We start from the raw sequence: 72089 nt of genomic DNA, 5'->3' as shown, positions 1-72089 counted from the left end.
ACTATTCAAGACCTTTCAGAACTCTTTTTCTTTTTTCCTTCTATGGGAGGAAACTTTGCTATCATTAACAGGGCATCATCTTTGCTGTCATCTAGGTTACTTCCAAAAAATGGGCACAAGAAACTGTTTCCTCATGGATACTGAGAACTGTCAGTAGTTCCTTGCTCTGAAATCCCCCAAACAGCATTTCTGAGAAAGCAGAAGTAAAGCTCTATCTTTTTGTTGTGGGTATCCCCTGAGGCTGTTTCTCATGGCTCTATGATCCCTACAAAACCATACTTACACTCTACTGCTTTCCTCTAGAGAATTACACTGTGCACACCTTGCTCCAGCTTTGGTACATTGACCCAGGTGCTTTTGCAGTGGCTTTACTTGTTTCTGAATTTTCTCTCCACAGAAGTTGATTTAATTGACCATTCCATGAATACAAAAAGAGTGCTCAGCCCAACCCAAATCTGAACAGTGCAGCTGTTCTGGAAGAGTCACTTTCTGGCAGCAGTTAACCCTTTCCCATACAGGAATTGTTCATATTTATATTGCTATTGTTTAATGTGGCAGAAAGGTATAGGAAGAAGGCAGTAGTAGAGAGTCCAAGGAGGCTCCTGCTTGTGTGCCACTATCAAGTCCCATGGTTGTGACCTCCTGACCAGGAATATGACCAAAGGATGAGGAACTGTAGGATTTCCTATCCAGGGAGATGTCTTTGGAGATGCTGACCAAATCCAGTACTCTCAGGCTGAGATGGCAAAATTCAGTTTGCCTACAGCACTCCATAGACCGGTGGTGGTTTTGTGGAGCTTCCACCTTGCCATCTTCCCAGAGATGCTGTGTATTTTTGTAGTCCTTCCTTTCCCTCTCCATTTCTTCTCCTCTTCTTTGTCCTTTCATACAATGAATCCAAGCTCTCAAAGTGTCAATATGTTACATGTAAAAAAGTATACCTTGAAATGACCAGTGGGGCTTGGATCAATGTGGTAACGGATATCACACCCACATGTGCAGGCACGCACACATGGGTACTACCTCTATGTGAAGCTTCCTGAAATTGACCCAAAAGAGGCTGGATCTCTTGTGAAAGTTGTTTCAATGCATATCTTATTCCCTGGAAATTCTTTAAGCAGGCCATTTGATTAAGTGTAAACATATTCTTGGCCAACTGATGGGGTAAAATGTTCCATAAAAACCATTATTTGGCTAATTTTTGTCACTGGCAATTAACGAACTAGCTTCTGCCAGGATCTCAACAGAAAAGGAGCTCTGTAAAACAGAATGAGGCAGGACAGAGACTTCTGCAATGCTGTTTTTTTCCCCCAAATTACTTACTAAAAAATGGCTCTTTTTTCCTCTTTTGTTCCAAACCAGCACTAACTATATTTTTCTCTCTATCTGTGTGTCATACTGGAAAAAAAATCACTTAGCACAAATGATTTGTATTTCATGCCAAATGCTCAATATTTCTTATGGGAGGTGATAAACACTTCCCTTTTCTTGTAGACTTGTGAATTAAATGAAGAAAAATCCACATTGTTGCCAGTGTGATCTGGCTTTTTACTTGTAAGTAACAAAAAAATTAGCAGTTCCATTTAAAGCCATATGTATTCTATTTTTCAATGCAGTTTCTCTTGTGGGAAAGATAGGTAATGAGCTCCATGACATTTTTCTGAAGCAATTCTGAAACTATGCATATATTCACTAGCATCTGTGCAGTTTGGCATGCTGTCACTTCAGTGTGGATTTCAGGCCTTGACTAGTGGAGCCACCCCCTTTTTAATCTGCAAAAGTAAACTGACTGCTGATGTGGATTGGGTGCCTCAGGGGACAGCTGAAACCAAGAGGGTGGCCCAGTGGTTATGCTACAGACATGAGAAACATTGACTTTCTTGCACAAGGGTGCAGCAACTTCATAAGAGGGCAAGAATATCAGGCAGTTAGTTGTTTCCCATATGATTTTATCCTCCAGGGCCATAGGGCATCATTTACAAAAGCAAACCCAAATGGCTTAACTTTAAAAGTATAAGCAGAAAAACTCTTTAGCTTTGGATACAGCGCAGCCTTTTGATCATAGCACTCCGTTCCTTCAAAGCCTGTTGTTCCTTTTAATTATCTAATATTTTGCCTTCTAATTCCTTGTGATCTGACAGAGAGCAGGAGAAAGTCTTTTGTCCCCAGCTCATTTCTGTTCTACTTCCTGGGAGAGAAGCTTGATACAAAATGTTGTTTACTATAAGGAAACTACAGAACCGAGGTATCACAGCTCATGCAAGTTGCATGTCTCCACTGTGGCTTTGACTGATCTTTCTGTAGCTAACTTTGACCATGCAATTCCAGAGACCAAGATCATTTCAGGATAGCTTAGCTCTTCAGATCAGTACAATTGAAAGCAAACTCACACTAATGGTTCCATTCAGATTTAAGAAAAGAAGATCAGATAGCTTAGATTCTCTGTCACAAATGCCCTAAAGCATGGTAAACTTGATTTACTGCCTAAACTTTGAAAGGGTAAACTAAGAATTAGTTGGACATGGAGACTATCAAGAGAAAAAAAGGAGAATGAAATAAGAGGGCTTCCACCACTTTCCTGGAAATGAACTAAGCGTTTGGAGCACCTCTGCTAGCTTAGCTGAGGTAACCTGGGCTTCTCTCATGTAGCTAAGGACAGAGTATGACTATTCTTTTTTGATGAAAAATGCTTCATGCAGCTGGCATTCATAGAATCACAGAATGGTTTGGGTTGGAAGGGACCTTAAAGACCATCTAGTTCCAAACCATCTGCCATGGGAGGGAACACCTGCCGCTATAACAGACTGCTCAAAGCTGCATCCAGCTTGGCCTTGAACATTTCTAGGGAGGTAGGGTCCACAACTTCTCTGGGAAACCTGTCCACTGTCTCAACTCCCTCATAGTAAAGAATTTCTCACTAATACCTAATTTAACCTGTCCATAAGAAAGGTGCTCCAGCATCCTGATCATCTTTGTGGCCCTCCTCTGGACCCATTTGAGAAGGTCCATGTATTTCTTACTCTAGGGACCCCAGATCTGGATTCAGTACTCCAGGTGGGGTTTCATGAGAGGGGAGTAGAAGCATTCAGCTTGATCTTTCTAGGAAATGACAATCTTAACTTTAGCTTACTTGGAAGTTTCTTCCAGAAAACTTCATCTGTGTCAGATATGAACAGGTAATGCACCTTAAGAACATCATAATATTATCAGTTCCCTTACATCACCAACATCATGGGCACAAGCCCTTAGAAGACTGATTTGACACTTCATTTAGTGCCATCCTCATTCATGATATGGCTTTTTGAGTTTCATTTCTAGAGTCTGCTCAAAGATTGAGATTTTCACATTTTCATATCCATGGCCATTCTCAGTATCTTGGAGATGAAGGCAAAAGGAATTGCTACAGAGAGAATATTTTATAGTAGACTATTGTATGTGGGAGCAGAGCAAGGAAAATACAAATTTACTGTATCATCTTGGAAAATTGTTTATGGAGTTTTAAAGTCACATTACATGTGACTGACCCATGTCTTTAACTCTGTATTGGCCTAAGAGTGCTGCTGCTGAACCCATCCTATCTCTGCAAATCTTTGATGTATGCTCCCGCAGAAAAGGACATGTTCTTTATCTCTGACCATATGTTAAACTTTCCTCTTCTCTCTTTACTTTATTTATATTGACAGAGGAAAGGAAGGAGGTTTTGGAATAATCCCAGCAATGTGTAGAGACAAATGATTAATGCTTCCTATCCTGAATGTTTGATTAATTAATGTAATCTCAGACATCTTGAGGGAAAATGTTGCATGTGTTGACCATATTTCTAATAACCCCCAAATATAAAACCTTGAAAATGAAATACAGTCATCTCTATAATTAGAAGTTCTGTAAGGTAGTGTTTTCATGGCAGGAATCTCAAGCACTTGAATTAACTGGAGTGTCAACTGCATGTGGCTGTGGAGATTTCCAGTTTTTAAGACACTGGTTCCTTCAGGAGTAAAATAAGAGCAATAGGTGATTCAATGCCAGCTGGCTGCTGTAAGGTGGTCTGGATGTGTATGTTGGAGCACAGATTGGGCTAATCCTGTCTAAGGGGACAGGAATTAATCTTCACTTCCAAGTCTGCCATTGTCATAAAGTCCTGGCTAGAAGAAGATGACCAAAAGGGTCACCTTCCTACCACATCTTCTGGGAATTGATGGTGCATAAATGTCAAACAGGCAGGGATAAAGCAGAGTTTCTCCTGACTGCAAAACAGGTATGTTCTTAAAGTTCACTCTGATGGAAACAAGACATAGATCTTTACTGGGAAATTGAACCAAAGACTCAGAAATATGCCTTAGATGAGAAACCCTCTACATTCACCTTTAAGAAGATGAATAGATACATTTTCCAGAATATATTTTCCATATGTGGAAAAATTGCAAAGCAATTTCTCATCACTTATTAGCCTGATCCATCTGGAAGGTTTGTGGTACTAAAGGAAGTGGGGTGACTTTGCAAACTCCAAAGGAAACTGAAACAATACCAGGAACAGTTTTTGACACCCTGTCACAAAACCCCAACCCTGCTGCAGTACTGAAGACTATCATGTTCTGTCTTACTGGTACACAAATATCATTGTCTAAGAAAGAGACGGCCCCTTAGTTCTGCAAGTTGAGAGGCATCCCTGCCCATTGCAGAGGGGTTGGTTTAGATATCTCTGAGGTCCCTTCCAACCTATGCCATTCTGTGATTCTATGATGAGGTTATTTAAGCACACACTAGCTAGGAGACACACCTAGGTAAATGGTTTCCACAGGATGGACTGTATTGCACAAACTGCTGGGGACTGAAGGAGAATTAATTTAAGTTAAAGGCTTTAGCACTACTTAAAGAGCAGCTGATAGACCCAGTTCCCAGTTATTTTAGCTCGGCTGCTCCCTCCCTTGTCTCAGCTTCCTCCATGACCTGCAGTGCTTGTGCATTGGTTCTCACTCAGGAACTTTCCCAACATGAAGTGTCTGGTTTCCATTAAGACATAACCCAGCTACAGTTTTAGGAGGGTTTGTTCCAGGGGCAACTTCCCACTGACATTATGAGACAGCACCATCCTCCCTCCTATATGTCTCCTAGACCCGTATCAGAGAGCTTTGCACCCTGAAATCCCTTCCCACCACCTAAAACCAAATGACACCTGTCCCAGTGCTGTGGCCAAACCCCTGCGGGTTGTGTGATGAAGACACTTATCTGGAAACTGTGATGCAAATGACTTAGTGCACTTTGTGCTGAAAAAATGCAGATATGTGCAAATGTGTTTTATGACCTATAATGAAAAACACTCACTCACATGATTAGGTCCCACCCTGGGGCACTCCAGGATCCTGCTGGAAAGGAGTCTGCCTGTGCCTCAGTGTCGGTGCAAAAAGCTCCCTGAAGGTACATAACTCTGTCCTCTGACTACAGATGGAATCTAAAGTGAGACCTACTGTTAAACAGTTATGCTAAGGTGAATGAACTCCTACACCAAGCATTTGTGCTCTGGATTACTTGTCAAGCCAAGAAGGAATTGAAAGGAACTGAGATTTTTCTACATGAAAAGTAGTATTACAATAACCTTAATTAATCAACCATGTAGTGCCTATCATTTTATGTCTATGAACAAAGCTTGGAATATCTGTAACTGGCAGATGTAGTGGCCTTAGTACTCAAACATCTGACCTGAGGGGTTGCTTACTTTTCCTTCTCTCTCAAAGAGGGTTTTTATGCAAGAAATGTAGATTTTTACCAGTAGCACAAGAGAAAATACCAGCTAGTGCTAGAGTTTTATGCCTAGCCTAGAATGGCAGCACTGACAGGGAAGGAATTAAAATGGTCTCTGTGGTGTTTGTTTTATGGGTCACTCCAGGATGTGTTTGTAATTAACATGGCAAGCTTGAACACTGACTGGTCAGATACAGCACATTCACCTTCATCTCAGAAGGGGTAGTTTGCTGTCCACAATTTCAACCTTCCTCTTTCAGAGGTGTTAAAGAGTTCAAAAAACCCTCAGGAGGCAAGGGGGCTGCAGGAAGAAGTCCAATTCTCACTCATTTTCTCAGCACAGCACTATAAACAGTCTCATGACATCATAAAAACCGTGACAAAATCCATTTACAGTGGTGTGCCCACAAATTTTCATTCAGCCTTCCTGTAAGTTCAGATAGGCAAACAGTGACATGTTATTTTAGGAGAGAAGGTTTAAAAATACTGATGGGTGGCTCTTAGAAAGGGCTCTTGCTTTCCTGGGCCAGGAGACACGCTTGTCAGACCTGAGGGCTTGTGCAGCACAAGAGCTTTATTGTACCGGTGCATCACACCACAGTGCACATTTATAGTTGTATTATTAATGAGTAAAAACCTCCACTTCCAAGAGTGAGGACTTAAATATCTTTAGCTTGAAATGCAGTTGATGGGAGTTTAAATGCTCTTTCTTTCTTTCTTTCTTTCTTTTTTTTCCTTTCTTTTCCCCCCCCCTTAACTAAGTGGTAAAACTTTTGGAACTCTGAAAAGGAGCAGACTGACAGAACAGCCTGTTTGTCTCTGATGTTTATGCACTCAGGACAGGGAAGAGTCTAAAGAAACATCTGGTGTCAACTCTTTTCCACTGAGGGAAAAAAAAGAAATTAATGCCAGAAAAGTAAGTTCATGATTCATGAAAATTCAGCTAGAAATCACAGAAGTTAGAGCGAGTGAAAACCAACAACATCAGTTCCTACGCGATGTGTAAAGGAGAATGGGACATGCTTGCTCAGTTGTTTTGGTTGGGTGCTTTTTTCTGTTAATCCTGAGTGTGTATTGATTTACATTTCCATCTGGGAAGAAGGTTGTGAAAAATTTAGGTGCAGAAGCCAGAGGGGAGAGAAGGATGAGAGCCAGGTTGGCCGCAACTGGGAATTTACAGTAAGCAGAGAGTAATGAGGTGGCAAGGAAATCGCTTCCCCTCTGACCTCTCTCCACCTTCTCTTTCTCTTTTTTTTTTTTCCTTCCCCCTGCCACCTTTGAAAGAAGATGAGTTTCAGAGAGGCAAACCCATGCTTTCTTTCCCTTTTCTTCCCCCTTCCTCTCTGCTCTTCCTTAGTCTTCCTGAGGGTCACCCCAGATTTCCTGCATCCTGACAGGAGCTGCAGGAGAGCAATGTTGAAACCTGCTGGAAGAGCCCTCGTGTACCTTGCATACAGGCACAATAAGCAGAGGACTAGCCCAAAACCTAACCACTGTATCTTGTGGTTGGGATACCCACGGCCTTGCATGGTTTTGCAGGGAAAATTGAGTGGTTGCTGTGAAAACCCATTTTGTGTTAAAATGGTCTCCCCCTCAGTAACAACACAGACTTGGTGGGAAATCCTGTAATCTAAATACAAACTTAGCACCATCCATCAAAGGGAGGATGTGAGCAGCACTTGTAAAAGTTAATAACCTCCGTGGTGGGACAGCACAGGACTAAGGGAAAGTGCTGAGTAGTGACCAAGAAAAGCCTTTCATCTCCAAGTGAGTTCAATGACTCGAAGTGGGAAGTTCATTTAATGTTGGGGTTTTAAAAGATATATTTTTAAATACTATGTACAAACAAACAGTGTCAAATCCCATTTTTCTGACTTGAAGGTTTTGCTGTTGTTTTGGGCAGCTCAATAGTCTCAAATCATCTGAGCAATAAAAATGCTTAATTTTCAAGCTAAGTGTAACTAACATGTCTGTTTCTCCTTGACACAATCAAAAGCCTGAACGTGCAGTGTTAGTGCATGTCTTAAAAATTCGAGAGGTTTTCTGAATTCTTGGAAACTACATCCCAGAAAACACCAAAACAACAAAAAACAACTGAGCACAAATGCCTACGTGCATGCTCGCACCTAAACTGTACACAAAGGGACCTCATTTATTCGATGCTAAACAAGGCTGTGAAATACTTCGACTTCATTTTAAAGAAAGGCAAACAATGACCAGTGCTTGTGAAAGCACAAACTGTGTCATAAAGTGCACCTAACAAACCATTTGCATTGAAAAAAGTTGCTCAAACTGCTGTTTATATTGGAAGATTAGCACATTCTTATCCTGTGGCTATCAGATACCATCAGCTGCAATTACTTGTTGCCCATCAGTGATAATGAAGAAGGAGGCACCTGCAGAAAAACATTTTTTGTTGTTTTCTTTTTAAAAGCAGAGCTCAACCTCGTTTTGTTTTGCTGGAAAGGAAATATTGCTAAGATTATAGTACATTTCCCATATTTATGTGAGCATCATGGAGAAATCAATCCAAAGCTCAGTGTGTATTTGGTTGGTGTAAATCAGCATAAATTTGACGACCAAGGTTGATTTATACAAACTGAAGGACTAGCTCCTAACGAGTTCTTCCTGCATTCATTGATGGGAAAAAAATGTCTAAAGATGTAGAATTAATCCCAGTACACCTGACAGAGGCCGTTCCTAATGCTTGCAAAGATTCAATAATATTTCTGCTCTCAGGGGTTTCAGTCTACTTTGCATGTTCAAGGATAAACTCACCACTAAATGTGAGCCTGCACAGAGGCTGTCCTGAGCCACAATGACAGATAGGGAGGCATTTTGGTTTTATATATTGGTGCTCACCTTTGCACTTTTATTCAAACTAATCAAGGACACTAGTGGTGTCTTTTAATTCTTCTTTTCTTTCCAGGGAAAGTATTTTGTGGTCGTGGTGGACTGACTGATCTGTCAAGTCACCTTCACTGTACAGGCTTGCTTATGATTATGAACTAAACTTAATAACCCAGGTGGGTTTCTTCAGTTGCATGCTTCCTAGTAAAATATCCCAGAAAAAAAATACACCACCAAAACCACAAAACCAACCAACCAACTCTTAACCTAAAACTCCAGTGCACAGAACGGACCAGCCCTTAGTCACACATTTTGAATGGCTTTCTGAACATTACTGTGTTGCATGTGTGCAGTTTTGCAGCTGGGACACAATGGGAGTAGATTTAGCATGTAAAACCTGTGTACCCTTGTTAACAAGAGGCTTGAACTAGACCCATCTCCAGAGGTCCTTTCCAACCCCTACCACTCTGTGATTCTGTGAAAACTTCAAGAATAACTTCGTATTTTCTTTATGCAGTTCGATGTCTTTTTTAATTCCTCCAGACAAAAATATTATATACAGTTAATTTAAAATAACTAAGACAACTGCTGTTGTTGTTGTCTGTTTTCAACACTCTTGATTTTTGTGAAATTTTTGCTGACTGAGCCTGGTAGGGTAGCATAATCATTTCACAAACTTTTATTTGCTCCAAGTGGAAAGCTGAGATGTGCATGAGAAGGATGGCACACAAGAGAAAGTAAAGGGAGGCATAAAGCAATGATCCATGGAAACTCGATGTGGAAGTTACATCTTAAATTAATCTCAATGTTCATTTAGAAATTGGGGGGATTTGGAAATAGTCCCATACTTCACACTGAAATACTTTCAGATTCCAGCTCAAACCCTCCGGCTTGTGGCTGCCTCTCGGCCAAACAGAAACATTCATTAAGCACCAAGTGCCCCACTTCCAGCCTGGCATACACGTTGCAGCTTCCCATTGAAGTGTCGGTTCCCACAGTAGGACGGAGCCCTTTGGGGAGGTGTCGGTTGTCAGTAGCCAGTTGTCAGGATAATTCATTGCCTCGGGGGGAAATCTGAGTTGAGAAGCAACAGTCTTCTCCAGTTCAGAGGAGGTCAGCCACATCAAAGCAGAGATGTGCAGCGGCCTCTGAACAAGGAGGAGTGGCCGGTGCTCTTGAAGTTGCCTGCTTTCTTTTTTCTGTGCAGGCTAGGGAGTGGCAGGGGATGTGTTTGAAGATCTGGGGAAAATCTGGGATCATTCAAGCTAGAGTTAAGGAACAAAAGAGAAGGGCTCAGTGAGACTTGATGGTTAGATTTTGCTCAAATGGGTTGGAAATCAGAGGGAAAGAATACAGCAGGGTATTGCTGTCTCACATAGCTTTTGCACCGATGCAGGGCAATTCATTTCAGCCCCTTTTATAGTGAATTAGATAAGAAAGAGCAGATCCATCTTGCTGAGAGCTAAAGGCTATTCCAAGGTCCAGGCCTTGTCCCGCGGGGCTGTGTGGTTTTACTAAAAACATGTGTCATTCCCACTCCTCACATTTAGGGAATTTGGGAGTGAAAACAGCTTACTGAACTTTCCTTCTTTTTCTCTTTTTTTTTAGACCCTATGCAAAAGTTTGCCAGTTGTTTGGAAACAAATGAGCTTCACTGAAGCATCTGTGTAGTGAGAGGGAGTGGACAGGTCTGGAGCTGTTTGAGGAGAGAACACAGTGATGGGAAAGAGCGGAAACCACTGGGATGGGTGAGACAGGGCATGACTAGAAAAAATGAAAGTTGCAGAGTTAAGTTAATTTCAAGTTTTACAAGCTGTTGACATTCAGATCATTATTGATTTACAACTGGAAAAGTGATGCCTATTCCTCCTCTTACCTTAAAACAGATATACACATTCCATACAAGAATATATATTTCTGTATCTATGTACTTCTGTATTTTCAAACTAACCAACAATTTCTGCCTCCAAGTTCCCTCATTTTAAACTGTCACCAAGGAAAGAGTTATCTGAAAATGTTTCACTGCTGCTGAGTGAGTAAGCATAGAAGATGGCCCTGTGTCTGGAAGACTGCTCTGGCAAGGCAGGAATATAGTTCGAAGTACAGTGGTACATGGTAAAGGATTAAGAACAAAGGGAAAATACAGTTCAGAGCATTAAAATGGATATTGCATGTGATTTACATGGCTATCATCATTCTATGATTCTATGTTGTTGTACAGTCTTCAGAATATGTTTGTCAACCTGTAAGGTCTGCAGCCAGGCTTACAAGATGAGTTGTAGCACTGAATGGGCTGTAAACAGAACTTGCTTTACACTGATTCTGCTGCACATCTGAGCGAAACCCATGAAGATGTGAACATTCTGCCTGTGTTATGTCACTGGAACAGATGGCTGGACACTCCTGCTTGTATTCTTCTTTGCTAGAGTTTCCTAGGACTCTGCATCTCTTCCTTTCCTAGCACTTGTCATGCTCTTTGAGTGCTCCCAAGTCAAGCTGAAGCAAGTTCACTTTGGACAGGCAGCTTAAGATGAGTTTGCCTGGCTCTGTCATGGCTCAAATGTGTCCAGGATGTAATTGCTCTGTAAGCAGGAAACACAAGAAGGGTACATGTGCAGCAGTCCAGGGTTTTGATCTGGAACATACTGTAAAAAGGACACAGCGTGATGACATTTATCAGCACTGGGCATCTAGTTAACAACTCTTTGAAATGAACAGGGCAAATAACACCTCAAGCCTATTGTTTTAAGTGAAGTTGAAACAAATATCCATACCTGCCCCGCTCGCTCTGTGTCTTTGCTTCAAAATATCCATAGCTGGGAGTCTGCAGTATGTCTTATTATCAAACTGGTAAGTTAACCCACTCCAAAATAATTACTGTTGGCTAGCATAGCTGTGAAATGGTCTTGCCCATCTTTCCAGCTGTAAAAGCACAGGCAGACTATCAGAGTGAATTAAATTGCATAAGGAAACCAGGTGGCATGTTCCACTTTCTCCCTAAGTTTCTAAGTCAAAAAGCCACCTGTGGATATCCTTGCTGAAACACAGCAGGGAGAACTCCAACTGAATGGCCGTGACAGCAAAAGTGACCAACAAGATCTTCTGAGGAGGTCAAAAGCAAAGAAAACTCATGGCATGTTATAAATATGTTAGGCAAGTCAGGCTTTCTGGCTGTACCTGGTTTTGCTGTTAGTCTGTGGGACTGTAGTTCCCACAAATTTCACACATATTAAGCTTGATTAAAAACAACTAAAGGAATATTTGACTCTCAAAGAATCCTTTCATTATGGAGAACACTGAGATGCTTGTTACATTTACGCTTAATGAAGTGCATGAAAGACAGTTGCTGAAATATGTTGCACTCTTGATGTGTAGCTCAGCTAACAGAATTTGTGGGGTTTTGTGAAATCTGGTCTTGACACTAAATCTAAAAAAGCTCACCTTTTCTGCAAGTACCAATCATATCTTGACTGGAAATATAAAAGGACCAATAAGTAGCCTCTTACAGTCAACTAGGCGGAAAAAGCCCCTGCAAAAATCCTGTGTACCTTGGCAAAAATTCTGTCAACTGTCTGATCTCTTCCAGCAGAGAAGTGGAAGTTTCCACCCTGAGCTCAAATGTTGGTACAGGAAAGTAGAAGAGCAAACAAAGGAATGAATTGCTCATAGTAAAACATTCACTAGAAAATAGTAAATGTAGAAATATCACAAAGCAGTACATTCTGCATACACCACCAAAAAAACCTGCAGCAAATTAGCACTTCAAGGAGTTTTTATTAAAACAAGTAATTAAATCATCATAATAATTAGTCATTCCTCAAGCAAAATACACATTGAATTTAGGCCTATAGATGAGTTCAGTGCTTCCACTGCTGCTAGGTGTACGAGCTTAGTACCTCGTAAGACTGGACCACTATTTATGTAACACTGAGACAGACACTTGCAGCAGTTTTATACATATTTACATTGAGAAAAGCTTACTTCTGAATGTAATACTAGTCAATATGAGTATGGATTTTATGAAGTGTGGGGGTGGTGGTATGTGACACTCAGGTAATTCTCATTATCCCAGTGTCTCTTTTGATTAGAATATACACATCTTGAATTCGCTGAGTCCCATGTTGGACTAGGGAACAAATTGGAGGGAATCATCTTCGGTGGTAGCTTACAGGAAGAGCAGATTCAATGCTTAACAACACAGACTCAGTTTCTCATTGCTGCACAGTACATTCAGGCAGAGGATGTGAAGTACTCTGACTCACCCAAACCATGCTGTAGCAACTACCTCCTTTCAGATGTGACAGCTCCAAGAGCTGAAATAAAATCATAGAATTATTTCAGTTGTTATTGTTGTTGTTGTAAATGACCTTTAAGATCATTGTGTCCAACCGTTATCTAACTCTGCCAAGTCTGGTCCTAAACTATGACCCTTGGTACCAACCACATCTATGCATCTTTTAAACACATCCAGGGATGGTGATTCAATCGTCTCCCTGGGGAGCCTATCCTAGTGTTTGGTAACCCTTCCAGTGAAAAAGTTTCTTCTAATAAAGAATATAAACTTCCCCTGGTGCAATTTGAGGCCATTTCCTCTCATCCTATCACTTCTGATAAGTGAGAATGTTTCCTCTGATCCTCCTGCTCTCAGGACTAAACAACCCCATTTCCCTCTGCTATTTCTCTGAAGACCTGCTCTCCCGACCATTCACCAGCTTTGTTGTCCTTCTCTGGACCTGCTCCAGCACCTCAATGTCTCTCTTGTAGTGAGGGTCCCAAAACTGAGCACAGTATTTGAGGTGTGACCTCACCAGTGCTGACTACAGGGGCCAAACACTTCCCTACTTCTGTTTACAACATTTCTGATACAGGCCAGGGTGCAGGTGTCCTTCTTTGACATCTGAGCACGCTGCTGGCTCATATATCAACACTCCTAGGTCTTTCTACTGAGCAGCTTTCTGGCCATTCTGCCCCAAGCCTGTAACACAACATGGAACTGTTGTGATCCAAGTGCAGGACCTGGCATGTGGCCTTGTTAAGCCTTATACAATTGCCTTGGCCCATTGATTCATGCTGTCCATCTCTCTCTGCAGAGCCTTCATACCCTCAAGCAGATCAACACTCCCTCATATCTTAGTGTCATCTACAAACTTACTGAGGGTGCACTCAATCCTCTCATCCAGATCATTGATAAAAATATTAAAGAGAGTAGGACCCTTTAACAAACCCTGGGGAACAACACTAATGACTGGCCACCAACAAGATTTAACTCCATTCCCACCAATTTTTGGGCTTGGCCATCCAGACAGTTTTGAATCCAGCAAATAGCCTGTTGAGGGACAAAAGGTGAAATTAAAGATTCTATTGCCACAGTAAATGCAGAGGGAAAGGGTAAGATTGGTTGGGGTGTGTGAGAACAGATGGAGAAAGCCTCAAAATCATTATTCACATCCATCTTTCAGGATATAGTCATGATCCTTACATTCACCTAAATTTGGAGAGCAACTCTGGGCTATTGGTTGGGAACTAGTTAAAGCTCAGGTAAGAAGCACAGGGCATGGTTGATAGGAATGAAAGAACCTCATCTCATGTGCCTTCTGTTGCCTCCTATTCAATATCTGCAATCTGGCCCCAAAGGAAAGATTGTGCTGAAAAAGCTATGCATGGAAGTTAGTATGGCCTTGAGTGTTCATTGAGCTAACCCAAAACTTTCTGTCCCAGGGAACTCCTGGGACATCAGAGGCTCCAGTGGGTTGGAGACTGGCAAAGAAATAATATCATGAAAAGGGAAGGAGAAGAAAAGCAAGGAAGATAGAAAACAGTGAATAATAAAATTAGTTAATGTGTTTCTACTAAGAACAAATTATGTCAAACTGTTTAACATCCTTTTATGTGAGAGCATAAGAGGAGGAAGCTGCAGATATGCTGTTTTCAATTTTCATGAGTCTTTCAAGACATTTCATAGGACAATGTCACGATCAAACTAAGGGCTTGCAATCTGATGGAAGGGGTCAAGTGAACCATTATAAGGTATATGGTTGTTGAAAGCACGCAGGCAGCAGTTATATGACAGCTGGTTGAAAACAGAGGCTGCATTTCAAAGTGGATGTCTAAGTGGGGACAGAGTCAAAGTCTGTCTGAAATTCATTTTATATTTGTGGAACTTGGGAGTCATTCAAATAGTGGTTGAAATTCTATTCAAACTCTGGAATGTGGTAATGGCTCCATAGAACCTGAATCTGAACTAGCCATCATTAAGCATGGGCAATGCTTGTGGATTTGTCTTTGAAACATTTCACCCAGTTTTATAAAATGTTCCTAAAATGTTAGAATTCTTTTTGGAGGGAATCTGATTTAACGGAACATAAAAATACTGTTTCTGGAGTTGCCAGACATCTTCAGATCTTTAAGTTGAAAACAACTTCTGAGGAGTATTATTCTCACCAGAAGTCTGTTAAATAGCAACCCATTTCACAGGGTTTCGGAGTTAAATGGGGTAAATTTAAGAAGAAATTCAGCAGTGAAACTATAGCCATTAGAGATGGGAAAAAGAATTTCAGGGTTCTTCAAACTGTAGTTAGCTCTTGGGTGGAAGTTACAAGCAAAACAGCAGAAGTTACAAGGTTGGCTCTGCCTGCCAGTCTGGTCTTCAGCTTATTTTCTCTGATCACAACTGGTGTTTGAGGGCTCTCAGAGTTGTGGGCTGCAAACTATTTTTCTAGAGTAGTCTGATCCTACATGAGTAATGTAAGACTGCTCCTTCTAGCATTTTAGTCTTTGTCTATCCCTGTTCATAATGAGTTGTGGCTTGTATGAATTTTACTGTTTGTATGAACATAATGTAGGGCAATTCATAGGGGAGGCCTCTTCTACTTGTGGATATACTTACTGTGGCACAAGAATGGCTTTTTTGGCTTGGATTCCAAATAACATAGAAGAAAAAGAAAAATAGAACAGGTGTGCCTGAGTAAAGTCCTAGCAGATTCATTTATCTAATTGATTAAAATAAATGACTTAGCATATACTAAATAAACTGACATGCACAGACAAGGCTTTAAATTATGCAGCCACTCCCTTTCAGAGGTTTGGCAGCAGCAGTAAAGGATGATGCCAGCTGGATTACAATCTACATGTATCAGGGCAAAGACAGACAGTGTTTTCCTGATGCAGCTGTAACTCTCGAAGAAGTAAATATCCCTGGTTGTTGGCTGCTGTTGTTGCCTCCACAACTAGGGTCATACAAGGGACTGAGACTGCTATTTGCCTGAATATTGCTATTCAGACATTTTATCTGAACTTAGCATTGATGAACACGGTTTTCACTAACCCGGCTGATCTGGTGAGTGAGGATGCAAAGCATAAAAATCTCCTGTGGCTGCAGGTGTAACAGTGGGAGCAACTTGCATGCCTCAGGTATTTCTAAATTGACCTGAAGTATCTGGCACACAGAGAGTCTTGATGCTAAGTCTTCTAGAACACAGTGTTGTGCTAGGCACGTTAATTTAGCAGTTTGCCTCACATGAATAAGTAAAGGTAGCTCTGCTATGGTACAGTCCTACAGCACAGTAAATTTTGCTGCCAATGTATTCAGTGTAGCTGAGCCAAAATTTTTTTTTTTCCTCTAATTATTTTAAATTTGACTTCACAAATGTAACAAAATAGAGACATCACTTTACCATCACTAAAAACGTGGCCTTGTCTGCTTTGGAAAACATCTGTTTGTTGTTATGCAGCCGGGTTTCGGGAAGCGCAACCAGTTGAGAGCAGAGGAATACCAGCTCCATTCAAACGTGGGGGCAATTCAATTAACATAAGTGTTAACTACTGGAATTTATGGAGTGCTTCCTGCCTAATCTTATGAAACATAACATGTAATTGCTAGGGGTGGTTAAGACTTTCATTTTATACCTGCCTGGCTGCGCTGATTTAAACAGAGAAGTAACAAATTGGATTTGAGGAAGTGGCTGGAAAACAAAAGTATGCAGGTGCTACGTGCAGGGACGCTGAGTTTCCCGGGGTTTTGCTTATTAGCACACAGTGTATCATACAAAAGACATAAGCAGAAAATCATGAAGGCAATAAGATTTGGGGGCTTTTCCAACACCAGGTTGACCAGAAAACTGCATACAGTGCTCGGGAAGCTGAAGTCAATGACAAATATATTTCCAAACAAGCCTGTCATTGGTGAGGTGTTTAAACAAAAACACAAGGAAAAGGTATGAAGTGATTGATTGTGTGTGGAGAACATGCACTCACAGACCAGCACTCTCCCCAGCATTTACCAACATGCTGCAGCCATGTATTACTGAAGAGTGCATTTCTGCTGACAGATTCTTTCCAACACAATTACAGAAAGAATAATGGCTGAGAAACAACACCCATATGTCCCCATTAACTTTGCAATCTGTCTAATCTGTGTACTTACAAAGCCCTCATCACATCTCAGACATTATGGTGATAACAGGATAGATTAGACAGACTTCAAAGCTGTGAGAGAAATATGAACATTGATTCTTAGCCATGATTAACTTGGCCAGAACCTCACACTCATTTTATTTAATTAAGAACATAAGAAGCAATCAGATCAGTGACAGAGGGGCCAAACTGGCAACTGTGGACAACATGTGCTATCCAACAGGTATACAGAGATGTGTGAGATCTTTCATGACGCCTGGGAAGCACACTCTGCCTGGGCCATGAATGTCATTCATTCTTCATGGAAGTATTTTAATCATGCTTGCAAGAAACATTGCAATCCAGGTGATTACATTGTGTGTTTCAGTCCTGGAATGGAGTGAAGCCAAATAACCATCAATTAATGAATTACTAGAATTGTACTGTGGCAGTAGTACCCAGGATAATGCACTGTAGGTTCATACTCTTTTTCCCTTGTGCTCACAGGCTGATGTGCCAATGCCTCCAGGCAAAACACCCAGAGCAATGTTCATCTGACCACAAAGTGATGTGCCATGCAGTGAGATAGCATATGTATGGCTTGCTTATGTTCCTTTTAGTGATGGAGTCTCTTCTCCTTCAGCTTTGCCAGGACCAGATGTCTTGCTTACACATTGGACTTCTGTGCTTCCTGGTAAATATGGGTTTGCTGCACATACAATACAGCATGCTCTGTTTTACCACTTGAGTACAGCATATATGCAATCCATGCATCTGGCAGGCATTGTTGTTTCACAGGGGCATTTGCAGTCGTTCAAGACAGCAGCCTGCTCTTTGTTTAGCTGAGAACAGCCCAAGGACAATGGGTGCTGGCTATGATCTGTGCAGAGTTCTGCATGAGGCGGAGCGAGTGCATGTCCAGAGGAGTGCCTAAAACTATCCCAGTTAAATGTGCTTTGCAGTATGTGCTCAGCATCTTCCTCCAGTGCCTGCGGGAAGGCAACTTTCAGTACACTTGGGATCATGTGGGCACATCTTCATCAATTTTTTTAGTGTGCAAGAGATAAACCATATTAAAGTCCTACTTAAAACAAAAACAACACCACCAACAAAACCAAAACATAAAAAAAGGGGGATGGGGGGAGAAGTTACTAAATCAGAGCAGAGCTGCTTACATCCTGCAAACACATTCTTAATGGAGGCTTCCCACAGTTTAAATAACCAGCTTGAATTCTTGATAATTCACCTCAACTCTCCTGGGTGTCTTTGTCTGCACATGACCCTGATTTACCCAGAAGGCAGTCCAGATCAGTTTAAGGTACAGACACATTTGAAAGCATCTCTGAGCAGCCTAGGGCATGAGTTTACATTGTTGTAGTCATCATACATTACTTGTTCATTCTTTCTCTTACCCTATGGCAAATGCAAAGTAACTAACGACTCTGATGCCGCAGGCTAAACTACTTCACAATGACTGCATAGCAAAGATTTGCCCAGGGCAGTCCTTATGGACTGTCTGGAGTGTTGCAGATTCACATTGCAGCTTATTTTGAGGTAAATGATGCAAGAGTGAACTAAAATGCATCTGGCATAGATTGACATAAAAATGTTCCCCTGCCAGTTTGATTAAACCAATTTATTATCACAATTTAAGTGCAGCTTTCTTCTTTGTTCAAGCTAGTAAATGGGGATTCTAATTTTACAATTATGGGCATAATTTCCTAAGAAATATAAATCACCACCCCCAAATAAAATGACACTGACACTACCCTAAGTCAAATCACAAAGTCTTTGGCTACATCAGGTAAACTTTCTTGTGTAGACAGAGTTTTCACAGTGCATATGTTTTTACGTTAATGTAAACTTGGTTTCTATCTGTTTAGCTTTTATGTTTGAGAGAGATTTTGATAGATAAAAGTGTCCAAAGAGAGCTCCACAATAAATCAAATGGATAAATTAAAAAAAAAAAAAAAGGAAAAAAAAGGGGGAAAAAGGAAAAAAAAGGGAAAAAAAGAAAAGAAAGAAGAAAGAAAGAAAGAAAAAGAAAGAAAGAAAGCGAAAGAAAGAGAGAAAGAAAGAGAGAAAGAAAGAGAGAAAGAAAGAAAGAAAGAAAGAGAGAAAGAAAGAAAGAAAAAGAAAGAAAGAAAGAAAGAAAGAAAGAAAGAAAGAAAGAAAGAAAGAAAGAAAGAAAGAAAGAAAGAAAGAAAGAAAGAAAGAAAGAAAGAAAGAAAGAAAGAAAGAAAGAAAGAAAGAAAGAAAGAAAGAAAGAAAGAAAGAAAGAAAGAAAGAAAGAAAGAAAGAAAGAAAGAAAGAAAGAAAGAAAGAAAGAAAGAAAGAAAGAAAGAAAGAAAGAAAGAAAGAAAGAAAGAAAGAAAGAAAGAAGGAAGGAAGGAAGGAAGGAAGGAAAGAAACCAGCTGTGATTTGGTTCCAAACTCATACTGCTTTACATTAAACTTCTGGGGCACATGCACAGCAAGAGCTACATGGATACCCCTGTTAGGTGGTTTTATTTGAATTTGCTCTTGGCTGGAATCAAGGATTACAAATTTTGTACCTGAATAATTAATCTTACATGAATTACTCAGCCAGATGGCAGGTCAGATCATTAACCATTCACTTCCCCTCCTCCCCCTGTCTCCAGGAAAAGTTGCCAGCAAGTCACCTTGGTGGTCATTTTAAGAAAGATCAAGTATACATAGAGTTGTTTATAAATATAACAAAGTGCAGCATGCAGGTTCACCATGTACAGTTGTGCTACCTGCCAGGATTTTGTCTTGCTAGGTTCTCATACATGAAGACTATTACAGATAGCTATAGATATGTATCTGAACCCATGTATGGTGGGGAACTGAGAAAAGTGCTATGTGAAAGATTTTGAATGGATGTCTAGGAGAAATGGCACAGCAGGAGCTAGGACTCTTGCAAGGACTCTTGCTTCAAGACCGGGGCAACTAAGTGTGAACATCTGCAGAAGTCAGCATTTAGGAAAGACCATGTTTGTGATGGATAGATTATTTTTACTTACTTAATAGCCATCCCTGCTTTGAGCAGGTGGTTGGACTAGATGATCTCCTGATGTCCCTCCAATTTGAATTACACTATGAACTGATGATCTGAGCTGATCCCTGAGTCTCCCCCCATAGTCAGCAAAAAGAAACATACACTTGTAAGCAGGGAATTCTATTGCTTTACACTGAATACATGAAATAGCTGTTTTGTGTATTGTGAAATGTTGTTTTTTTTTTCTCTGTCCTTAAATGATTCATTTTTCTTGGAGGAGCCTTCTCCTATCACCTTCACAGACTTTCTCTTTTTATACTGAGATATCTTCCAATACATCTCACAGTGCTGCCATGGTTGTCCAGGTATCAGAGATGCTGGCAGAAACAAGGGCAGAACCAACTCCTGCTGGCAAGATCCTGCACATTTTTTTGTGGAATGCAATGAAGAATGAGGGCAGAAGAAATCAATGTTGATCAGTAATTATCACCTCACTGGATGAGTTCAGCCTATAAGGTATATTCATTAAAAAAAATTAAGAGTGCTTTTGAGAAGCAGATGCAGGCCACAATCTTGTAGTTAATTTAGAACAAGTTGCTCATTCATCTCAGTCCTTTGTGGCTACAGTGTTTTACGTGCACCCAAAGTACTGTAGGGTCAAGACACAGTTGAAAGTGATGATTTCCCTCCTAAAAACTAAAATAAATAATTCTATTGGCAGAAGAACTTGCAAAATCTAATGTCCTTTGGTTGAGTTGCTAGCTGTTACTTTTGCGTGACATTCCTCGTGCGAATTGTGTGATCTGGAATAACATGACTGACACTGCGAAATTCCAGACATCGCTCTCTTGGGTAGTGTAAAGCAGCACTGATCATGGACAAGCCCTTTATGCTCTCTGTTCTCACTGAACTTTGTGGGAAGCAGCCCCTCCCCCCCAAAAAAAAGAAAAGGTTCTGTCATAATCATTTAATTGCTACAGAGTGCATGAAAACCTGGAGCAGGTCAAAGTAGGTTACTACTGGGAGAAAGGCAACCCAGCAGGGATGCTGTAAAAGAAACAATGGAAATATTAATGCAATGGGTTCTAGACTCTGAGAATTGTGATTACAGTAGGTTTTGATTTGTGGTGATAAGTAGGTTACTACCAGGAGAAAGGCAACCCAGCAGGGATGCTGTAAAAGAAACAATGGGAATATTACTGCAATGGGTCCTAGACTCTGAGCAGTGTGGCTACAATAGTTTTTGGTTCCTGGGTGATGTTGGTTCTTGCTTCCTGGACATGACCAAAGGAATTAGAAAACATGTGCTTTCTTAAAGAGAAAGAAAGAAAACAACAAACAAACAAACAAAAAAGAAAGAAAGAAGGTGTTTTCAAGCGCTGCAGAACTAATGACAGACATCTGTTGATCTCTTAAGAGCAAAATCCCACATGTATGTTGTCCAGTAAGGGGCAAGATGACCTGTGTTGTTGTCCTCAGAGGGATACTGATAGTTTATATTGAATCTAGGAAAAAAACCCACACCAAACAACAAAAGCCACAGACTGTTTTCCGATTTTGAGACTAGCTGATGACTGAGATCACAACTAAGCTCTATGATCTTCCACAGCAGGCTGCTTTCTGCTTCATGCATCTCTTCTACTTGTGTCCAGGATTATCTGGGGCTACACGATCTGGCCTGTGGTAAAAAAAATAAAATGCCACAGACCAGAGTAATTCATAGAAATGTTAGGGTTATTCTAGGAGAAAAATCGAGCTGAATTTCTTTGGGAGAAGCAGAATACTTTATTATACAAAATATCATAGCAGAAAGAAGCAGCAACAATTTGGGGCACTCATCCATAAACCAGATATGAAACTGAAGCGGCAAACTCAGGCCAAGTAAAAGCTGGGGAAAAAAAAATTGCACTATATTTAAGTTAATTGTGTTAACTCCAGAAAAAGATAATAATAAAATAGTGGCATCTCTAACAAAGCCTCAGTAATACCAAACCTCATCAACAGCTCTCAGTATATCTCATCTCCTGTTCACTATCCTATCTCTTGCTAAGAATAAAATTCAGACCTAATTTTTTAACAGACAGATTCACAACAGCTTGTGCACCAGGACATGCTTGGCAGCATGTTCTGCTAAATATTAATGTGCTTCCCATTGAAAGAAACCTGGTTCTTGGCCAAACTGAAGCTTGTTAGCCGAGAGAGCGGGAGGGCTCCTTCCTCCCTGCTGCACCTCTGATTCCCTCAGGTTTTTGCTTTCCACCTGGTCTCTGCAAGCAGATGCTCTGGAACCCAAATTGCTTTACTCTGGAAATGGGTGCTAGCCTCAGATATTGCCAATTTATAGCATCTTTAAAAAGATTGGGTTTCAACTTTTCTGTAGAATTTGTAGTTTGTGGAAGTCTCACATAGTGTTCAGCAACATTTGTCTAGCAGAAGTGGCTGAAAAATGTCTGTGTTTTTTGAAAAGTTCCAATCAAAGCATGATTTTTTATTTTTTTTTAAACTTGTTCTATTTGCTACTAATGAAAACAAGGACAAGTTACTGAATAATTTAATTTGTCTAAGCATACTTTCATCAAGAATGGTTTTGCAGTCTTGGCTTTTGCTGAAACCTTTGGGTTTCTTTTTTTTTTTATATATATATACACAGTTGTGAATGTGGTGAGGAGAGTAACTCCTCAGAATCATACAAAGGGCTCTGACTTTTTGGGTACTCAGCTGCTGCTGAGCTATTTGTGCTGAGGGTCAGGGTGGATGTGTGGGGAAAGAGATGGGAACAAGCTTCTGTGTGGGTGGGAAATGTCATTAGGAAGCAGACTGTCAGCACCTGCCTCAGAAAGGATGAGAGAATAGGTGTTGGAAGTGACCTTGGAAGTCTCTAGTCCAACCTCCTGCTTAAAACAGGGACATCTGTGAGGGAAGACCAGGCATCCCAAGACTTTATCTAGTCTGCTCTAGAAGCCTTCTCAGGATGGAGGCTGCACTGTCTCTCTTGTCAACCTGTTTCAATTCCTGATTGTCCTCGTGACAGTCCCATTTTATACCCAGGTTGAATCTCACCCCTTTCAACTAAAACTTGTGGGATTCATCCACCCACCAAGATCTTGGCTCCATTTTCTTGATGACCTCCCTACAGCTATTGTAGGACACCTTATGCATCCTCCTGCCAAAGCCCAGCTGTTCTCCATCCTAGCCAGCCCTGCTATCTCAGCCCCTATGCTCCAGCCCAGTCATCACACTGGCCCTGTACTGAACTTGCTCCAGTTTATCAGTGACTTCTGTGCACTGGGGAACTCAAAACTAGGCAGAGCATTCAGACACGGGGTAAAAACAGAGTGCTAAGAAAGCTAGCTCCTAAGTAATTGACCTCTGAAGAGCCTATTATGATCTGGGATGTGACTAAGATGTTACTTTGCACCCTGCTCACTCTGTCCCTCTGCCAGTGGCTGCTACCCATAACCCTCATGAAAAACACATACACAAATTTCAACTGTGTCAGGGTGAAGTGGGCTTGAAAATATTAGTATTGAGGAGCATTGGAAGGCCATGTATGAGTTCTCCTTTGCTGACCTAGCTATGAAGGGTAGTAACTTCCAGTGGGCAGGAGGGCTGGAAAACACTAGCTTTCATGTAAAGCACTTTCACCATAAACTTCATAGAATCAATCAGGTCAGAAAAGACCTCAAAGATCATCAAGTCCAACCTGTCACCCAGCACCTCATGACTACTAAAGCACGGCTTCAAGTGCCACATCCAATCCCTTTTTAAACACCTCCAGGGATGGGGACTCCACCACCTCCCTGGGCAGCCCATTCCAATGGCTAATAACTCTCTGAAGAACTTTCTCCTCACATCGAGCCTAAACTTCCCCTGGCACAGTTTGAGACTGTGTCCTCTTGTTCTGATGCTGGTTGCCTGGGAGAAGAGACCAACCCCCACCTGGCTACAACCTCCCTTCAGGTAGTTGTAGATGGCAATAAGGTCTCCCCTGAGCCTCCTCTTCTTCAGGCTCCCAAAAGGAAGCTGGATTTCTATTCCTGTTTTACAAAGCAGGAAGCTGAGGAAAAAGGGAAAGTAATGTTCTAAGTGAATTCATCTAGTAGCTGCTGGCAGAGGCAGGCAAAGACTCTGAGAGCTGTCCATACACTGTGCTGTCCCTCAGAACAGGGCTAGTCCCTGTCTTCTCCAGGCACACACTGCTCTGCTACGTGATGGCAAATTCCTGCTGGTGACAAGATAACAGCCTTCAAACCATGCAGATTGATGGCTTCAGAAATACCATGAATTAGTCATAATATTATCAAAAATATTTTATTTATGAAAGCAACATTTATACTATACAACCTATATTGGAAGTACATTGAATAATGGCTAGAATAAATACAGGCAATTAATTCAACCTTTTTATAGAATGAGAGGATTTATTTGACATTTGAATGTTAACCAAGCTTTAACTTACATCATAAATAGTTAAAAGGCATAGTCAAGTTTTTTATTTTTACTGTGTCTTTTGCATTTTTTAATACTGTTCTATTTTGTAATCAACGTGAATCAACTCCCCGATCATTAACATAGTATCAGTACAACCTTCAAGCAATCATGTACCTCAAGATAACCAGACAAGTAAGGTAGTGTGTGTGCAGTTCATTCTACAGCAGAATCTGTTCATGTCTGCATAAAAAAAGAGAAGCTGAAAATGCTTCTAAGTTCTTTAAGCATCATATGCTGATTTCTGCTTTACCACAGTGCTTTTAATACCAGAATCTACAAAGGGCATATGTCTGTATGCAACTGGCTTTCTGTTGCTCTGATAAAGTATGCTAGGGCTCAATGCCACATTCCTTTGGCTGGTGAAAGACTACGTAATTTAGTCCTGAATGTTATTTCTCAAACCCAGGATCCAAAATAAATGCCCAAGACTGATTATTAGGCACCAAGGCAGTGATGGATTTGCTAAGGCTTGATGTTTTCTCATAAAAAAATTGGCTTCTTTTCCAGTAGATACGTTTCAGTCAAAAACAAATTTCTGAGCTGAGTATTGGGGTCTGTATTACACTGGATGTCAGAGAAGCTGTTGGTTTGGGGTTTGGTAAACTGCATGAAGGATGCTTCAGAAATTCAATTCTAAAACACATTTTGAAAGTGTTGATCAGTTTTCCTTATATATATATATATAAACTCAAAAATATGAACTGTCTGCTTGGTACTAGCAGATTATGAACAATTATGACCCACCAGAGCAGTCAGTAGTAGTTTTGGGTGTCTAGTATTTCTTTGGATCAGAAGTTTCTGACTCCTCATGTCCCATATAAAATCAGTGGGAGCTTTCCTATAGCAACGTCTTTTGTAGTGGCATGGAGGCCTGCCTCGCCTTATGGCTATTGTGCATGCCAGGGATATTATGCCCTCAGCAGAGAAGCAAATTTCCCTTTTACAATGTCATCCAAAACAAAACCCCAAATTGCACATAGCTACCTCTTTGGCCTTGTTTGTTTGTTGTTTTTTTTTTATACACAAATATGCTTATGTTCAAAACCAGACAACGTTGGGCCTTTCCTTACAAGTGTTTTCAGAGAGCACATTTAAATGCTTTTTTCACAGAAATAACCATTCATCAGTTGCAAAAACTCAAGCGATTCTTTCTGTTGTGAAAGAGAGAAATGCAGAACAAATCTGAAGGGAGAAAGTAGGATCTTATTTTATTATCCCAGCTGTATTTCAAAAGACTAAAAGAAAAACAAAAACCAAAACGTTGGGGAGGCAGCTTTTTTTTTTTTTTCCTTTCTTTTTTTTTTTTTTTTTTGGTGGCAGATAGTAAAATATAAAATATGTGATTTAATTAAAAAAAAAATAATCAAAAACTTGGCTTAAAAATACACACACACAAACCAAACAAAAAAAATAATTAATACAATAATATAAAAATACAGCTCAGCCAATGGCGTTTTAAAATTTAACTTTGGCATTACACTTGCCAGCCTAACACAAAAGACCCTTCCTATAAACAGAACTATATAAAAAAAAACAAACCAAAACAAAACCAAACAAAACAAGAGAAGTTCATAAATTAGGTTGCAAGGGGTTATAAGATCCTTTTCTCGCTCCTCCAAACTCCTTTCCTTCCTGTCGACACACATAAGCATGACCAGTGAGGTATATAGGACGTAACACTGTCAGGCATATGCACAGTTAAAAAGTGCATAAACGTAGAAGCTCTCCCATTTGCTTGTGAACAGGTTGAAAGTGGATGGTTTGCATCTTTCCCCCTTGGAAAAACAAAACAGAAGAAACACCCTCCCCGCCCCCACCACCCCAAAAAAAAATATCCTTTTTAAAATGGTTTTGTTCTTCTTACTTTGGCAGGATGAAAATGAACCCAGAGGAATATAAATGTCCTATTCCCAGCAGCAGTGATCCATTTCCCTTGGCAACATTCATCTGACGACACAGATACTACGGGGTCGTTGGGGTTGCTTTACAGCTCTCTGGGTAACTTCCCATGGAAACATCATACGTCTAGCACCATGTCATAGTGTTGCTCTTTCTTCCGCCTGCCACATTTGGTGATAAGAACCAAGTACAAAGTCAAAAGCATAACCCAGTAACATGCATAGAGTATTGTGCCAATGATGAGAACTGTCTGTTTCGACTCAGAAAATGGCTTTTTTGATTCCTTGTAGATAGTGAAAATCACGCCACCTAGGAGGATTGTAAACCAAATGGAGACTGGAATGAGTCCTATGAAATTAACTACAATGGTTTTTCTTCCTGACGTGCCCCACCCTGCTTTGTTTATCGTGGCAATGGCAAACATCTTTGCTGGCAGTAAACTTGACATGTACAACACTGAGTAGAGTGACATGAAAACCATGACAATGTTGCCCCTAAGGAAGCTGGCAAAGGAAGACTTTATCAGGCCCACTAACTGAACTGTCAACAAGAAGAGGAGGATGTTCCAGATTTTTCCCCTGTAGAAGAGCTGAATGACCGTGGCGATAAGGAAGAAAGGAAAGAATCCAGTGATTACAGCTTCATAGGTCATCCACAAATGGTGCTTGTGGAACCACATTGCATTATAAAGCCACTCTCTAAAGTAGGATTTACTCCAGCGAGTCTGCTGATTCAGCCATCTGAGATACTCTATCGGTGTTTCGGTAAGGCACTTGGATCTAGCTGTGTATTTTGTTGCATAGCCCAAACTTAGCACTCTGTTAGTTAGATGCCTGTCATCTCCAAAGCTGCACTGGGAGCCCATAAATTCTTGATTGTACCAGTCTTCCACGAATTCATGGAGTAAAGAGTTTCTGTACATCCCCAGAGGTCCACTGATGCACTGCACACAGCCAAAATAGGACTGGCAGGCTCTTTCTATGTTAAATGCCATCCAGTATCTCACACTGCTCAGAAAGGAGATCCAAGAATCATATTTGTTCAAAATCTGCAAAATAAATAAAAAAAGGTTTCATTTAGATGAGCTCACAAGACAGAAAATGTACACTTTGAGTCAATAAAGACTAGAGCACCGTTGGCCTGGAGTACAAGAGGAACGTCACTCCTGTGTCACTCGTGGCAAATCTAGAAGCTACCTGTACAGCCCAGGACATTGAAAGAAAGGACAAGATGAACCCTTCAAAAGTCTGTTACACGAAAATGTTCTCTTCTTCCTTGCAAATTTCACTATTCTCTACCCAGAAAGTTATTTTCTGGCTCATTCTTCCTTTCTCTAAGGACCTGCTGGACTCAGTTTCTTCCAAGAAATGGTGGTGGTGTCCAAGCCTGGCGTCCTGCTTCTTGGCACCCCATAGACTACTTTTGGACTCATGGAACTTTTTCCAGCTCTCCAAAAGTTATGCCAGAACATGTGAAAGTCTGAGCACATGGTCTTTGGACAACATTATGGGTATCACAACTCCGGCCCTAAAGTTTTGACCCTGGGACTAGGACTCAACATTTGACATTAGGCCTCTTGAGGAACAGTCTGTTCTGATTTGTGTCTGCAGTACCAGCCCTGTTATGTTACCCCAAGACATACTGTGATTTTCTAATAGTCTTGCTTTGACCAGCATAAAGGACTCATTATTTCTGTTCTATATGCCAAAAGACCACCTGAAGCTCAAAACCACATTTAAAATACAATACAGACATATACTAGGAGTCTGAACACTTGATGAAGTTACAGGTGTGTGCAGATGCCCAAGTCTGTCTCTTCACATCTGGGTTCTCAGTACACAGCTTGTGTGGAAAAATGTGGAAAGGAAATTTGTAGCAGGGTGGCTGTGCCAGCTCTCAACTGACACCTTTTTAGCATGGGGATTTTCTGGGCAATTTGCAGCTTTCTACATCTAGAAAGCATTTCCCTGCAACTAGATAAGAATTAGTCCTTTGCTCTGACGGTCCCTTGTCTGAAGGCCAAAGGCCAATCTTGTGTCTGTTTCAATTTAATTCAAAAACGGTTTTGAGGCAGCAGGGCTGAGGCATAGGCTCAAGCCTGGCTCCAATGTATTTGGTGTATATTGGAAAGTGAACTGGGATGCTTATGAAGCTCCATTGTCATAACTGAAGCCAAACTGCCTTCCTCCAGTTTTTCTTACACATCCGTGGCATTTCATAGGTGTAGAGTGAGTCTGACACCTGCTTCATAGTCAGTCCAGAGCCACAAGGCTATTCAGGCTTCTGTGAGAATCTTAATTTCTGGTGTTAATAGTCACATGCCTGAAATAATTCTTACTACTGGGGCATTCATTAACAAGGGGTTGCTCATACAGATGACACTTTCTCCTTCACCTCACATAAAAGCCCAGCTGAGTATGGGAGACTGATCCTAAAGCCAACTGCAACATTCATATGCATTTTTCTTTCTAAACTACAACAGAAGCAATTTTGTCAAAAGAAATGGACAGCCTTTTGCTGTAGTTGTCAGCCAAGCTTAGCAATGCTGGAAATCCAAACAGAAGTGGAGTTAGCTGACTTGGGCTTCTTGGCCTCTCTGCAGAGATGCAGATTCCATAGCACAATGCATTTCTAAAAGGCTTTTATGCCTAGCAATCTTGGCTGCCACTAGTAACATAATTACAATGCTTGGGTGCTGGACTTGGCTTTGGAACACCTCTCCTCAATTCTCTGCTCACCTATAGCTTTACTTTGGTGCCCTGAGCAAGCAGAAACTTAAAGATGCTGCAACAGTCCTGCCAGTTTCAGTGTTCCACTTTTCACTTATATTGGAGAGAAAAATATTTATTGGCTTTCTATGGGTGTTCAAAGCATACAGTGCTCACATCAAAGAATAAGAGTTTCCATTCAACAGAGGGAAAGGTTATGACATCATTCATAAAAGCCTCTAGAATGGTACCACAGTATATTCCAGGCAGGGAAATCTGTTGTGGTGAAAATAGTTGCTGCAACTCCTCTGTCAGTCTGAAAATTGTTGTACTCACCTGCACATCACCTCCAACTCCTCCAACCATTGGATCTTCCTCTAAAACTTTTACCATTTCCACTGACGAGGCTGGATCAAGCATTGTATCTGAATCACAGACCTACAAGTAAGGCAAAACAAGAACAAAAATGGGTTGTGTACTCTAGAGACAGGAATAAAACCCATGTGATCTAACTGTATATTCTCCTGAATGCAATTAAATCTCTCTCTGCAGTCTGCATTGGTAGTTCTGTTAAAGGCCATTTGTATCACACAGCATGGAGTGGTGCTGAACAAAAATAGCGCTTGTTAGGGCTGCGCATGAAACCCACTCTTCTGTATCAGCTTTACCAGCACACTAGGCTGGCTTCTTTGAATAAGATATGCTCTCAGGGATGGGGCACTGCAGTGCAAGACAACATTCATGGGTGTGTGGCAGATTCCTGCTGAGCCTCTGACACAGGGCTTCCCTGTATCAGCTGCAGGGTTAGAGCACCCTGGTCAAATGTTTCCCACTGCCATATGAGGGAAAGGACAAGGAGTTAAATTCCAGACACTCGTTATAAAAAAGAAAAAGAAAAATGCAGCTAGGAGTCTGGGAAGAAACCTAATAGTTCTTTGACTCACAGAAGGCTTTAGCAATTCATGTAAGATATGTATTATGGATTCCAGAACAAACTAACTTTTAATTTTAGATGCATGGTGTGTTATTAGTAGTGCAGAGATTTGATATTTGATATACAGCAATGATTTGCTATTTTCCTCTGGCGTTCTTACTAAAAATACAGAAGGCCAGAGGGAGCGAGTGCTGAAGTGCAGCACTCCGTGAGACCAGGGCAGAAATAGATGACACACACAAGGCGTTTCAGCCACACAAGCGCTCCTAGACAACTAAACGCTGTGTACATTAGGAACTGGCTTTTCCCTGGAGAGTAGGAGGAGGGCTCAGACAGGCTGACCAGTCTGTGAGACAGCTGGCATCGCTTTCATTTGCCTGGAGGAGAATGACAGGAGCTGCAGCCTGTTTAAAACAAGCAGGTGTCTCCTCGCTGCAGCTGTTGCTGCTGAAAGCAGTGCCCCCACCATGCATAAACTCATTTTGCAGATGCTCAAAAACTGGAGCAGAGGAGACTGTCCCAGAAACACCTCTCTGGCTGGCTGAATCCTGCCACACAAGTTCTAGTACTGCTTTAAGCTTTGCCCTGTCAGCTGGGGACAGAGAGGCAAAAGTCAGTAGCTCTGCATTAAGGAAATATTAAGTCAGATTCTAGTGAGGTTTCATATTAGCTGTTCTAATTTTTGGTGTCCTTTTGTCCAACCTTTCAATTCACCCTAAGCCCTCTCACTCTGAGGGAGCAGAAACCTTCATGTCTGGTCTAGGGAGGAGGAGAAGAACATTTTTGGGCTCTGATGTGGACCAGCTGCAAGTGGGGATGTTATTTGGGATAGTTAGGCTGCATAGTTTGGGATGCAGGTGAGTGTCTGCCAGCATGCTTGCTTGGAGCAGACTGAGAGGAGTAAAGTGATGAAAGCTGTTTTATTTCTGTCAGGAGAAAATCTGCAAGCATCTCAAGCTCCCACTAACTTCACGCATCCAGTTCCTCTTCTCAGACGACCCATCCCAATAAACACCATTTTAGCCTAGCCAAGGTGTGCCTCCAGCTTTGGTGGAAAGCTGCCATCACTGACAACACTTGATGATAAAAAGGGAGCAAAAACAATTCTCCTCAAGAAGAAAGGAAAGGATGACTATATTTTTAACTGGGGCTTTATGAGTGTTTTGCACAGAGAAAGACAGACACTTAGGAACCCAAATAAATCACACCAAGGTCTGCCCAACCGGGGTGGCCTCACACAGCCCACAAGGCAATTTGCCATCTTTCCTCTTAAGGACTGAGTGACCTAGAAATTACTGACTTGGGTCACAGAGTTGCATGAAAGGGACACTCAGCCTTAAGAGAGCTGTTCAGATATTATAACCAAAGGCAGTTTATCCAAGTTGCTCTGAGAAGTTCAGGCTGTGCTGGACTGTCCACACAGGTACCTCCATCAAGCCAAGATGAATTACACACTCTGTCCCGATCAGCTCTGCATGGATATCTGCCAGTTTAACTCCTCTAACCTGATTGCTTGCACCCTCCTAACCTGCTCCAGAATGGAAATAAGCCTTCACAGCAGTTTCAGGTGTTTAGTGAGATGCCACTAATTTTTACAGCTTTATTATCTGCATTGGTCCAACTGCTTATGATTGTCTGTCCATATCCTCAAAGTTTCTTTTAGGATCCATAAGGCCCACAGTTTCAGAGGTGGACAATAGTAGTACTGAATAGTCCATTTTTTTCAGTGCTTGATCATTGATGCAGATTTCTTAGTCCCTAAAGTGTTGGGGCTGTATAAAGTAATTTACTCTGGAGCTCAAATTAATTATTTGAAATATCTCAACCTTCATTCATTCATAGAACAGAGTCACATTGTAGCTGCACTGTCACCATGTAGCAGCCAGGGCCACCATGGTGCTGCATTTCTGACATAGATATGACTGTGGCATCAATCATTACTGCAGCCTTCTGTAGCTGCTTACAGCAGCATTAGACCCTAACACATTCATTAGGACTTCTAAGCCAGGTCAGGAGTGTTAATTGGCTGAAAGACCAGAAATGCCTTTTGCATTTTCTCAGTTTATACTATGACTGTTGAAAAAAAAGAAACACTTTTTCCAGGTTCCCCACACAAACTCAGGAGCAGGACTGAGGAACGGAAGTTGCAATGAATCTGTTTCCTCTCTGTCTGCTATGATGCTTCTGTGTGAAGTGATTATAAAACCATGCTAATAAAGAAATACAGTATTTTTATCCCATCATAGATCCTCACAGTACAGAACCAATGTGCTGACAATGGAGATCTTAAGCCCATTGCTTCCAGAGAATAAATCAGTTTCAATTTTGGAAGTAGTAGAGGAAGGGTTTTCAATCATTGCCTTACTCTTTCAGTTCCAATAACAGAGAGGTTCATGGCACTTGTCAGTTTCTGCCATCCTGTATGCAGTGGGCTCACTGCTCTCAGCCCAGCTGCTGACAGCCTCTCCATGGCCTTTGGACATGTGCCTGTGGATGTTGTGCTGTGCAGAGCATGCACACATGCACTTGTAGAAGGCTGGGCATGGACCCGAGAAACACAGAATCACAGAATGTCAGGTTGAAAGGGACCTTAAGGATCATCTGGTTCAATCCTTGTAGGCAATAGTAAACTTTAAATGAGATGGCCCAGCTGAGTCTTAAAACTGACCAGTGTATGGGAATCCACTATTTCCCTTGAGAGACTATTCCAGTGCCTAACTGTTCTCATTGTATAGCCACCCTGAGCCAGCAGAGAGCATCTCATGAAGAGCTGCCGCTCCACCAGAAGAGAATGCTGGATGCTCTGAGGCTGGGAGAAGTTGGAAAGGGCTATAGGTGATTAATTAGGAATAGCATCCTATGTTTGGTGGGATTCGTCAAATGAGCCTTGCTGGCCTTGATTGATAAGATGACATCAGTGTCCAGTCAGAGACCCTGATGCCACCTACCTTCCTCCACACACGACCTCTTCCCTTTCCCACAGTCAGCAGGGCTGTTTGCAGGAGTGAGAAGTGCTTCCATGTGTAAGGCAAAAACAGAAAATCTTTCACAGGATCCAAGGCAGCTGGAGAGAAATGTGTCTCTGCTGCTTTGGAAACAGGGAGAGAGGACCCAGCCCAACTCATTTTTAAGTGAATAATGTCATAAGAGCTTTAAAGGCCAAGTTGCAGTGAGTGAGGTAATGCAGCTGTAAGTGATGAAGCAAAAGCTCCTGCAGGCTTTAACTGAAGAAAAAAAATCTTTCTTTCAAGGCTGCACATTGACCCTTTATTGAATATTTTGCACAGCCTTTGAAGCCTTTAATATATCCCCAACTTTTTTACAGACTCCAACACTGCTCTAGATATTCCCTAGTGCCACCAGTTTGTCAGCTTGCATATGGGGCCACTAACAACCTCACAAACCAAAATCTTACCCAAGAGCTTGACCTGCAGCAGCAGAGATGGGGTCTTGAAGAGACAGCTGGCTTTGTCTGAAGCAAAACCGTTTGGATGGGGGGGGCAGTACTGAAGTCTGGGGAAGGATTTCAGATATTTCCAGTAGCTGGTGCACAGATTTAACATATTCACAGATAGGCTGACCATTTTAAAAGGCAGCAAAATATGCTTTTAACGGTCAAGCTGTTTCCAAACAGACTGAAAGGAGCACTGTGTTCATCAGGGACTAGGATGGCCTCTAACATGCTGCACAAAATATACAAAAGCTGCTTTCTTTCAAAGTGTGTTTGAATTGGCACTGACCTGGTGCTCTAATACCTACCTGTACATAATCCACGCTTCTCCCCAGCGCTTTGAATGCTGTGTACATTACTTCTCTTTTTCCACCCCATTTCTGCATGATGCAAACACTTTTGTTGGACAGGACCAGCTGAGATACATGTTGCATGCTTTCTCTGTGAGACTCCTCCGTCTCACCCGGACCTTTGTCATGGAAGTTATTACTCCAGATATAAGTGGCAGATTTGTCCCTACCCATGATTTCAGTAAAAATGTCCATCATGTAAACATCGTCTTCTGAGTTCCCATCAATGACCATAACAACTTTAATTCCAGGGTAGGTCAATCTTTTCACAGAAAGTAAACATTTTCTTAAGTAGTCAGGATCCTCTTGATAGGCAGCAATACAAAGGGCAACTGTTTTGTTCAGTTTGATTGGAGTCTCTAGCGACCGCTTCATTTTCCTGTGCTCTAGAAAGGCAAACAGGCTTTGGATGATGAGATGTGATGCCAGGATAGCACCATAGAGTCCAAAAGAGAAGTAGTAGTTGTCTGTTTGGATGAACTGGTAGCCCACAATGTAAGCAGCGGTGATTCCTAGCAGGAGGGACACTCCAAAGAGTGTGGTTCCAAGTATTCTCAGGATGCATATAAACCTCTCACAATACATCTGCAAAGAAGCACAGAAACCCTTAGCAGAGCCACCGCTTGCTAATATAAGACCTTGTAATGAGTACACGTGGCTACAGCACAGAGCTCAGTATCAACAGATACACCCTGTGCTTTTGGCTGTGTCATGGACTTACTGCATCATCTTGCCCAGCTTAACCTCTTTTTGTGGTACTTCTTCTCCAAGACACACTTAAAGTACCAGGGATTTTTTCTACCATTTGCAATGTCTTTGCAGAAGCTGCTGTCTGTGTCAGGGTCTTATTTTGTCAGTCTGGGCTTGCTGAATGAGACACTCTGTCATACTATCCTGGAGGGTGTGGAAAAGGGGCTTTTGAGCCACCACTCACTTCAATATGGTCGTGGGTGAGCAGAACAGCTGAATGTCTGAGCAGCCCCTCCCCATCCCCCATCCATGTCATGACCGCCTCCTGCCCTGAATTGTTTCTGTCACTTAGTTATGTTTGCAAAAATATTGGAAAGGCATTCTTAAAACAGATGTTTACATGTATTTATAATTTGTTAAACAGATGTATGACTATATTTATAATTTATATTTATATAACCTGACATCTGCTTTAAAAGGCCTTCTCAACACCACTGCTAAAATGTATTCTTCATACATTTGTGTACATAGATATACGCACGTGTGAGCATGTTCTGTAGGGCTAAAGCTTGACTGAGACTAAGTCTGTGGCTAAAGTACGCATTAATTTAACAGAGCCAAGACTCCACCCTGGGACTCACTAATCCATTACAACGTTAGCTAATTCTGACCCCTTCTGCATATTTAAACTACCTGGCTGCAAACACTTCCAACTTAAGCTCTGGGCTATTGAGGAGCTGGCTGGCACGGAGGATGCTCTCGTGTTCTTGAGACAAACAATGCAGACAGGCAGAACGTTTGGTACCTAACTGCTTTTTGCTGACAATCACATTAACCATTATATGCAACAGCTTTCTCAGAATCACAGGAAAGTTAATGACAATGTTTCATGTCAGTTGATGCATTTGATATTAAGGACATTATCAGATGACGTTTGCGTAGGGCTAAACCAGCAAGTACGTTGCAAGTCAATGAATCTGAAACTCATGCTTGAATATTTTGATGAATTAAGGCCCCTCAGAGTAATAGACTTAATGTTTGTATTTTCTTACTGTTATTCATATTTTCCCTGCTGCTATCATCTTGCTTGTCTGCTGACCATGTTTGTTTCACCATCTGTTGGCCAAAGCTGAAGCTGGAATAGTGCTTGCTTACATCAGATATGCCTTTAACGCTTTCTTGGAAAAATGCTACCAAGCTGCAGCAGTATAGCTGCCAGCAATTACATTTCTGTTTGAAAATTTACAGGCTTGGGGGAAAAAAAAAAAAAAAAAAGCCAGCATAGAATCACCCTCAAAATAAAAACAAAGCAGGCAAATAAGAAGTCTGAGGTTACAAAGACTATGCTTTTTTTTTTTTTTCCACTGGCTATTTAGGGTCTTAAGTTTCAAGACTGCAGGAAGTCTCTTAAATATATATTTGGGGACACTGTTAAAGAAATTGGACCCTATCTCTAAGACTTCCTTGAATACTTATGGCTGGACTCTGACAGGTGCTGTAATCACCCACCAAAAGGGACCAATCCTTCTCTGGCCTGTCTGAAAGTCTTTCACAACAGGGGTCATAAAGAAACCTGATAAAAGATAGCTTATTCTTACCACCACTATGGGTGAATTAAAACTCAGTGCCCAAAATAGACTCACTTTAGAAAACAGATTAAGCAATAGATCCCCTCTAGATTACCTTGAAGTCAAATAGCCTGTGTGTTTATTAATCCCTCAAGCACACAGAATGTCACCAGCATTAAGGTAAATGTTTCATTGATGGTGTATCTGTACTCTGATTTCTAATTTCTCTTTTCCTGTCAGAATTTTTTTTCTTGCCAGATATCCCTATTAGTGAGTAGGGGTCAAAGTTTGCTTACATTGAGAGTTACATGGTTTAAATAAATGGATTACTTGTACAACTAAAATTCACAGGGCTCAGATGAAAATCTGAAGCCTTCACATTTGACTGACTGTACTTTTCTTCTTTTACATTAATTTGCTATTGCTTTTCTCTCCTCTCTCTTGTATTTCCACACAAAATGTAAAAAAGCACAAGAAATTAATTCTCTCATTTGTCATTACAGCACAGAGCAGCTTCCCTCCCTTGCAAAAACCTGGTCCTTTAAGATCAAGAAATGGATTTCTGGTCTTAATAAAACAGGGTGGGTTTTTTTTTTCTATCCTTTCACTATCAACCCTGGGAAAATAAACTGTGTTTTGATCTAAATTCCTGGCTTTCTTCAAAGAAACCTTCCCCTTTGTACGTGCAATTGAGGTTTTTATGTATAGTCTTTTAACTGACTGAATCTCAGGGAAAGTCTGGAAAAAGTTGCTCAAGCTTTAACACGTGAGCTATTGATAGCTTGGCCCAGCAGAACTGATCTTTATCAACGTGAATGTGCCCAAACAATGGCAAAGAAGCCAAAACCTCTCCACCCTTCTGAAATAATTGAGCCAAGAAGTTAAAAGGAAATGATGCTTGTACAAGTCTGGGACCAAAAATGAACTGCTGAGTCAAATACTAGCACTGAGGGTAGGGAACAGCTGCATCAGAGATTTTAAGGTCAAGTGGATTTTAGCCAGTTCTGTAAAGCATGAGGAGGAAGATAGTACCTGCATCATTATATTATTATTATTATTATTAGTAGTAGTAGTAGTAGTATATTTTATTATTTTATTACAAAAGCTATTTAGCTGTGAAAGAAGCTGGAGGATCCACTGCTTTGCATCAGCCCTGGAGGACATTCCTAGGGGGCAGTAAGATTGCACTGGCTGCGTTAGACTTTTTTTTTGGAGATGCCTATGTCACTCATGTACTACTGCACAGGAAGCTTGAGGCAGGACTCCTAATTCTACTCTACCTTCACATAACCCTTCAGTGCTGAACATAGCCTCCAGCAAACAGGCTCGGGGTCTGTGTGCATAAGATGGGTATGTAGACAGACTACAAAGTCTCAGCAATTTGTTTTCAAGATCTTGCAGCTGTTCATTTCCATGGAGCTGGTCAGTACTAACCAGTAGATATGGAATATGAAAGCCATATGCTAAATCCTAACGCTATGTAGGCTGTTGCTGATTCAGTGGCACACTTAGATTTGCCAGACAGTCCTAAGTATATATGTTCCTTGTAGCAACTGTACAGAAGGAGGCAATGTGTACCTCTCTTTGGAGGCTCCTATGGAAAACATGGCCAAGAAACAAAACCTTACATGTACTTGACATCAGAGTCCACCTAGTGACTTGTCTGGCATTGTGTTTCTTTTGGCCTCGTGATAAAGCCATGCAAAGAGCAAATTTTTTTTGGTCACACCACTGATGAAGGAGAACTTACTCTACATTAATATTAACAACTGACATCATTAAAGGTTACAGACTTCCAGCATTATTTTCATTAAAAAAAAACCCAACAGGATAGCAGAGTTGGATGATATCTACATTATAGTGACTGAGATATTAACTATAACACTAGAGATCACACTCCTTTCTCACACTGAATAATTCTTTAGACCTCAAATTAGGAGAGCATAGCAAAATATGATTGACTTCTCTCTAGTCTGAAAAAGGGTAGCATTTGACTGTAGTTAAATGGCACATAGATCTAACTTGAAGAAGACTTAAATGTTTGATGGAAATTCAGCAGGTTCTTCTGTCCTGCTTTGGACTGGGTGTTTATTCAGCAAAGAAACCTGCTAAGTTCCATGGTAAAGTATCACTTTTTCCCCATTCCAAGATCATATAGTACAGTCATGTCTATATGGTTATTAATCAGCTTTCATACATCTCTGAAAGTAACAGGATGTGGAGATAGTTCACCCATTTACAAAGTAATGAGGTAAAGAAAAAAAGAAAAAGCTTAATTTGTTACAAATACATCAAGAGAGTCATAAACAGAATAGGGATAAATACATATCCAGAAAAGCTCAAAGTATTGATGCCCAAACACATCAGTATTACCTGCAGTCTGTTCACATATTCTGCAACAGGCATTATGTAGATGCTAAGGAAGCAATCGTGTGGTCCATGACACCTGATGATACAGGACATGGAACTGACCTGAAGTCAACCTGAAGTTAGATTTGCTTGCAACACATGGGATGCAGCTCACTACACCATCTGTTTCAGAGGTCACCTCTCATGTACAGGCCTCATATTGCCAGGTAGTGCTTCTGGCCAGGTTTCCCCAAGAAGATTAAAAAGCAAGAGGAGTAGACACAGGGAGTTTATACATAAAAACCAGAATGATTTGGAAGGTTGTTTAAATGGCTTAGCACTTACTAATTCCAGACATATCTTTAAAAACTTACACTGCAAAAGTGTCAGTGTTTGTCCAGGAGAAAACAGTAAAGGTTCAATCACAAGTATGCTAACTTTGCCCACTTCACCCCTAAAGGTTCAAAGGAGCTGTGCCTCTCTGGACACTTAGGGCTATGGCCACATCAGCAAATGGTCTGATACTAAAAGAACAGTTCTGCAAAGAGGAAAGCCTGGTGCTGAGGACCTACCTCAACCCTTCATATGTTTCCATATTTTACTGTGAACTAAGTTCAGTAAAACTCCATGGGTTGAAATTCTATTCGAACCTGAAACATGTGCTCCAGGGGTAAATTTTGCAATTAGCTTAATTCAAGAGGAATCCAGTTTGTGTGCCCAGTAATCACTTTGCAATACAAACCCAAGCAATTTGGTTGGAGAGGGGAGCACTTGTAGCATTGGCTACAATAGTACACCCCTGATTCAAAATAAATTGATAATATAAACCAGCCTCCAATTTGCACATCATATTTTGCAAGTCTTTGTTGCAACCAGAAGTGCTGAACACTGTAAACCTTTGAAACTGTCTAATTTTCACATGTCTGTATAGAAGCTGAATTCTTGAATGTCATGGTCCTCTGAAACTGAAGTGCTGAGGCTTTGTATTCAGCAAAGCATGTCAACATGTCATTAAAGATAAGGATGCACTTAAGTATTTTGCTTAAGAGGAGAATCAGTGAATGATTTATCTTGCAGTTCTGTAGTGCAAATGTAAAACAAAAACTTTTTCTGTGAAGCTGCTCTTTCTGGGATACTCATGACAAAAATGTAGGCATACATTTGACAAGTAGAGATTCACCTTCCTTGTGAAGATTGTCAGATGGGTTATTGCTTAACCACTGCATTTCTTATATTAGGGATTCTAAGAGCAGGCCAGGACCTAGACAGTTTGGATTTTATCCCCTTTGTTGCCATTCACCTGCTGGGTGAACTCAGGCAAGTGAATTCACCTCTCTTTGTCTCAGCCTTCTTACCTGTAAAATGGGAATCATAATCACACAAAGGTTCTTTCTTTCTTGAAGGCTTAGGTTATTGGTATTTGCAATTTTACTCTTTCTGGTGTGATATGGAACAAATTGGTTCTCTAGTTCCATATAATTGGTTTTTCTTTTATCAAAAAAAACCCCAGCCAACCAAACAAAAAAACCCAAACCAACAAAGCCAACAAACCACTTCCTATTTCCATTGCCTATATTCACCTGAAGGGGGAATAGGGCCAGTAGTGGTTTAACTGCAATAAACATACAACTCTCAACTCAGCAGTATGTCTGAGATCAGTGAGGTTGGCAGCATAAAACACATGAAGATTTGTGTACAGCCTCTGCAGGCTGTTTTGCACACAAGCAACATAAGAGTACCATCTTTTGTGAGCCTTGAAAAAAACACCTCACTTGTGGGAATAGCACTGATTTCAACAAAGCAGCTGCTTCAATGACACAAACATATCTGAGTGCAGGTGTGAATGTATGCACACACAGGCTGACATACTGTATGTGGCCTTACATACATACAAACAGTATCTGAGGGATAGTCAATGATTAGATTCATTATTAGCCTTATTTTGGTGGCAAAATAATTTATCTTTGAAGTACAAATGACTCCAGGTACACATTAATTACAAGCATAAAATAGCTGTCCAGACTTGTATTTTACAGCCTGCAGAGAGGAAACTGAAAAGTTATGTTCCATCTGTATATCTTTACTATAGCAGTTACCATAGCTGGTGCTTTTGGTTATTTATCAATTCCAGATTTCATCATACCATTGATCTTCTGGAAAGGGCTCACAAGAGACTAAAATTAACTCTGGGGTTAGGTTTAAAATAAAAAACAGGATTAGTAATGATGGCAAACTCTATCTGCATGCACAGGCTTTGATCATCAAATCAAGAATTTCCTGTCTGCTCAATGGATATTGAGCTGACCAAATTTAGCCTCCTCCAGGTTCAAGTAACCAGTGTGGAATGGGTTGGATTTATCTCTAATGTAGTTATACAGTAGTTATGAAATTAAATAAAAGAAAGCAAAAATAACCAAACCAACCCAGACAAATGTTATAAGAAATAAAATAATAGAATTTGTACCCAGATATTTTGGATTGTGGTTAAACAAAAATCTAGTTTAGAAATGTTTTCCAGTTGCTAGTTATGAAGTCTGTGGTTGCTTTTGGCACAAGACCGACTACTTCATGCCTTTTTCCAGCAAATAAGTATTTGTTTGGTGTTCATTATTTACTATCTTGCAATGTGTTTACAAAGCACAGGTCATACCTTGTTTGACTTAGTCAATCCCACCACAATGAATGAAGGAGTAATTTGCTGCCCTTATACACTAATCTTGAGTAGTAAAAAAAATGTAGTCAGTTTGCTTCCACACTATAAATATGAACTGAATCCATAAAAGCTGCTTTCCCCACTGGGAAGACCTTTTCCTAGGCCTTTCACCACTTGCTTGTAGAATAAGAAAGGTTTACCAGCATGAGATAAAATTCTGACTTTATTGACAGCAGTGACAAAACTACTCTAACCTTGCTATGGTTTCAAGAAAAAAGAACATATTTCACTATCATCTTCAAATGAAACAATCTCTCTGGTTCCAGAAAGAAGCCCCAAGACACCCATGATATATGCAAGGTGTGCTGGAAAAAAAGAGCATGTGTACCTATGGAGAAAAGATCTGTAAGGAAGGAGATCGCTAACACACAGGAACATTGGGAGATGTGCTAACACTGCAGGCCCTAAAGCAAGGGTTAGACAGTGCAGTGAAGTACATTGAGGTAATCTCTCAGAATGGGGAAATGGGGTAATTTATCTTTTAAGGTCCCTTTTATCCCTCTTTGCTGGTGTGGCTATGGAGTTGAGCAAGATAAGAAACCTTATTGCATCCTTTGAAGGATTAAAGGGTCCTATAAGAAAGATGGGGACAATCTTTTAAGCAGGGCCTGTTGCATTATGACAAGGGCTAATGGTTTTAAACTAAAATGGGAGATTTAGACTACTTACAAGGAAGAAATTTTTTACAATGGGAGTGATGAAACACTGGAATGGGTTGCCCAGAGAGGCAGTAAAAGCCTCATTCATGCAAACATCCAAGGTCACTTTGGATGGGGCTCTGAGCAACCCGACCAAGTTGAAGATGTCCCTGCAGTAAGAGGTTGGACTAGATGACCTTTAAAGGCCCCTTCCAACCTAAACCAGGATTAAGATGGAGGGCTCTCAGACTCAAGAACAGGGTTTCGCTCGTGTCCTAGAGACAACAGCTGATACTCGAACAGGTGCAGGGAAGGGCCATCAGGGACAGAGGTCTGCAGAAGGCCATTGGCATGGTTTCCAGCCGCAAAAGACACCCTACAGACCCACTGCCTCCCGAGGGCCAAATACAGAGGAGGAGGCGCCGTGCCCCGGCCGACCACGCGCGACCCCACCCGCCGCGGCGGGGCTGTTCCTGCGGGGGAACCCCGGCCCGGCGCCGCGGCCAATGGGGCGGTGCGGGGCGGTGCGTCACAGCGGGGGGGGCGGAGTGCCGGGGGGGATCCCCCGCGCCGCCACGTCATGGGGAGGGCGGAGCCGGTTCCGCCCGGTGGCTCCCGCCCGCTGGTGGTGGCGGGGCCGGCGGGGCCAGCTACGAGCCCTGTGAACAGCCGGGCGGACGGGATCGGTTTTCCCCGCCCGCCGCCGGCCGGGCAGGGGGCCGTTCAAGGCTGCGCCGTTGCTGCTTTCGCCCGCCACCACTGCAGCCTCTCGGCGTGACCCTCTTCCAGCCGGCCCTCGCAACCGCCGCCGGGTGCCGGACGCCAGCCTGGGTCTCGCCGGCGGGCGCGGAGGCCTGCCCGACGGGGCGTGGCCGGTCTCAGGCGTGCCGCGCTGGAAGTTCGCGGGCAAGCCTGCAGCTCCCGCCCCACCGCAGTCCGCCTCTCCCGTTCCTCCCTCGGGAAGCGCCCTCTCCGCTCAACGCGGCGGCAGGGCAGCTCCGTCGCGTTGGTTCTTCCACTCTGAGGCGGGACTTCAGCCCTCATCCCACCGGCCTCCTCCTTGCTTTTCTTCCTGAAGTCCCATCCCTCCCTCTGCTCCTGTCACGTCCCCCCTCCCGGCCCGGGATGCAGAGGCAGAGAACAGTCGGGGAGAAGCCTGGAGTGTCGCTTCCCCACCCTGGATCATGCAGCGGCTGCCTAACCTGTTCGATTTTATTTTAATTTTAGGTTTGGATGGGGTTTGGTTGCTGGGTGTTGAGGGTTTTTTTTGGGTGCGTTTTGTTAGGGGGTTTATGGTTGGGTTGGGGTTTTTTGTTTGTTTTGCTGTATTTTGGGGTTGGGGTTGGTGGTGGGGTTTTTTTGGGGGGGTCCCCCCCCAAAAAAACCCAAATACCAAAAAACTTAAAGCACAGCGGTATCTTAAATGATGACACGGAGGAGGGGTTGGAGCTGAAAACCACATTCATCCTATTCATTGCTGGAATAGGTGTAGTGTGGAGCCGGCAAGATCCTCCCCCAACCCCACTACTGTTTTAGGGACCTGTTTCAGCTTTCCTCCCATGAATAGTGGGGATGAAAGGAGAGGGTCTTCTCATGAGATGACGGAAGCGTAATCATAAATCACCTACCTTGTTTGTCCTTCTGTCCTTTGGTCATAGAGGGGCTCCAGCCAGCTGTGTGGTCTCACGTACCGTTGCTCCCGCTGAACAGTTTCCAAGTTTGAGGTAAAAGATCAAATCGTGCTTTTCAGGGGCTTATTGAGGCGCTCAGAAATAAAAAAATAATTAAAAAATGAAATAATAATAATAATAATAAAAATCGTTTAAGGCTATTCAGTCCTACTCATTTTATCCCACGTGTTTTCACGATTACCACGTATTTGTCTTTCTTTGCTTCAATTTCTAGCTGGAAGTTGTGGGATTTTTTTTTTCTTCAAATAATAATACTAGTAATAATAATAAAAAAGTTTAAAGCAATAAATTAGGTATTAGTTTGTCGTGGTCGAAGCTGAAGATCTTATTTCAAACCCAGCTAGCCAGGAGCTTGGAGAAGTTCTAAGGCAGCTTCTGAAAGTTTGAGATGTACAGCATCAGATAAAGTCTCTTTGGTGATGCCTTGCTGACCAAGTAACTGTTTCAATGAGGTTTCTGAGCAGCAACAGCAGCAAACGGGTAATATTTTCCAGACGTCTTTTTCTTTCCTGCTGCTGCTGCTTTTCTGCCTCCTCCACGTTATGGGGTCTTTTAACAAGTGAGACTTGAGTTGTTTTAATAGGCGGAGGATGGGAAGAAGGAGGGGAGGGAACTCCTGTAAGGAGGAAAAAAAAAAAAAACCGAAACCAACCCTGCCCATTGAAATGATCTTAGCCAAGGACCCTTTCAGCGTCAGAAATTCAGTTAGCTGAGTTGCAAATTTTGCAGAGAAATGAAATGCAATACACAATATGTTGCCACCACCTCATTTTCTCTTCATGCCCTACAGTCAGGGGGGGACCCCCACTTTGCCCACTCCCTACATCTCAAGGCTTGGAGTGTGAGACTGGTCCCTCCCACAGCCACTAGTCGACTGGGACAGTTTATGCCGCTGCTGGTTTTTATTAATAAGAGAATTGCCTCTATGAATGGATGAACTTTTCAGTTTCCAGTCCTGCTTTACCCATTCACTCTCAGAAGCATTTACTGTAGTAAACACCCAGGGAAGCTCCCACTGGCATCAATACCCATGTCATTTGTGTTAAAACCCCGCAAACACATTAAGACAATTTAAGAACTGGACAATTGTGGTTTATTTTCGATTGATTTTGTTTTTATTATTCTTTTGTTTGTTTGTTGTTGGGTTTTCCCCCCTGTATTTTTATTTTTCTTGATTTTCTTTTTAACCAGAAATGTTCACTCTCTGCTCTGTTGATAGCTTCCAGTCAGTTGGGCCCAGCAGCAGTTACCAGCACACCCCGCCGGCGGTCGCGGGCCAGCAGCTCTCACGGGTTCCTTGCCTTTGTAACTCCTCTGCCTTAAAGGCGGATTTCCCACTTTCGAGCCCCCATTTCCACTCGAAATGATTTTAAAAAGGCACTAGGTGGCACTGTTGACGTGAGAGGCGCAACACGGAGCCTGGTGACGCCGAGAGCTGGGATGCTCCGCGGAGCGGGGCTGGGCGGGTGGAGCCGGGTTGGACGCTGCCGTGTCTCGCCACTCTCTGGAAGGGACTCTCCGGGGAGGATGGAGAGGAGGCGATCGCCTTCTCGTTCCCCCTTTCTGTTGTCTCAGCGATCACAAAGGTCGCTGCTTGGAGGCATCGAGCCCGCAATGGCGACCGTGTCCAGATATCGTTGGGAAACCCAGCAATGACTCCTTGCCGAGTTACCACCGGGGGTTACCTTCAGGTGTGGGGAAAACCTGGTAGTGCACTGGGGGCTTCTTGTGTGCAATAAATGGTTTAAACTCGGTGGTTACCTAGACAGGAGGGTATTTTTGCTACCCTTGGGAAAGTGATCAGATTTTCAGGTATCTCAGTCACCACCAAAGGGGGAAGGGTGGCTTTAGGATGTGCATCAAAGCTGAGCTCCTAGAGCAATTGGTCTGCCTCAAATAACAAATATGACTGTAGTTTAAGTCAGAGTTTTAGGGCTGTTTTCACCTGGTAGTGCCAGGGAAAGCAGCTGTCTCACCCTTCTTTTGCTTTTGACTCCTCATTCTTGTCCCTTTACTGTCCTCATCACTATGTCAGGAGACCTGGTCCAGATTTTAAAACAGCTTTTGGAGAGAGGGAGCAGCAAAAAAAAAAAAGAACATGTAATTTATTGCAGGGAGAAGGCAGGACAACCGTATTAGGAAACAATGTGATTTATGATGGTTTAGAGTGTCCTTGAATGTACATAATGGATTAGAAAGCATGAAGTATAGCAGGGCTTTGAGATGTTCCTCTGTTTCAGCCCTTCCTCCCTAGGCAGCACTATTCCCATACTCCAATCACCTCTAAATGATATGTGTTTCACAAATCTTTGCTACAGAGCCCAGCACGTTGCTTTCATCAGACAAGGAGCAAGTAGTAGTGTCTGCTCCAAGCAGGGCTGGAGACCAGAAGGGTGTCAAGGGGTCAATGGAACCCCCTGTCCACACTAGTCTTCCTACCACCCAAATACCTAGTGTAAACCTGGCTTATAACCTGATGAACATTTATCATTTCACCACGTAAGGAGCTATCACCAAGCTCAACTCCCATCATACACATAACCAAGTCCTCTATGTTGGTGTGAGTTCTAAAAGTATGATTTTGTGACATAAGACTTTCTCTGGTGCTCAGAGGCAGAAGAGGATTAAGTTGTAACACAGGTATCCCAGGTTCATCCTTGAATGTGGCTACCCTAAAAGCTCTGCCTTGGGGAGCTGTTGTGGTCAGCCACTCTCAAGCTCCTTGGGCGCTTGTTTGGCTTGTCTTGATTCAGGGACATGAATGTCTTGCACAGGAGATTTCACATCTAGAATAGCTTCTGAAATTATTGTTTTTTATGGTAACCAAATATTACAAATATGTTTTTGCAAATAAACATTTGTTAGGAATGAAATGAGTTTTTAATTTTTTTTTCCTCTTATTCCACCTTTTAGTAGTTTGCATTTGGAGGTTACATGTCTCCTCTGCTGATGACTGTGTGTATAAGTAGTGTCCCATTGCTTAATCCTGTGCTCTTTAGGTTTGAACGGGAATCAAGGGAAAGAGTCTGGTAAGGCACAAATCATTGCGTCCTGCTTGTATTACAGGAGTAGCAATAGCAGCACTTAAATCACTGTTAAACTTTCTTTTAGAAAATGACATAATGGGAGTGGTGAGTCTCTTATGTCCACAGCTACTTCCTTTTCAGCCATAGCTCATGTTGTGATTGTGCTTTCAGGGCAAGTGGGATAAGCGTAGGTCGCTGGAGCTAGGTTTGCCTACCAGGAAGGAATTAAAAGTAGGGGGATATGATTAACGCAAATCCACACAGTACTATAGAAAACAGATGTAGATGTGTTTCATTGAAAGTATATCACATCTATGTTTATATGTTATGTTATGTCTACATGGTTACCATTATCAAAAAATAACTTTTTCTAACTGGGAGTTATAATTGCAAGTAGTGGAGAAAAGGGACTTCTTGGCTGTCACTGTCCACAGGCATAGCTGATCACCAGCAGTAGAAGAATAATCTTAATGAACTAACCTGTCTTCATTTTCTAATGAAGCAAAGGGTTTGTTTGACAGAGATCAGACAAAAGACATTTTGGGGGGAGTTTGACATAGGTTATGGTTAAATAAATTGATTTCCAGAGAGCAAATTAAGGAATGAATTGATGGCATGTTTGTTACTCTCAGCAACTATTGAATACTTGCTTTTATCCAGAGGGGATGGCTCTATGTGCAATTTTCCTGCCAATTCTTATCTGCCACCCTTATATGTGTCAATCCTTCTCCCACACACACATCAATCTGCTCCCTCACTTGGACAAGCAGAGTTTTCAGTGCTTGAGTGATTGCTTCAGTGAACCAATCTGTGTTCAGCAGCCACAAAGCATGAAAGCCATCTCCTGTGCACATGTATGAGCTAGGTGTGCAGGGTGAGAGGGATGGGGCTGTTCTCAGGTAGAAATGAGCAGCTGGTGGTAACTGGCAGCAGAACTGCTCTAAACAATGCCCTTGGTATCATTGCTGCTGGGAAAATATGAACAGAACTGATCTCTCAGCAAAGAGTTGTTGACTGAGCCCATCCACTTTTGAAGGGCTCTTATCTTGCATCTTCTCTAAGGTAAGGATCTACACAGACTCTTATTACAGATCAGCTACAGTGAAGAGCTTAGCAAAAAGAAAAACAAGAGTCACACCATTTGTGAAGACAACTGTTAGTTGTCTTCACAGTAAGAAAATGAGAGATAATAATAATCTTTTTCATGTAAGAATGAAGTGGGAGGTAGACATGCTCAAGCTAGACATGAGGCACATTTAATAGTGAGCTTTCTTTATCAATTGTCGGAATGATGAAGAGGAGTGGTAGCTTCCTGTTTTGAGGTGCTCTGAATGCTTTTTTGGATGATACATTTTAGTTCAGTCCCCAATACAAGAGTAATTGAATGGATTACCATAATGAGGATGTCAGAGTAAGCAATCTAGCAGTTTCTTCCATCCCTAAACTGCATGAAACTACTAACCAGACTGAGAAATCAGGTGTTCCACACCTTTTCCACATGTAACAGATTCTGCTAGAGGTGGGAGAGTTACAGAAAGTGATAAATGTATAAATGAAAGCTGATTCATGCCCTAAATTACAATTTTATGGCAAATGAGAATCCACTTGTAGCTTTCAGCAGATATCATGGACATTTTTGAGCTCATGAAGAGGGAGTGAAGATAGACTCAAAACTCTGTGTTAGTTTTCACTGTATACAGAGACATTTTAGAGGCTGCTACTGTTCTAAGCATTTAAATCTAAGGTTATTTATAAGTGTAGCTTTACAGGCTCTGCAGAAAACCACTGGTCTTTCAAATTAAATCACTCTTGCAAAACTGAAACTTTCCAACAATTTCTCTTTCATATAGCAGAGAAAGCCATCACTCGAAGCACCATTTAGAAGTTAATAGCAGACAAGTTAAAACTACACATTTGGATGTGTCCAGAACTCTTGGCTAGAACGGACTGTGACTGTCAGAAAAAATGCCCTTCAGGATGGTTTGAAGTAATGAGTTTTAAAGTGTAACAGCATGGCGTTGAAGTAAAAGTGGGTTAGTTAATGGTTTCTTTTGTGAAGTATGATTTAAGAGAAATTACTTAATTGCATGCCTGTAGCATAATGTGACAGCAGTGAGAGCCCAGCTTAGAAAACTCGATGTTATTTTTAAATAGCAACACTGTATTCTGTGTAGGGTCCACAGATAACTCCACATTAAACAAAGAGCACATGGGATTGAAAGACAGATCTACAAACAACCACTGTACTAGTAAATGAAACTGACCAGAGCCAGGCAGCTCAAGGATGGCACATGTTCATCCATGCTATTTCACTGCTGTCAAGCTCCTGGCAGGGCTGATCCTGACCAGTCTGGAGAGCCTGGCCATCCCTGAAGGGGATATGTTCCCACCTGGGAGGATGCCAGGATTCTTAGCTTCAACAGGCTGCTCACAGAATGGGAACATACTCCTGTGTATTCCCAGCTGCTTTCAGATGGAGAAACTGGACAGAATAGTAGGGTTTACACCCAAGAGTGTAGTGGGTTTTAGGAGCCTCCACTGCTGGTCGGAGTTAGTTGCCTTTATCAATGGCCCTGCTGCCTAGGCAAGGAGGGCATTGAAGTGGTGCAGCCTGCAGACTTTCCTTCAGTGTATGAGATATAGGCACAGGCTTAGGATACCCCTTTTATTAATTTTTAGGGTGCTCTTTTGTCTGCTGTTGCTATTTACCAACCAGCTCACCCAAACTTGCCACTTGACATAAATAATTACGTGGTCTCTTGCTCACTTCCCATCAGCATGATTCATGTTGCAGATCAGTGGTAGGAAAATGAATACTATTAAACTGACAACCCGTCCCTCCTGTCACCAGCTCAGTGAGAGATGGGTCACCATCCCACAGGCATTTGAGTACAGCTGTCCCAGGAGACCCCAAAGGATGCAGCTGCATGCACACAACTTGCAGGCCCATTTTCTGCCCTTGTTGTGTGAAAATTTGCCAGAAATCAAAGGGCACATGTATCGCTTGTTTCTTTCTCTGGAAGTCCCACATCAGAGCAGTAGCTCTGAGTCAGTGACACATTTTCTATCAAAAATAGATAAAAGCCAGGAGTGAGCCTAACACTTGTGGGATGCTGTGTGCTTCCCAGCTGGCTGCCAAGTAGTGCGTCTGTGCAATGTGACGTTCAGATGCTACCAACAAAGGGTGGATCACAATGTGAGACCCAACATGCTTGTCTATGGCAGTGCCTTATACAACAATGCTGACAATCACTTGCTGCCCCAGGAGCCTGGATTTGCCTGTATGTTTTCTTGCCTGGGTGTTAGGCTGTGGGAAGGTTCCAGAGGTCCTAGTTTGTGGAACTCTATGGCTTTTATGGGTTTATCTTGGTGTGTGGTCTGAATTGCAGTGTATGACAGCCAAGCTGTTTGAGATATTGGAAGGTAAGGTGGACACCTGGTTGCTGAAGATTTTTGGCCCATGTTACACAGTGCATCCTGAACGCGTATGTCTAGTAATATTGCATTAAGAAGCAGGAAATGAACCTGAAGAGAATAGACCTGCTTACAAATAGCAAATATCAGAGAGTGCTAATGACCCCCAGCAGTTGCCATACATGGAAGGCAAGACCTCATCACACACAGACAATCCAGATAATTGTTTTGCTTCTCTCTACGATTGAATGAGGCAACCATGCCATGGCCCTTTTGCAAGCATGTTTGAATGTATGTGCTGATAACAAAACAAACCTGTGAGTAATGACAGGCTGCAGAGCCTGCCAATTCAACTTGCTCTTTCTAATCTTTTACTGAAAATGTTGTTTTAATTTCTGATTTGGAGGACAGAGTCCAAAGACGCTGCTCTTTCATGCCTGTTGTCAGACTGAAGCCTTTTCCCTGAGCAGAGCCACAGGAGTAGGTGACAGAGGTATCCATGAATCAGTGCTACTGTGTCCCAATGCAGAGTTCAGCTTTTCCTGCTGCTTTTAGCTGCAGTCTGAAGTGATATTTGCTGGCCTATGGTGGGGCAAAGAGTTTCCATTGCCAATCACAGGGGGTGGCAATCATCCAGGTAGACACAGGCATGGAAATAATGCCATGAGAAGAAGCATAAACGTCCACATTCATCTGTCAGAGAGAGCTGTGTCTCCACTGCAGACCTCATGCAGCCACTGTCTTTGACCTTCTGAGGCTGGGAACAGTGTGTTAGGGCAGCTGGGGAGTATGTGGAAAGGCTGGATGGGTTTTCTAAGATCTTTCCATAGTCAGTGGAAGACAGCAACCTCCTACAGAAGGTAATTCAGAGCTGTTGTGTTATGCTGACTCTTATAGGAGTTTTATGGCTAAAGAGGCATCCCCCCCATCACATCTTCCTGTTTTAGTGACTGTGACTGGAGGACACAACAGTGACATGGCTGTTAAAATATATTTTGTGCTTCTGGCATGTGCCTGTTTCTACAGGTTCTATATACCTTTCACCTTTGGACTAAACCTCTGCATCTCACACAATGGCCTCTGCAGGCCAGGACACAATTTAGCATAATGTTCTGACATTGGCATTTAAAGAGCAATTCTTCAAACACTCATGTTCTGTGACAAGTGGTAATAATTTGCCACCCTCTATCTGCCATCCAGCTGTAAATCAGGGTCCTGAGGGACGTGACACTTCACACATCCCTGGTTTGCAAGGTTTTACTGGAGAGAACTCTGTCTTCCAGCAACATTTAATATCACCCACAGTGGTCTCAGCTTTCTGAGGTCAAGAATGATTTTTTTTCTTATCTCCCTTTTCCATACACTCATCTGGCAGTACGTCAGGCTATGTATGTTGCACCACACCAGGGAGAGCCAGCCCAGTCATGAGAACAGAAATCATAACATGCCCCTTCAGAACCAGTTGGCAGACTCTAATTAATTTCACATACTAGGACAGACACAGACTTCATAATATAGTAGGCATATGATGGCTTTGACTTGAGTTATAGCAGTTTAAGATTTTTGCAGCCCAACACTCAAACCGGTTGAATGCCTCTCATTCAGACCATGCTAAGCTATACTTTGGTGTAAATCCCTTAACATTTTGGGGGGATTTTTTTCAGTGGGTTTGAGTTTAGCCTGTGCTGTGACTCATCTCAGATATGATGGCTGAGTATGCAGCATAAACTTAATCATATTCAATCCTGCATGTGCACATCAAACATTTGACAAATTCCAGATGACAGCAGACATGAGACCTTTTAACAGAGATGTATTAAAGGCCTCTGTACTTCTGCTAGTCCTTCTAGATTCACCAGCTCCAAAATGGTTAATTTCTCTCATTCTCCTGTCTTCAGTAGACAGTACTGATGTATTCATCCTGTATATTACAAGGAATAAAAAATACATTACTGACTTCAAGGCCAAACTTAAGGGTAGAGATGTGTGAAGAAAGACAGATGAAATCTCTTCACAAAATCTCTGGATTTTGTGGCATTGCTTGGTACATCAGGTTGCTACCTCTCATTGGTTCCCTCTAATTAAAACATCTTGGCAGCAAAATGCCACCGAAAGAAGATGTATGCCACTTTCTACCAAACTATCATTGAATGGGCAGCTATATAATAAAATGAGAGCACAGGCTCTTGTAATGCACACATAGGGATATTACCAAAGGATTTTCCTCCCCATATTTTCTATATATTAATATTAACTGATTATTATTATCAATTATTTTACTCAGTTAATACACTTCCAAAAGAAAAGTGTAAGATGTTTAGCACTAAAGCACTAAGATCATAGCACTGCTTTGCAGATGGCTGGGTAAGCCTGAAATACTGGGGGACAGCATCTTGATTTGATTTCTGATGTGAATACATTGGAGATTGAAGCAACTGCAGCACCATAAATCTCTGACTGCTGACTATGTCTACAAGTCCATTCACTCCAAGCAGACCCATTTTGTTGCCTGGCTTTTGACCAAATCTGTCATGAGGAAGAATCATGTTGTAATGCAATAGCATCCTGACTCTGCAGGATACTGTTTGATCTTGACTATATAGATGGGACTAAGCCATGCTATGATGGCATTATGGCGGTGTGCTGTAGCCCTTTGAAGATCAGGGGTTTTCTTCATCTATGTAAGTTGTACTTCTCACTGGAAGGAGTCCCATCCTGAGAAATCATGGGAAAAGGAGAGTTAAATTAAGGGATAGCTTCTCATAAATCACTGCTCTCAAGAGAACAAGAGAAAATGTTGCCTATGCCCTTGCAGTTGTAGGGCAACTTCCCTTTGCAGGGAAGCTAACAGAACTTAATTTCCTCACTTCCCTTCCAGAGACATCTTCAGGTTCCTTTGAACCTTCAGGCTGCCTCCTCTCAGTGCTCTGAAACAACAGCTGGCGGGTTTTCTCTAGATTCTCCCTCTAGTGTTCCCAGCTCACAGATGTATCAAGGCTCTCTCTTCTCTCCTGGCATCTGGAACAGAAGGAATCTGTCTCCATACTTTAGTTACAATTCCTGATAACAATGAAATAGAGAGAGATATTAACTGTTTCTTGCATTCAAGAAATGTAGCCATTAATGTGAATGTAAAGAGGTGATTTGTGAATGCAAGCAAACATCAGTTGTTGCAGAGACTTGTAACGTTTCTACTGCTTCCTCGGGAAGTACAGAGCTGTTCCTGAGGGACTTTCCATGCTAGAGGTCAGACCCAGGCCCTGGTTAGGGATATCTCTATAGCATCTGTGCACCAACACTCAATCTGTAACAACAGGGTGCCATCTCACCTCTTCTGAGGTTTGATTGTTATTTCTAGAATGGAGCAATGGAAAAAACAAAACTTCAAATCTTTCTAAAAGCTGTCCCATATCTTGCATCCTGCCTTTGAGTTTGCTCAGGTGCTCTTAGACCCTCTCTTATGGATGAAGTAAAGGCCCTTAAGTTTCAAGGATTTATTTCCAAGAGATGAATTTGTGCCTCTTCACCCTGTTTCAAACAATCATTATAACTGAAGATTCTGATGGATCTTATAGGAGGTGGCAGAGATCAGAATGCCCCCACCTGCATGTTCAGAGAGAGTTTTCAGGTACACACAAGAGCTGAGGAGGCTTGGAAAAATGATAACTCATGTATGAGTGTCTGCAGCTTCAAAGGGGCTTCACAGCCTTTTGACTTTGCTGAAATTTTAGCTTTTTGCCCATCACCAGCCTCACATTGCAAAAGGTTTGCCACATACTGGTGCTTTGGCAGTCCTGTACAACCACAGCACCAGCTCTGAACTCAAAAGCTGGGTAGTCTTTCAGCTGGGAGCTGCTGAGTTTGGAGTATATGGTGTATAAACAGCCTGGTAGTGCCTACCGTCTATCATCCCTCTAAGGCAAAAGATTTGTTTTATATCCATTTATATCTGAACAAGTTGGAAACCTGAACGACAGTTTTGCTTGGTGAAATAGTAGCGTTGCTCAAACAATGGTGTGCTGTGCAAAGCAATGGAAGACAAAGATGCTACATTAAATTTGTCTGTGAAGGGGACCCTGAGAACACAATAGAAATAGAATTAACCAGGTTGGAAGAGGCCTTTGAGATCATCGAGTCCAACCTATCACCCAACACTATCTATTCAACTAAACCATGGCACCGAGCACCCCATCCAGTCTCTTCCTAAACACCTCCAGTGATGGTGACTCCACCACCTCCCTGGGCAGCACATTCCAATGGCCAAGGGTTAAAATTAAAATTATGTAAACATTTTGTATCAAAACATGTGATGCTGAGACCACCAAGGCTTGTTTCCTGTCACCTTTGCTTCTGTGATGTCTACTAAGGTTTCTGTCAGTGCTTACTTCAGTGAAGGAACTGATTTTGTTCTCTTTTTGGACACTTTCTGCCCAGTTCTTTGAATAGCTCTGTTTCTTTAAAAATTCTCTCTCTCTCTCTAATTAATGTCATAGGAACTCACATGTGAGGTAAGAAATCTGACAAACTGAAGAAAAAAAAAGAAGGTCAAAAATAGAGGAGGTAAAAACAACTTGTCAGATGTTTAAGAGACAAGGTAATAAATGCTTTTGAGAAAATACTCTAATGCTTGAATGAAAAATGCCCCCTACAGTTACTCCCCTTTGCATATGCCAATGTCTTAGCCACTTTTTGCCTGTGCAATGGAATATCTATGTTTCTAAATGCCAGTGAAGTTTAACAGCTCTTAGTCATAGGGAGTTACAGGAGATTAACACTGGTTCTGGCATAATGAAAATATCCTCTTACAAGTTCTTTCCACTTTTTTCCATCATTAATCTTGGATGATCTGTCTATGTCTCCTTATCTTCTCTCTTTCAGGAGCTAGTCTTCCCCAGAGCAGTTCAGTGTTTCTGTGGGCTGTTCCAGCCAGCTGCAGCAGGGGGGACAGGGCTTCAAAGTATATCGAATTCTTATCTTGTGTCTGCTACCGGGAATCTCTGTCTTGTCCAGAGTAATTTGTTTCATTATCTTCTTGGGGGCTGATCAAACACCTCAGCAACTGGACAATATTTTGGTAAATGCAAATCAGTAACCAAATACCCCAGGGTGTGGAACCGGGTAGAGCTACTTCATGGTGATGTGTTATACTGGCTCATCTCTGATTCTGTCTCAGAAACAGAGAGGAATCTTTTACTGAAGTTAGATAGATAGATAGATAGATAGATAGATAGATAGATAGATAGATAGATAGATAGTGTGTGTGTGATGGTGGTGGCTTTATTTATTTATTTTTTATTTGAATAGAATAGAATTAACCAGGTTGGAAGAGACCTTCGAGATCATCGTGTCCAACCTATCATCCAACACTACCCAATCAACTAAACCATACAACCAAGCATCCTGTCAAGCCTCGCCCTGAACACCCCCAGCGACGGTGACCCCACTGTCTTCCTCTGTTCCTATAGTAACCAGCAGCCCTACTGAGTATTTCCTACTTCTCCCTCACACTTCTCCTGGGGAGATAATCATTCAAGGAACATCTTGTGTGGTGCAAGGTTAGGCTTGCCTTGTTTTACACGCCACAAAAAGGGCTCATGGGCCACCTACACAGAGTAGAAATAGCCCTGAGTCCAGACTTAAGTGTCAATGGTCATTTTTCTTGCCTGTATGGGCACCTGCAGGGCTGCTTTACACTTAGCCTCTGTGGCTCTCCAGATAAATGCTGGAAGCTTGGAAGACTGCTCACTCAGAGTGTATATGGACTGCAGCACTCTGTGCTCATCCAAAAGCTTCAATGTCCCTGTGCTGAGTTTTCATATTCCCTCTGCTCAACAGGCAAAACTGTCTGAGAGCTTTTCTATGAGGGCTAACAGTTTTTTTAGCACGGTAGAGGATGGGATGTGGAAACTGGAGCTAGGGCTGAAGTCCTGAGAATGTCCTTGAGCCTCTAGGCTGCTTCTACTTGGTAAGTCATACATCAAGCATTCAACAGTAATTAAACATTTTCTCCTGGTTGTAGGTGTCCCTGGGTGCCCTCAGATTGAGTGGACCCAACCAAGTGCACTCTGACTGCCTGCCCTGCGCCCTTTCACCTCCATTCCAGACGGATGTTGGAGGAGAGCAAATGAAGCCATTCTACCCAGCAGGGTGTCCCATTGACGCCTGGCACAGACTGGGGAGGTTAGCCAGAAACCACTGGAAACAGAGCCACCTGGGAGGAAGGAATCTGCTTCATCACACAGCTGTTATTGCCTAACACAGGCTTTGCACAACACGGTATTTAGTTCCAAGTGACTCAATGCAGAACCGTGGCAAGGGAAAGTTCACGTCAGGAAGGGTGTGTGGCTCCTATGGCAGGGGACACCACATCTCACAGATCCTCAGCTGGCAAATTAGCTGGAAAGAGAGTGGCAAGAAAGCAGCAAGAGGAGATTTGCCACTGAGTGCTACGGAGAGAGCTTTGAGCTAGTCACAGTAAGGAAATGCAATCAAATCCCTGTCTCTACAACACACGTGGAGAGCTTAGATTTTTGTCCAGAGAGGGCACTCTTATTGCAGATATTTTTAAAGGTCTGCAGAGACAAGTGATAGCACAACTGATTGAAAGCTATTAATATTTGCTAAGAGCCTTGTTCACCTCTGCTTTCAGCTGTGAACATTGTATGAGCTCAAGTAAATTCTGTCTGAAAAAAATCTGAAATATGGTAAAAATAGTCTCACACTTCTCTCTGTTCAGTGTTACTGGCAAATAACATTAGGAATGCAAAGGCATAAGAGACAACATAAATGTAAAGGCAGCATGAATTTGGTCTGTATTCACACCACAGAATATGAAGACTTGCCGATTCTTGGTAGTATTAAGATTTACTTGATCTAGATCTGTTGGAGCTCTACTTAAGCTGACTTAACCAGAAAAAAAGGCTTAAAGCAGCTCTGCTCAGTCTGTATTATGGTTCCCACATAGCTATAACACATCAGCTCTGAGTGAGAGCTTAGGATTGTTTTGCGTGAGAGTTGCACTTTTGGATGCTACCCTTTGCAGATATTTATACCGGTGAGAGAGATAGTTAGTGAGATAGGTAGTTACCAGTTAGATAGTCAGTCAGCCAGTTAGTTGGTTAGTTAGGCAGTTAGTTAGTTTGCTTGTTCGTGTGCTCATTTGTTTCTTTCTCTCTCTTCTTTTCTTCCTTTCTTTCTTCCTTCCTTTTTTCTTCCTTTCTTCCTTTTTCTCCCTTTCTTCCTTTCCTTTGTTCTGTCTTTCTTTTCTTTCTTTTCATTCTCTCTTTCCCTCTTTCTGTCTCTTCTTTCTCTCTTTATTGCTTTCATTCTCTCCTCTTTTTCTCCCTGTCTCCCTTTCTCTCTTTGATATGAAAGAGGCACTGTTCTTTTACTTTCTGTCCTTTTTGCTCCAGCTCACCCACTGCTGTGCTTCTTTCCCAGCCTTGTAGTATTTCCTCCCTTCTCTCCCTTCCCCCAATATGCCACAGTGTCAATGAGAAACAAAACTGCTGAAACCTGAGCTTTCTGGCTAGGGAAGATGAAGAATGAGTGGAGGAGGTGGTAATTAAACCCTCCCCCATATTATTCATGCAAAGGAATTGTCTTTGAACACCACTTCATCCTGGGAGCTGCTCTGAGTTCAAAGGGAAAGCTAAGTTGTTGTCGTTCTGGGTCCTTAATCTAATCACAGTGTCCTCCTTTGATTTAAAAATCTTCTTAGGAGGTGGCAAATATCTCTCCTCATCTACTCTTTTATATTTTATTTTTATTTTTTAGCTCTAAGAATGTGATGTTTGTTGTTTTGGCATGTTTCTTGTAGTGCAGGGTTTTACCATCCAAGTTAGGCTGTTTCCTGTCACTGGCCATCGTTGAAAAGATCCAAGCCTTCGAGTAGTATTGAGAACAGAGAAGTATTGGATTCTATATCTAGAGGCAAATCTGTATATCTCTATATAAATGGTAAGTCCAAAAGACTCTCCAGGAGCCTCCATCTTTTAAGGTGTTTCCAGATTAATGCTTTAAGAAGTTATTTTGATTTAAGTGATGCTTCCTGGGACAGCTATCTACCTGAATAGGTCACCAATTTTAATCTCCTGTCAGGCAAAGAGAACTGAATGTGTTTCTTCACCATTATCTTGCCCTGTTTCATATGAGGAAGCCCAGATAATGACCTCCAAGCATCGGTCCATTTTCACACAGAGCTTAAATGCCACCTCTCACACACATAGTTTTGTGTTCTTCCTTGTGACAGCTATTATACATCATTGGTTGGAAGCAGACAAAAGTGATCCATTATGGTTTCTGAGATTTTCAAGTGAAAGCTCTAATGTTATTCAAGATCATGGGTGAGATAGGCCTGATTTTCACTTCCACCAACTGCCCTCCAGCTAACAGCTTCTGTTGCTATTAACATTTATTAGACCTGTTCAGAGCACAGGTACAAGGTGCTCCTGCAGATTCCTGCAGAGATTAGAGTAAGAGACAAAATTAAGATATGATCATTGCAGGCTGGGTTTTTATGAACATATGCAAGTGAGTTGGATGGTTAATTTTGTCTCCTTGGCAGTGTAATGGTGTTGAAGAATTGCCTGTCAAAATGTAAGCAGCAATGCTTGGGCTGAGGTGCTTCAGTCTGTGTGTCCCACTTGAGGCAAGATTTCAGGACACCTGTATGTCCTTTGGTCTTAATAATACAGGAGGGCAACAGAATTTGATCCTCTCTTGTGAGGAGAAAAAAAACCTTTGGGCCAAAATCAATGGTAATAATAATAATAGTAATGCCATAAAATAGATTTCACCACTGGTTTAAAGCTTTTGGCACAAAACTTCATTTCAAAAGCACCAAATGCTGGTAGCTCCCTTCCAGCCCATGTGGGTCTGCTTAGTATGCACACTTAAAAACAACAGCAAAAAAATCCTTACCACTTCTTCGGATAGCTAAATATACACCTGCATGCCTATTTTTAACTTCTTTTCTTAGATTTTTGGTCCTAATATTTGCAGGTAAAAATGACAGCAAAGTGATTTCTATTTTAATCTATATCCAGGTGAAAGACTTTTGTGCTAACTGGTATAATCAGACTTTCAAAAGCTGCTAACTAGTCTGGCATACAATTCTTGTTCTTGTGTTCATCTTTTCTAACTTTGTATGTCTGTATATTAGATATTGAGTCTAAGATGGTCATTAAAACTCCCTCTTCCTTTTTGAAGGAGAAATGGAGATGCTACTGATGACAGTAGTACCAAGGCTGTTTGGGTGAGAGTTTCATGAGGAACCTTAGAGTCACAGAATCAATAAGGTTGGAAAAGACCTCAAAGATCATCAAGTCCAAGCTGTCACTCAAGACCTCATGACTACTAAACCGTGGCACCAAGTACCATGTCCAATCCCCTCTTGAACACCTCCAGGGATGGTGACTCCACCACCTTCCTGGGCAGCACATCCCAACGAATGATCATTTAAAGAAAGTGTCTAATTCTTAGGCACCTAAGCTAGATAAGGAAAAAGAAAAACAAACAAATTAAAGCTGCACAATAATTATGGAAAATCTCCCCTATTCAGAAATGACAGTGGGGACAGCTGAGAAGTCCAGATCAATAGTTCAGAGTCTGACTTTTTTCCTGCTTCCCATGTGAAAATGTCCAGAATGAAGGCTGGACAGGGTTTGAGTTAGAGCAATGGCAAAACAAGAGAAGATCAGCTGAAAGATGCCTCCCTCTGTCAAGAATATGTATTCAAATACACAAGAAGATGATATGAAAGAATATGCTTTGCAGCAGTCTAGCTGGGGGATAGTATTTGGTTTTTCAGAAAAGCCCCTACACATGGCTGAAGAGGGTTTTTTTTTTGCCTTCAAAAAGACTGAGCTTGGATTTTTTGTGTGAAATACATCATAACTTGCAAACTGGCCCGAAACTCTTATGAACAGACAACATGAAAGCAAGGAATTGTCTTTTGATAAACAGATGTGGATTCAATTGCAGATGTTACCAATAAACAAATAAAATGTCTGATAACAGGGAAATAACTGAACAATAACATAATTCACAATTTTCTGTAAAAGGAAGCCAGGCTGTTACAATCACAGCTTCCATTTCTAGTAAAATGATGGATATTGTTATTCTGTAGAAGCTGCTTGTCCTTTTCTTAGGTAATATTTATCTGCACAAAACGCACATGGAAAGATATCAAAGTGTGGTCTGGAATTTCTCTGTAATTTCGTGTTGGTCAGTTTATGAATAAATTCAGGATGCCTTGACCTAATCTGAATGACACCAGGCTATATAAAATCACACAAATATCCACAACAGTAAACCCAGTATTCCACTCAGAATAGAATATATTAAAAGAAAAAAGCCAGCCAACCCACAACCAAACCAACCCTCTTTACCAGTAGTCCAGATCTCTGGTTTTTGTTCTCAAAAGCCAAATGAATGATCAGGCAAGGTTACTGAGGCAGCTTCCTGAGCCACACTTCCAGCATAAAGCAACCAAGGCCGAATTTGTGTTTGGGTTTGTCTGATTCAGTGCCTCAAAATCAAAGTGGTGGTGGTTCTGGTTTGTTAAAATGACCAACACATCTATGATCAGCAATTGCATCAACATTAGACAATTTTGTAATGTGGCTTACATCTGTGACTAGATGGCAGGAAAAACTGTTGTGGTTTTTTGGGTGTTTTTACATACAACCCCCCTAAATCTTACTATTATATTTGCTGCCATATATTGGATGTTTCCTCTGTACTCTTTCATTCAGGACTGACAACACCATAAAGAAGACAGTGATTACTATTTCTACTGTAAATGGAAAAGAAAATACTCCCCCAATCCAAATAAGGAGCAAGCTCCACGTATTACCACAGCAGTACATTGTGTTGCTCGGGGCAAGCAGCTCTAAATTTGAGTGGTATTCTATAGGGCTCTTAACTGAGTTATTAATCAACATTTGTCATCCAAAAAATGAGTTTACTGTCTTTGAAGTCTTTAAACACTTGTAGATTTTTGTGGTGAAAAGCGTCATTATGGTATTGGTCATTTTATTAGTCAATGAGATATTGGGAAGTCAATGTTACACCACATCCCCATCTGCTTGCATTGCTCTCATCTATGATAATCTTTTTTCCCATGGTCTCAAGTCATCCTTGTCAACTTGCACCTCCTATGCCCACCCTTCCTTGCCTTCTCCTCAAACTCCCTGAACCCTACCGCTGGTTTCCTTCTGTCGCCTTCAATTTGCATTTGCATTTTTCTGCTCACTGAAGTTTAGTGAAATATGTGTCCTTCATTGAACCTCTCCTGTGCTGGCAACAAAGGGCTGTGGGTATTGTAGGGTGTGCCCTAATTTATACACACTGCTAAATTTTGGGGTTTTATTCCTGACAGAAAACTCATCTCCAAATCCTGCATTTAGTAGTAGCACATGGACCTTTACTTTGACGCTTTGGCAAATCTGAATGTCAAAACCAGTGCAGCGAAAAGACTGACTTACTTCTCTCTAAGGATTCATGGACTCCTGGGCAAGATGTGCAAATTGTAGCCATTTGAGTTCAGCAGTTTTGTTTCTCATGCAGTCAGAGCCCAAGGGTATTGCTTTGAATGCCTTACTGGAAATGAGAGCCAGATAAACACAGAGCAGAAGGCCAATGAAATCCTATCGTAAATCTATCAGGCAAAGACAAAGCCCTCCCTGACCATCAGCCTGATTCCAAAAATGTTGTTAATGAAAGATTCATGTGCCAAAGAACTCCTGTTACTGGATCATGGAGAGATGAGATATTATTGAATCTTGAATCCTTCTCTGTGTTTCCTGCTGTGTGACTGGATCTCATATCCTCCCCTGCACTGTCCCAGCAGCTGTAGAAATCAATGAAAAATGTTATTGAACGTGATATTCAGTTATATGAAGTGTCAGCTGCACTGTCTTCCAAAACACCCTCCAGACAAGCAGCCCTTAACTTGACTGTAGATAAAAAGTGTTCTTAAATATGCTTCTGAGTTCAGAAGCTTTGTGATACAATTGGCCAAAAGTGATAGCTGCAGTGTTGGTAAGCACATTTCATATGATGTTCTGATGAAAGAGATGCTCATAAATGTTCCTAGCAAGAGCACTATTGGCTGCCACTGCTTGGAGGAAGCCCATGGAGGCTCATTCTTAAAAGTCACAGATATGCCCTGGAAAATCCTTGATATTTATTTTTGGATACAGGGATAAACCCTGGCTTTGTAGAGGTGAGGAGAGTTTCCGCTGATTAGATTAGGGCCCAGACTTCTTTTTCCAGTTTGATCTCTAACAGAGCCCAGTCTCAAGCGGCTTCCTGAAGGAGGCAAAGAGAATTTTGCATTCTATGTTCACCAAGGGCAGGATCTGAGGCTGGGAATCAGCTTTAGCTACCACTCTTGCAGTGAGTGATTAACAGGAGCTGGATAATGACACACTCTGAATGCAGACAGTGTGGATTTTAGTTCTGGGTAGTTACACACTGACAATCTCTGCAGCTGCTGATGAGAAATTTCTCTGCTAATGAAAAAATAATAATTATTCTCAGAGCTTGGCTTCCCCATCAGAAATAACCCCCCCATTTAATCACATGGATTAAGTTTCTCAGCTTCTTTTATTGCATGAATTTTTAATTTCCCCTCATTTCAGGAAGCAAAGTAAGGACACCAATCTCATCTCACCTTTTTTTGTATGTAGAGTTTCGTTCTCGGAAAAAGGATGATTTTCCAAGGAAGGTCAGGCGTAAAATCCCTTTTGCACATGGGGAAAATGAGTCATAGGGAGAGGTGACTTAGGTCATTAAGAGACAAATGGAAAAAAAAGTTGCACAAACTGGTCTCTAGAGTCCCTGCCCAGTTGCTAGCTCCCTGAAATGCCAGTCCCACAGGACTTAAGCTAAAGGTGGTAAATAGGAAAGTCTCCACTGATTTAGATGGGCTGTGAAATCATCATATATACCCATATATATGTATATGCTTCCACAGCCTCAAGTTATTTTATCACCATGAAGTCTTGACCTCATCTAAAAAGTGTCAGATTGACACAGTGATTGCAGTTCCTGTGGTCAGATAACAGCAATATTATCACCACTGCTGTGGGATGACTGATGGGTTGATTAAACAACTAGAGGAAGGTTTGCTCATTGAAAGATGTTGGGGTCCCATTGCTATGGATCTTGGTGTCAAAGCAAATTTCCCAGGCCAGCCTGCACTGAAAGGTTTCACTCTGGTTGGATGCTGCTGCATGAGTGCTTGTGGGATAGATCTAGCTAGCCATGCAGTCTACATGAACCACATCATGTCACCAGGGACCAGAGGAGACAACCTTGTCCCTCCCTGGTGCAGGGGGAGCTTTTTCCAGGAGGAGGTGGAGCTTTCAGAATTACCTGCCAAACCCAGCACTGGATCTCTGCTTCTTCCCCATGCTTCTCAAATTTCTGCTCTCTAAAGTATGAGTCTCCTCTGCTTGGCCATGAGACATCTATAACCTGTGACAAGGAGAGGGCTGGGCAGAGTGCACACCACTCTCTCTCAAGGAGAGTTCCTCTTGGGGGCAAAATGGCACTGCATACTCCTTCCAGCCCCAGCACCCAGACAACATGTATGCCTGCTAAATATATTCCAGGTGGCTCTGACCAGCTAGTTTAGACACAGAAAGATTCAGAGCAAGAGGGAGGCCACAGTGCTGTGAATGAGGCTGCACCATGTAGAAGTGTGAGTTGTAGCCATTTGTCTGGTTTTCCCTCCCTTTGAGTAAAACACCACCTAAAGCAGGTTTCCTTGAACTGCCCAGATGGCTGAAGTATCACCAAATGTATGTGTCCCTGAGGGTGCTGTCCTTTAAGCTGGGTATTGGCTATGGGCCTGACTGTCGTCACTGGTAAGCTTTCCAGCTCTGAGTACCATGAGGGTACCTGGCGTCCCAGCACTCCAGGGGATGAGGTAACGTGCAATGTGGCTTCTCCAAGGGCTGGGTGGGGCACCAAAGCTAGCAACACCTTAGGTTGCTCCCTGGGTCTGCTCACACTGGTTCCTGTGTCCCTGTTTGCTCAACACTCCTCAATTATTTTTAGTCTCTTTTTCCCCCCCCTAAATGTAAGAGTTCAAACCATCCAAGTCATGTGGGTTCTACTAATCAACATTTTCCTATCCTGCCTGTTAAAACTTCCACTAACTCATACTGAGTCCCCCATTTAAAGACATGATAAGGTTTTGTATCCCATTTCCACTATAATTAGATTGTACAAACACTGCTAGTCTTGCTGAGAACGAGACAATCAGTAACAAAACACTCTATCAACTTCCAGCACTTTAACAAGATCCTCTTTCTTGTTTTATCAGTTCAACGTGAATCCCTCTGATCAGGTGTTAACAAGTGAGACTATTTCCCTTGATAATACTCAAGCACTATAAATATATATTCATTCCTCAGGCACGAGATTACCTGTGCTGTGAAGGATTTTCAGTTTCCTATTCACTGCCTCATTTTTATGAATCTTTGTTGTTTAAACACTCCCACATTAATTGTTCATAACAGCAACATCATTGTCACATCTGGGAAGGAGCAAATTGATGTTTTTAAGAAAAGGAACAGCTTTTTTTGTTCTTAAGGTTGCTGGCATGTCACAAGTAATTTCTTTATGCTAGCTTATCCATGCACATACATTTGTATGAATTTTATCATAGAATCATAAAATCAATGAGGTTGGAAAAGACTTCAAAGATCATCAAGTCCAACCTGTCACCCAAGACCTCATGACTGCATAGAATCATAGAATCAATGAGGTTGGAAAAGATCTCAAAGATCATCAAGTCCAACCTGTCACCCAAGACCTCATGACTGCATAGAATCATAGAATCAATAAGGTTGGAAAAGACCTCAAAGACACTGATTCACATCTCACTGTAGAGACCATCTCATTTTTGTGTGACAAGTGAAGTACCTTCAGTGGATCATATCCATAGAATGGAATAGAGCTGAACTCTGTTTTGTCCTTAGGAAAAAACAATTAAACTTCCTGCATTTGTTGTTCCACCAGTCATGGCTGGAGTCTGTTTGTATACATCAGTCTCACTGCGCTTCAAACATACACCAGGCCTGATAGATTCTTTCTTTTGGGGACTCTTAAAACAGAAATATGACTCATAAAACCTGTCTCCAGAGAAACAGTAATACAAGGGACTTCTTCAATGGCATTTGGTCTTCCTGCCCTTTGTGTGATAACCTTTGCCTGATGACAGAAGTATTATTCATTTATTTACCTTAAACCATTCAGAGTTGTAGTGGCATTGAGCACCCACTGTATAGATTAATTTACAGATTCTGTCAATGTTTTTATGTGCTTTTGGTTTGTTGATTTTTTTTTTTTGGTCTATCTCATTTTAAGAAGGATTTTTATATTTTCCTGTTGTTTCAGTTTTAAACTCATCCTAGCTAACTTCCACTGCCAGGAAAAATACAGATGAAGCAGAGATAGGATCAATGAATAATGAATTACTGTACACAATAAAGAATTATACAACACATTAATGCCAATCAATGTGATTCTGTGGAAACCAGATTTTCTCCTGTTTTGGTGGGGGTTTTTTATGAGATCAAATGTTGGCTAATAAACACAAGAGTTGAGATTTAGCATAGGCATGTTCCTGCAAAGTCATTTGGTTTAGCACCATTGCAGCTAAAATGTCAGTATAACACACAGTAAATGGATTAAGATCTGGCCAGCTGGCAGATTTCAGAAAGTATTTGTTGATGGGGAATTGTTTCCAAATGCATGTGTTTCTTATGGGAATTCCCCAGTGGGCTGTTCTGTGTCTGACACTGTTAGACATTTTTATCAACTCTTTATTTGAACATTTTGTAGTAAGATTGCACTCGATATGCCTGACAGGTAAGCTACCATTTAGTGATGTACACCTTTCCTGCAAACTGTTAGCCTCTTGTCAAGAGTTTTGCTGGAACTTACTCTGTTGCCTCTACTGGCCTGGACATAAAGTGTGATGTTTTAAGGTCTATCATGAAGGTCCACCTAGAATTTTACTTTTCTCTTTCTCTTAGAAAAAAGAAAAAAAAGATATTGCCATTACAAGTTCTGATGCTCAGCTCAAACAACTGAAGAGCCCACTCTCTCATGAGTTGTGCTATGGATAGGAAGAAAGTTTTATAAATGGTTTAGTTACATAGGGGAAGACTATTTTTGAATTTCAAAAGAAGCTTAGCCGGCACTTAGAAGAATCTCAGCTGTAATCTGAAGGGGGGGCATGATCCTGGTAATGTTTTGTACACATACAATGTTCTTTATTTCAGGATGAAAAACAGTAATCATTAGAAAGATAGCATAATATAATAATAACAACAATAACAACAACAATAATCAAAGGAAAGTCACCAAAAGCAGTGCTCACAATGACAGAGTATAAGGCTACTTACTTCAGATGAGAAGTCTGAGGAGACCCTGAGTACTGTGAGGGGGTGGTACCCTCAGCTGTTATATGTTCCACGGTTAATGGAAAGAGTCTGGAAGAGGCTAGTGGAATAGGATGAAGTGAGAATATTATGTCACCATTTTTCTTCAATATTTGGCATAATTTATTTTATGAACAGACAGATTTTTTAAGAGGGAGAAAGCATGATGTCATACTTCACAGTCAGGAAAGAAGGTGGTGGGCAGTTTTTATGTTCCAGAGCATGACAATGGTTGCAGAAGGATGTCCTCTGCTTTTGGAATGAGGAGTCTGTGGATTGTGCATGTCACCAACCCTAACAGACAAAAGGATGCACCACAGGGGTTGCTGTAAGTGCCTCCCTTGTAAGTGACTCCCCTGCAGACTAGAGCAGCTGCCAGCAGATTAAAAGAAGTGGCAAATGGGTGGTGGGAAAGATTACATAGGAATAAACCTTGTTGGAATAACTATCTAAAAGCAATCAGCAGGGTAGCTAACAGCAGCCTTGGTCAGCAGGGAAGAGCCAGCTGCAAACATTGCCAGTACCCATCAGTAACTGAAGAAGCATTTGCAAATGGGGCTACCTGACTGTGAGTGCTGTCAACAGAAGCACCTACTACTAGCAATGACCAGGAGAGTCACAGAGGCCAGCAAATGTACTCAGGATAGACGCTAAGGATGACTGCTCTAGAGTAACCAGCCTATTACTGAGATTTGCCTGAGCCTGGATCAAAACCCATGAGTGGGATGCAATGAGAAGAGGATGTTCATGGCTGGCACCAAAGCACTGATCTGTCTTAGCTGCTGTGCAGTAAACAGGTACCTCAGGGGGGAATGGGATCATGTTGCCTTCTCTTGATTGAATCTTCTAGGTTGGAAATACGTGACTGAAACTCAAGTATTTGTTATAGAATTGTAGTCACAAGTCGAATTGTATGTAGAATGAAAAGAAAACAAAAGCCACTATTAACCATACTGTCTATACTTTAAAAGAAAACTACCAGTGGAAAATTTGCTTTCAATTTATGTACCATTATTAGGTTCAGATCTCTTTATTTGCACATGGTTTGCCTATAGCAAGTAATTTCCAAACTGTCTGTTTCTTTGTTCTGAGGAACCCTTAGTCATGCAAAAGTCAGAGGACCATGATGCCATCTTAAATGAGCAATAAACCAAACTGAAAAAAATTGCTTCCCCTCATGAGAGTGAGGAATATCCTTGTACCAAGTGCATTACTTGCAAACAGGATTGAGTATATATAAACCCAGGCATATCACTACTTTCCTAAGCTGTATTTAGAGCTACCATAATTAAATCTTCCTCCTCCATCCCACCAACTGGACACTGTATTACGACATTTTGCCAGTTTTATTCAGTCTGCTACTCAGATCTATGAGGTGTGTTGTGGGACTTTTTGAAGAACAGAATGTGGCATGACTTGAAGAAAGGAGAGTTTCTATCACTAGCAGTTCATAAGATTTCCTGGAGAATTTCTAGAGAACTAGAGATTCATGTCATTAGCAATAACGTTTTTCACTTTTTATCTAAAGATCACAAACTGCTTGGTAAATATTAAGCACATCTGTTTCACAACAATCTTTTGTCTCTGAGACACACATCTGACAGACTTGGAGGGTGAAACATGGAGAAGCGGCATGACAGGCTAGAAGATGATATCCTGCCAAGAGATCAGATCCAACTATTTTGGCTGAAGCCAAGAGGAATTTAGGGATTTTTGCAGAGAAAGAGTTTCCACAACCATATGCCCAGTTTCCTGCTCTGCTCACAAACCAGCAGTGTTTCTCCTTTGTAATGCTGTCTTATCTCTACACTTTCACGAAGGGGCTTCAAACAAACCTTTGTGGTTTTGCAATATTTGTGTCTCTGTGACCTGTGTGACATTTTTCCTCCTGACAATGTTTTGTCACTTATACTCAAGACTGGCCTATTCTAGGAGCCAAATGAACAATACTACTGAGTAATGGCAAACATCTCAGTTTTCTTTAGACTGGTAAAATTACTGGCAAATTCAATGCTGAGCTGCAGACTGTAATTTACTCCTTTTAAAAGTACATGGAAAACTGCTGTGAAGCAATTATCTTCTACCTTGACTGGACTGATGTGGCTTGGGCACATTTGTTGCCATTATAGTCAAGTAATTTCTAAATGGAGTCACAAACTAGTAGGCAAAAGTACAGGAAGGTGTCATTAATGCTTCAAATGTGGCTGCTACTGAATGTCACAGCATCTTCCATACAGTTTGTTGATTGTTTAATAAAATTTCAATGTCTTGAGGCTTAGGGATTCACAGAGTCCACTCTGAAGCAATTGGATTAATTTCAAAGCTTCAGAAAAGCCCCAAATGAATAAAAGTAAGTTATGAAATAACAAAAGATAACTGCATTCAAAACTCCCAATTTAGGGATGCATAAAGGAGAAAGTCAAACAGCACTAAGCAGAGTTGTGCTCTTTGGGGTCTGTCACTTGATAGCGCACATGCCAAGAGGAGAGAAGGGCAAACAAAGCATCACCTGCTGCATCCCTGTTGTTTGACAAAGAATCACAGATTTTAAAAAAACCCACAATTTAAATGCAGAGGCATGGTAGGAGAAGGGCACAAACTTCTCTCACTGTTTTCCTTCTGGCGAGGGGTCATGTATACGTTGAAGTATTTCACTCCTCCAGCCACAGCAGCATAGCACAAGCAGATTTTTGGTTTAGGTTCAGTGAAACAAGTAGATCTATAGTAACATAAAATGCCTCAGCACAAAATGGCAGCTTATGAAGTAGTCTTAAATCACTGGATTAATGAACTCTGGGCTTATATAACTGTACAGTTTAAAAACTGAAACACAAACTAAACCCAGGGTGCACCATTCTGGGATAAAAGTACAAAGCATCTTTATTAATATAGAAAATTTTACCCATAGATGAACTAAATCTGAAGTAAGCCATTTTTCCTGATACTTCCTTTGTCTGTCAGACTTCTGTTTGTTTGTAAGGTTTACTTGCTTCCTGGCTTTGACCAAAACCAGGGCTACTGAAATAACCTGAGAAATGTTATCACACTGTAGTTTCTGAGCCAGCTGGGATTAGAAATGACTGGAAATGGAAGAGCCTGTTTTCATGAGATTTCCATCCAGATATCTAGACCAAAGGGATTTCTTGCTCTCTGAACTTACAGAACACCTTTCAGTGCTCTTTGATGTAAACTCTTTGTTTCCTATATAATAAAGTCCCCTCTGCATTGTATCTATGCAAATTATAACAAACAGACCAATATAAGATCACCTTTTCAGACTTGACATTTTGTTTGAACTGTTAGCACCTGAAAGATGGAGCCTTTCAGGTCTTAAAGCTGGATATTACAGTTTGCTTGCTAGATCAGGAAAAGTTTGTGTTTTCATCTGTTCTTCCAGGGTCGTGCAATAAGCACAGGAAATACTGTATCGTTTTAAGACAACAGAAGCCAGAAGGAGTTAAAGCCCTAACTCCATCCTTAGGGTACCTTGTTTACTTTACACAATTACCCCGGTCTTAGTCTGTCACATGATCTCAGCATTTGCAGCAGTACTGAGATAGTTGACTTAGGGATGAAGTTTCCATCTCCAGCTTGAAAGATTCCTTGTTTGTGGTTTCAGGTCAGACATTTAGTGTTACCTGAACTTAATTGCTGTTTGTTTTTGCTTTCCATTGTCTTTTAAATGGCAGTCCAGGAAAAGAGGGAAAGAGGCCTGGGAAAAGCAAACTGCTTTGCAGACTAAAATGGCTTCAAAAGCAGCATTAGGACCACATCCAAGTCCAAATAAAGGTATGGCAGAAAGGTTATCTCCTTGCTCCCCCAAACTTGCCACTATCTGCAGAACTCCTGCTTTTCCCTTTTCAGTCCACAACAAAACCCAAGACTATTATTACTTGCTCTTGTCTCCCACATCAAGTTCAGCCTGCTTGTGTTGGCCCTTTTCCTAGTTTTATCATAGAATCATAGAATCAACAAGGTTGGAAAATACCTCAAAGATCACCAAGTCCAACCTGCCACCACAGACCTCATGCCTGCTAGACCATGGCACCAAGTGCCATGTCCAATCCCCTCTTGAACACCTCCAGGGACGGTGACTTCACCACCCCACTGGGCAGCACATTCCAATGGCTAACAACTCAGAGTTTTCCTCCTCAGTCTTATAAAAAGAGGTTGGGTCACTTGACTGTTAGTGACCATCATTTAGGTCATAGCTATCTCTAGCGTCTACCTATGATTGACATCTTTCATTAGCTAATGTGGGCACCTGCAGGCCATTGCCATTGCTCTGATGATGCACAGCAATATCCTAAGATGTCATAATTGGACCATAGATCCTCTTTCAGTTAGTTTAGCTTCTGCTACAAAGGTATCATAACCTCTGTTTATCATTCTTTCACAGAGATGAATAAAATGTATTTGAAGTGTGACTATGGTGACTAGACTCTTCCACAATTCACATAATAACAATTATCATAACAAAAAAATAAAACTACAAATCTCTAGCTGAAGTAAATGACAGTTCCTCAGGCTTTCACAAATCAAAATGTAAATCAAACCAGTGTGACTGTCTGAAGGTGCTAAAAGAAACTTGGCAATGTCGAAAAGGGGATTGGAGACACCAATCACTTACATGAACTCTGCCTGTGATTAAAACAGTGAAGAAAGAATATCTGGAGAGCTCAGTAAATCTTTTAGGAGTGAATTTTGTGTGCAAAGTACACTTATGGCAATAAACAGCCTCTGTTCTGCCAAAATAGTATATTGAGTGAACACTGATCTCAGACTTTGTGTAGGAACTCCAGGTAAAAGCAAAGTAAATGCAAAGTAATGACCATGAGCTTAGCTGCAAGCAGGTTTTTGTGCTGATGGCAAAGACTGAAGAAAAAAGCTATGCAGTGATGAATGCAGCAGAACAGCAACATATAGTGACAGCAAACCACTCATTTAAATACTGACTGCATTTTAGAACAAGCATTAGAAGTAAATGAGGAATATCTTGTTCTACAGCATAGGGCATAAGAAGTAAAATGTCAGCAAGCTAGGAAAACTACCTACACATGATTATTAAAATAATCTAAAGCTGGTAGAGAATGGCAAACATTTGGCCAAAAATGCAAGGAAACAAGTTATCTGCGTGTGACTAGAGAGACAAAACACCTCATGCTCATAATATATTGCAAACTGAGATGACCTGAGACAGTATGGGTATAGAACAGACGTATCTCCCTCCTTTTGGGTCATGTCTGTTGAAGCCACTTTCATTCTGCATAAAGAGACTGCAAGCAGAATCAACATGATTTAAAAGCATAAACTGTTATTTATGGAGTCATGCATAAGACAAGTAACTAACAGTAGCAAGCATCCACAAATGTGCTCCCTATCACTTATAAAGACCCCTGACAGTGGCCTGGCAGTCACCACCCAGGAGAAAGCCAGCCTCTGCTCATGCTAGGAAGAGCAAGATCTTTGATGCTTTTGAGCTGCTATCTTTCAGCCCCCTTGTTTTATCTTGGGGACATATACCTTTCGTGTCTCTGTTTTTCCTTTTGAAGCCTCCCCTCATTTAAAGGGACTGGAAGTACTGAATTGTCAGGTAAATATGGCTTTGCTTTATAAGTGCCATGCTGTACTGGTAAGTGTAAGCATATAAAGTGGGCTTTGTTAATACTTATTAATATTTAATAACAGCATTTATAATGAATATGTAAATTGGTAGTTACTGA

The 72089-nt window shown here is 41.6% G+C and overlaps 1 protein-coding gene across 1 annotated transcript; it reads right to left on the bottom strand.

Moving 5' to 3' along the window:
• Positions 1 to 26456: 26456 nt before the first annotated feature.
• Positions 26457 to 43528, bottom strand: HAS2 (hyaluronan synthase 2). The gene is made up of 4 exons (XM_009905774.2): positions 43401 to 43528; positions 33773 to 34399; positions 29416 to 29517; positions 26457 to 27419 (listed from the first exon to the last, which is right to left on the bottom strand). The coding sequence occupies exons 2-4, from the start codon at positions 34397 to 34399 to the stop codon at positions 26490 to 26492; spliced, it is 1659 nt and encodes a 552-aa protein (XP_009904076.1). The 5' UTR covers positions 43401 to 43528; the 3' UTR covers positions 26457 to 26489.
• Between the last annotated feature and the right edge of the window lie 28561 nt (positions 43529 to 72089).

Source organism: Dryobates pubescens, chromosome 14 (genome assembly GCF_014839835.1).
Source record: "Dryobates pubescens isolate bDryPub1 chromosome 14, bDryPub1.pri, whole genome shotgun sequence".
NCBI classification, from domain to species: domain Eukaryota; kingdom Metazoa; phylum Chordata; class Aves; order Piciformes; family Picidae; genus Dryobates; species Dryobates pubescens.
The sequence above is the reverse complement of the archived record's forward strand: the minus strand, read 5'-3'. Positions and strand labels throughout refer to the sequence as shown.

Bases quoted from the DNA above. Each gene is read 5' to 3' on its own strand.
- HAS2 (XM_009905774.2), bottom strand. From the start codon at position 34,399: ATGTATTGTGAGAGGTTTATATGCATCCTGAGAATACTTGGAACCACA. The intron at 29,518-33,772 runs GTAGGTATTAGA...CCTTACTTGTAG, and splicing joins GAAGCGTGGATTATGTACAG to GTCTGTGATTCAGATACAAT. The intron at 27,420-29,415 runs GTGAGTACAACA...TTTATTTTGCAG, and splicing joins GAGTTGGAGGTGATGTGCAG to ATTTTGAACAAATATGATTC.